Below are 72,089 nucleotides of genomic sequence, written 5' to 3' on the forward strand. Positions count from 1 at the left end.
CAGACGGAAATTCAGTTCTCAGTTGCTAAATCTGCTAATTTTGTGCATGTGCAAGCTGAAACCTCCGATTCATGTTTACGGTGTGACTTTTGTTCCTTTATTATTGCAAGGAAAGAACACATTTTGTAAATGGAAGAATGAAAATGCAATCCATAAAGGAAAATTTATTTAAAAAAAATGATCAGAAAAGGGTTTTGAAAGTAATTTAGCTGTTTTCTTAGATTTTTGTAAAACATTTTTGTTTTTCATATTTCATTTTTTCAAACTTTATTTAAAATTTTCTGTACTAGATTGTACATTTCAAGTTTTATGCTTTTTAAATTTTCTTTTTCAGATTTAGTGCTATGTATTGTATGTTTTTAATATTGCATTTTACAGATCACCTTCTATTTACTTCAAGCCAAACATTAAAAAGAAAAAAACAGGCTTTTGATGCGCACATTGACCAAATAAAATGTTCTCGCTAAAGCCCCTGTTGCACCTTGCTGAGTTAGCCAGTTCATGCCTGACATCCCAGAATCTCCTAAAATGCTGGCATACGCTGAAATTTCTATGTATTTTTTAAATTTTTTGGCATATACATAGCCTATTCATATAGAGTCCAGAACTTATGTCCAAGGACAGCCTAACTTATGCATAACACACGGCAAAGTAATACCCATGAAATGTCACCAGCCAGTGTCCTGGGTGGGGGGTAAAAAGCACAAAAAGATTCCAATAAAAGCCATTATATGGTAACTGTAATTTAGAAACATGTTCAGTGGTCGTCTGGAACACTTCACATACGTTGATATGCCTTGGAAATAAGTTCTTGATAAGTTACACATAAGTTATGCACACCTTTTTCATAGGCTTCGTATTTCAACGATTAAATAACTTACCTGTAACTTATGGTCCATGTATTAGCATATGCTGGCATGCGTCTCGACATCTTGGCATACTTGCCGTATGCCTAACCTGACTCCGCCAAATGGATTTGATCCGCATATCCATCTGGAAACCTTCGGTTGAAGTAATTTTGGGAAGGGGCGAAAATACTGGTGAGCTGATTGGCCTATATTGGTGATAGACGGGCCAAATAAACCAATCAGATTAACGAAGCATATGACGTACTAACAGCCAGGCTACTCTTGCCGAAACCAGTCGGGAGAAGAGCAAAAACATCTTTTCCTCTGAGAAAAGCCTCCAGAGCAGTGTTTTGCTCTTCTTTCAGTGAAGAAATACTCTGTAATTCCGATAAAACTTGCTCGATAGCCACGCTAACGCTAGTTTCATCGGCTGAAGCCGCCATGTTCTTTAGACTGAACTGTCGCGCTTCTTGTTGCGTCACACCTCAACCCGCCTCAAAGCCAACGCTGATTGGACGTTCGTTTGGTGAACGGCTCCAAATTTTCTTCAGCGGAGAGTCTCCAGACTGATTAGCGAGTGAAATCTTGAAAGCTCGCGAGATCAGGATGGTCTCACGAGGCTACCGTATGCCAGCGTTTTTGCCAGATTTTTCATGCGTCAGGCATACGCTGGTCTAAATCATCAAGGTGTGACAGGAGCTTAACATTCATGCAGAGCATTAGAAATGAGTCTTCGCGACTCACTCCAGAGGGCAGCCCATCTGCAGATGTGGAGTGGGTGCAATTTGAAAATACTGAAATTCATAAAACAGTCTGAGAAAGTGAAATTTGAAAAATAAGATTTAAATTTTTTTTAATAAAATTAGAAAAAATTATGTATGAAAAATGATTTTGAAAATGTAATTATTCAAAACAATAATTAGAATTATAATGAAAAAAAAAAAAAAAAACATCTGAAAAAACAAGGTTTTAATTTTGGGTTGCATTTCCAGTTGCATTTCTGTTTTAAATTTTACATCATTCCTACCTCTCTAAAGCCTGGACCATTAAATAATTTAAAGAAAATTCTAATTTCTTCAAATTAGAGTTGTCATTGAACTTTCTGACAAATGAAAAAAATAAATAAGATGTATTCACATCCTCTATGATAAATTAGGCATATCTGTATAATCTTCTATAGATTTCCGGTAGAAATATCAAACCAATGATGCAGAGGTCTCAATAACCCATGTATGAAAACATAATGCACTTGGTCTCAAAGGGATGCTTCATTAAATATTAAGAATAAAATATGACCATCTGAAAATGAAAAGAATATGACAAATCTACTAATATACCAAAACTCTCAACTTAAACTAAAAGGTCGGGCAGTAAGGGCACTAACCAGAGAATAAATCAGATGAGGAGCTACGGAGGAGCTGCGGAGGGAGGATTTAATCATGTGACATAATAGCCACCCACTAATCAAACCTAATCAGTGTCAAAAAGTGCTGAGAGAACCTCATTGTTGAAACAATGAAAATTGTTGAAAATGGTTTTGCAAACCATTTTCTAAAAAAAGAAAATTGTCACGGCATACTACCATAATTTGCTCTAAAAAAATGTTGAGTCTTGAGGTTTCCCTGATTCAACAACCACATTCAATGAGATGTTAGATAGCAGGTCTCCTTAAAACAGGTTGACATATTGGGAGGTAAATGAGCCATTTGAAACAGGTGTTGTTCAGCATAGATTTAAATTCTGCATGATATTGGTGAGTTTGTACTAAAGATGGACACCTTGGGTTAAGATCAAAGCATGTTTGTGTCATTAGAGCCATAAAACAAAGTAGACACTCTAAAAAAAAATAAGAAAAATGAGAAAATTCTGTGTATTTTAGTTCAAAGTATTTTCCTTCTACTTCCTAATTACATATGTTGTGGTGTTGTGGTCAATCACAAAGAATCCCACTGAAATATATTAAAGTCTGTGCAGAGCATTGGATGGGAACGGATATCCACAGATACTATCGTTTTATTATCAGCATCTAAATGGGACCTCTTCTTGTCGTCTTGTAGTGATTCTGCAACGGATGGTGTGGATACCAAGGAATTCTGGGTAAACATGCCAAACCTGATGAGCCATCTCAAGAAAGTGGCCGAACAGAAGCCCCAGGCAACATACTACAACGTGGACATGATCAAATATCAAGTATAGATTGCCTTTTAGTTGCCTAACGTTATTCCTTCCATGAAACATATCGGCTGCTTTATTCTGCTGTTTTTTGTTTGTATATTTATTTTTTTTCCTGTTAGGTGTCTGCAGAGGGGATTCAGTCCACTCCTCTGAACCTGGCTGTGAGTTGGCGAGGTGATTCCACCAACACCGACCTGCGAATAGATTACAAATACAATGCTGAGGCCATGGCTTCTCCGGTGCCGTTACACAACATCCACTTTGTGGTTCCTGTGGATGGGGGCATATCCAGGCTGCAGACCATGATCCCCCCCGCCACGTGGTAAAGATCCCTCACACCTACTCAGGGACAGCCTCACTAGGGGTTCTGATGTCTGATAAGATGCCCAAACATTTACTGAACCTATTATTATTGGGCCTGTTACCATTTTTCCCATTTGGTCAGTCGAGGTAGTGACTTTATTTTCAGTGCATGAAGAGGAAAATATAAAATAAATAAATATAAATACATTTTTATTTCTCCATTCAGGAATCCAGAGCAGCAAGCGATTCAGTGGAAAATCCAAAGCCTGTCTCAAAGATCTGAAAATGGAGGCAAGTGTTTTTTTTTTTCCTTCAAAATCATCAGACATGGGGGGGAAAAAAAACAACAAAAACCCAGTGGACACTCTTTCTGGTTCTATAGGATTTAAGTGAAAAATTCAAAATCATCCTAAAGGAAGGATTTTTCTGCAGAGTTGTGAATGTCTTATAACACAATGTCAGGGTGGAAATGAATCAGCGAAGGTCTTAAAGAAGCAGTTACTGCTGACCATAAGGTTATAAGGTTGTTATGTTAGACAGAATAAAATAAAAAAAGGACTTAATTCCAATAACAAAAGCCTTAAAAAAAACTTTAAAGACAGTTGGAGAAAGTCAGAGGAGCAGACTTATCCTAAAGTCACTCTGTGGAATTGGGAATTATCCAAAAGTGTTTTTGAATTAACAGTTCAGAGTTTAAATTTAGTAATTTGGGATTTCATTAGATAAAGACTGACGAATAGGATTTCATCTTTCCTATGAAAAGAAGATGTTAAGTTGCAAAATGTAATGTAAACTGAGAGACTTGCTGACCAATGTTCTCTGGGTGGGTCAGATAGTTAAAGATATTTGGCCATAATATGTTTTGCCAATAGACCCTTTTTCTAATCTATGTCACAGTTAGGTCAGAGTGTTAGCTGGAGGTAAAACTAACCGAAAACTAGATGTGGTGAAAACAAACCAGCACCAAACCAGGCTTTGCTAAACAAGGAGGTAATATTATAACGTGTTGGTTCCCAGAACCAACAGAGTACAGACAGTTTGAAGTTTTATCCCGCACCTGCTGTCACTGCCAGAAAAAAAAGCTACCAGCTGTGGTTCAAAGTGGTAAAATGAGGGGAGTAGACAGAAACAACCATCAAACATGCTCTTATATGCAGACCAGGCTTCTTACAAGATAAATGAAGGTGAATAAAATATATTCTTTTGTATGGATGGATTATGGTTTAAGTAGCATTACTCCCCCAGCTGTACAAATCCAGTTTGCCGTTAAGATTTTGTTTCTTCTGTTAACAATGAGCCAAGCCAGCTAGATGTTCGTGGTTTTGGTTCAGCTACTCTAGATAGAACGACGGATCTCCCTCTGTTTTTCAGTTAGCCAGGTGTAGATGTAACACTACTCTGCTAGAGGTAAACCTTTCGTATGGTCAATCTATTGAGTTGGTATGGCTGGGTCGGCCGATCTGGATCTACCCTTTCATAGTTAACTGGGAATATTTAAGATTTACTTTCTGAGGCCATTCAGAAACAGATTTTCTGCAACAGAATTAAAAAAACAAAAAAATAAAAAACTAGAAAAGCACCCGGAGAGCGTAGACCTCAACCAAGGAGCAAATTTCCCCCCCAAATTGTGACTTACATCTATGGTTAAAACTCGCACATGATCTGGACCATTTCCAAATTTTAATAAATTGTTCCTTGGCTTGAGGAGCAACTCTGGTAAAAAAAAAAAAAAAAAATTCCATAAAATCCATTCATAGGTTTTCAAGTGATCCTGCTAAAAACCAAAAACCTTCCCTTTTCTCCTGTTTTTTTTTTGTTGTTGCACCCAATGGCATTTTTTGGCCCCGATACCGATACCTGGCTGTGCAGGATGAGCAGATACTATCTGTTTAAAATTGATGTGTGTGTATATATGAAGAACTGCATACTACATGGTTGTCAAATAATTGCCATCATGGCTTTGTCAAGCTGCTGCCTACCTTTGAGAAGCAGGAACATGACAATAGTTGAATAAACTTTTGGCTCTCAAAATGGTATCGGTGCCCTATTTGTTGGCACTCGCCGATTCCCGATACCGCCACTTTAGTGCTGGATCGGGGCACCGCCCGATAATGATATCGGTATTGGTGCAACACTAGTTTTTATCTTCAGTAAAATACCTCTGGACTTTTTGAGTCGATGCTGAAGGCTGTCAATAGTCACTGCTGCCACCCTCTGGTTTAGAGGGGAACTGCTTGTTCTGCCAAATATCCCTATCTCACAATGTTGCGGAATATTTTAAAAACTTTTGTATTCAGATGAAGATCTGGATCATCACCTGGATCATCACCTTGGCATGTCAAATAGTTTCATTAAGATGCATGTATGACTTTTCAAGTTATCATGTTCACTTACAAACAGAGACAAAACCGCAGACTCTCCTATAAACATAACCTCCTTGGCAGAGCTAAAAACCTAACAAATCTTGTTAGATAACATGAAAGTTCAGGAATCTTTCTGCCTTCAGCTAAGAAATATGTCAAATTTACAATGACCAAACTCAGCATATCGTCACAAACCTCTTGTTTCCACTGCACTGTTAAAAAAGTAAATGGCAATTGTTGTTCTAACACACAATTGTATTGTAATCCGACTCAGAAATATAAATTTGACATCTAACAAATAAATACACGTTTGCCCAACTCAAATTCTCAGAAGTTGGTTTAACAAGGAGTTTTAAATCGCCTATACAAGATTTTTTGAGTTCCCTCAACTGTAAACTCATGGGCATGCGCACTGCTTATGTTCATGGACACGCCCACTACGGTACGGGGTTTCCTATCCCTTTCTTCAAGGGCACAGCCTTTTTCCCTCGTGTTTGAGAAGATTGGCGGACATTGTGATTTTATGCATCTGGAGAACCACGGAGGAACGACCCTGGGACCTTACCAGTTTTCCCGGTGAGTGCTGCAAAGTACAGACAGTTAGCGGTTAGCTCCGTGAGTTAGCATTCCCTTGTGGTGTATTGCCACCGAGTTGAAGCATGAGTTCACATGTTTTTCACGTTCTGGTGAAAGGAAAAGCAGCGCACGTGCGCGTTTATAATGCGCGTGTGCGCGTGCGTGTTTATGCCGCGCATGTGCGGGTGAGTGTTTATGCATAGAGAAAAGAGTGTGCCTGATATTTTCATTGTACAAATGAAAAGAGACATTAAGTTGAGTGTAATAACTTATTAAATTTCTAAATTGTTTTATGTAGTGCAGTGTTGTTGCACTCAGGCACAGAATATTACAAGACTACATTATTTTACTTTCTTAATCCGATGTGGGTATTTACTGTTATTTACATTATTTACATGTGGATTTTTTGCTTTCATGATTTTATTTGCTTTACAAGAAAAACAGTGACATAACCCTGTAATGCAGCAGTTAATTCGTAATGAGTTAGAAAAGTTACATTACACACTGAAATTTATCATACTTGGAGAGATATAAACTGTACAGTTAAGAACAAGAAGTGAATGGATTTAACTAAGCCCTGTTGTGCTATGCAGGCTGGGTTTTTTGGATACCCTGGATTCTGGATTCTCTCCTTAAATGGAGATGGCGAGCCAACCGTGTGAACATCTGGATTTGGACTGAAGAGAAGGATTTGGACTGAAGAGGACTTTCTTTTTTTGCATTCATCGTCCTGTCGGAGTGGTAGGACTAAAAAGAAAAACTCAGAGATAAAAAGGGAAAACCTTTTTCTTTTTCCGTTGGGAAACAAGACATTTTATTTCATTTTATTTTTTTTAAAAGGGTGCACCCAATTTAAAGAGACTACAATTGAAAAAAACAAACTGAAGGCCGTCCAAATTTGTAAAACTGTTATTTTTTCATATATGTTAATACACTTACTTCACAAAAAATTACCTGTGTGTTTTCCTCTTACTAAAATGGTGTCTTACTGTTTTTTCCCTCATCATCACTCTTACGAATCTAGAACATTCTGGTCCAGTGTCATGTTACTTTGATCTGTGCAGTTAAGATTATGTTGTTGAACATGGTTTTATACTGTATCTATTGATGCAATGTTTGGCTTGAAGCAATAAAAATGTTGTATTAACATAATTTTTTGTGTGTTGAATGATTGGTAGTGAAGACGATTGGTAGGACTAAAAAAACTGAGTTGATAGAACTCAACTTGCAGATAACACTACAAAATCTGAGTTTGTAGAACTCAAAATCTATATGTCAAACTCATAAAACAAAGTTGATAGAACTCAGAACTTAAAGGTGAAACTCAAAAACCTAAGTTGGTAGAACTCAAAATTTCTAAGTAACACTCCAAAAACCTAAGTTGGCAGAACTCAAAAATCTTTGTAAACTCAACCACAGTGAATTTAAGTAAAGAAAACTCAAAAAACCAAATGCATCACGTTGCCTAGAAAATGTAAGTTCTGTCAACCTCTATTTTTTTTTCAGTGTGGAGGGCTGGTACTTTAGGCCTTTTTTTCACAGGATACCACAGTATGCCATAGTCTAAAGTTTCATCATGAAAGGCTAAAGCTTTTTCCAACCCGAGTTATTAAAAGAACAACAAATCCAAACCACATTACATAGACAGCTGAGCTACTGTATGAAGGACCCCAAGGATACTACCAAGTAGCAATGAGTGTCCTTAATTGTGTCCCATTGCCTGCATTCTTCTATTATCTAAACATGTGTGTATTGTGTAGGAGTAGGGGCTCTACTGGGCCGGTTCCAGATGGAGGAAGGTCCCTGTAAACCCTCCAAGCCCCAGCTGGCGGTCCAGTTCACCAGTGAGGGAAGCACGCTGTCAGGCTGTGATATCCAGCTTGTTGGGACCGGCTACCGGCTCTCTCTGGTGAAGAAGAGATTTGCTGCAGGTCAATAACAATACATGATTTTTTAACACTTTTAGACGTCTAAGGCATTAAGCCTTCCTCCTTCTGACATGTTATTTTAATTATTTTTGTTTTTGCACAGGGAAATATTTAGCAGATAACTAGCAGGTTTGTTGATGAAGAGCACCAAGGAAATTCCTGGCTTTTGACTGTGAAGACTATGGATCCATCCCATGTTTAGTGGACATCTGAAGTTCTCTAGCAAACCATCAGAATGGTTGAGGTATGCTGGAAGAACAGAGTTTATGCAAGTAAATATGGATCCTTCTTTGTGCATCTTGAACTCGTGACCTGAAACGGGGTAAAAAGATAAGGAAGCTTGTTAACTGTAAAATAATTGTAATTCATACAGTGATCCAGCATTATTTATTTTATTTAATGTTTAACTGGTAAATACTGTAAATGCACAGTGGGAGATGATGTGAGTTGATTGTATGAAATCAAGAACAATCGTAAAGGTGGGAGTAATTGTTCGGGGAATGGGGGTTTACCTGTGAGATTTGATATACACTGCCTCTTCAGATTTGGTGGTAGCATCCTTATCATCATCTAAGAAGAACTTCTTCCTTTAGTTTAATAAGCTTTGAAAAAAAAGAAAAGCCAAAAGCCATCAGTTTGGCGATAAAGAAGCAGGTTTTGGTTTCTCTGACGTGGAACTGATCGCTGCTCTTCAGAACTTACAATCAGATTTGATGCTGAATCTAAAAATTTTTCCACCCTGTGGAACTGACAGCACCTCCCAAAAATGATCCCTGTTTTGGTCATTAAACCCAAACTTCAAAGCATTTTATTGGGACTTGATTTAACAGACCAACACAAAGTAGAGCATAAGTGTGAACTGGAAGTAAATGCATTAATTTTTTTTATTTTTTATTTCCAAGTAAATAGAAGGTAGAAAATGTGTGGTTGGTGTTTATATTCTGCCTCACAATGTCGATATTCTGTAAAGGGAAACATCTTGTTACAGCATCATGCTGCCAGTGCCATGCTTTACTGTGGGGACGGTGAGTTCAGCATGATGAGCCATTTAATCCTACTAATACTCAAGTATGATGTGCCTTGTGTTGATCTATCACATGAAATCCCAGTAAATTAAACAGAATTTTGTGGATTCAATGTGATAAAGTTAAAAAGGTGTATAAGTATATTTGCAAGAAACTCTATTTGTTAGAGAAAATAATAAATTGAAGACCAACTTAGTAAAAATACTTGTGTAAAATTAGAAATTTCATCCCCTGATGGCTTTAGTTGGGTTCTATTACAAGAGAATTTTTTTGTGCAAGAGAAATTGAAATTTTTGGGTGTTCAGGTTTGACACAGACATGTATTTCCAGCCACATATGTAGATTATCGATCTTTAGGAAGCTGCAAAGAAAGCCCCCAATAATGATCAATTATTGCAGCAGCATAATCTTCTATTGAATGCTTGAGAAAAATTCAACCTTTGTTTCAAAGGCATGTAAATCAGAAATAAATCCCATGTTAAGAAATGATAGTGGTGGGACTCTTGGTCCCTCTGATGGTATTTTGCTGATTTTCCTTACTTCAAACATTTCAGTTGTTGGAGGAAACACATGGAGAGAGGGAATCCTTTCACCTTTCCCTGCACAATCCCTCCGTCTTCAAGAATCCCGGTTCCTATCATTGACTCACTTCTGTTCAGCTCCAGGATTTCCTGGAACAAAATGCTGACACATTTTCCGATGCCCATAGTGCATTTTTATTTTAATTTTAAATGGCGTGGCACTTCAGACTGCTCTCAAAGCTCTTTAACAAAGATTCCTGTGGAATTTGAAGAACAGGCCCACAGCATCATACTGTAGATCCTAGTCCGTGCAAAACAGTGGGCAAGAGGGTATTTTTCACATATTTCATATTTGTTGAAAAAAGGCACGATAGAAGCGTAATTGTTTCCATGGAGATTCACAACTCCAAGGTGGCTCTTTTTTTTTTCTTGCAATGAGATTTGGCTTTTATGATACTTCTCACTAGTTGTACTTCCATAAACCACCTTACTGAATAAATTATGATCACAGAAAAACATTTGCAAAATGGAAATATTGCATTTTTTTAAAAAAATCCCACGATTTTTTTATAACTTTTTAACCCTTTGAGCTGAAAACTGCAATGGAAACACTTTTTTTTCACATCACACAAGTCATGTGATCTTCAACTGGGCCTTACTGTAAAAAGACAAAGAAGTTGGAGGATGATGGCGCCCACTAGAGGCGTGGCTGAAGTATGGATACATCCCATGTGTTTAAATCAGCAGCTGCCATGTTTTCAGAGTTATCCCATTAACAGACGCATTCACATGCAATTTTAAGTATTTATTTTTTTGGAAACACTGCCATTGCAAAAAATTGCATTTTCAAAATGAGCAGAATATCAACATAGTTTTGGACACATTTGTAATGGAGTTGGGCTACTTTTAGTGATGTGAATATCATTACTGGTCCTCTAACAACTGCGTGAACAGGTAGTGAAATAAAGGCTGGATTTTGCTGCTGCAATATAAATTACATTTATTTCCACTCCACTTTGCATTTTTTACAAAGGGCCCAAATAACTGTAGCCGGCACTGTAAATAAACAGGTGCTTTACTAAAACATGCAGCAGGAGGCAACGGTATCTGGTGTTTTTATGAGGGTTTTGTTCATTTGTCAAAGTTGCTGCTCTTTCTGGACCTGTCGGTGTAAACGACTCCCTACAGGCTCCACCGGCACGTTCAACATGTTGGCTCTTAGATACGTAGGAGTGCCATATGTGGATGAGAAGGACCTGAAAGTGGCTGAAGAAGTAAACGACTTTCTGGGTTGCTGATTGTAGGATTTGCCTTTAATGCTGCTTTAAAAAAAATAAAACTGGTCAATTTTTGTTGGCCAGGATCACGAGGTCTTGAAAAGTATTATTAGGGATGTTATCGTAGGAGAAGACTTAAACGGTCTTTCTAATGAAGAGAGCACTATTTAAGTCTCTGTTTTAATTTCTTCCTTTTTCATCGTCATAAATACACAATTTATCATTTTCTAATAGCAATATTTTAAAGCCTATATGTAAAAAGTGTACATATTTATATAGATATAAATCTAAAAGTTTGTTTCAGATAACGTGTCTGAACATACAGACTCATCTGTGGTTGTCCTTTAGTTCGTTGATGTCAGCACCCCGACTACATTTAGTTTTACCTAAGGAATCACAACGTGCATTTCTTTTCATCTGGTTTGTGTTCAGAAGTAATAATTAAGTAAAAAATCTACTTGTGGACGATGGTGCCACTTTAAAGGTGTTTTTGTACCTCACCGTTCCTGTCGAAGCAATACCAATTTGTGCATTTTCACCCTGGTCATGATGTGTGTCGATGTGTAGGTGTGGTCAATGCTTCGCTGTCCTCACACCTTCAAACACTCGCTGTCAATAAATCCGGCATGTTTTGATGAGGTGTTCATTGCAATGGTCTTGCTGTGTGTTCGATTTGCTCACAGATCCCAGTTTCACTGCATCTTATAGCTTCATCCTACATATAAACGGTTCATGTTTGCTTATCAGTTAAGAGAAATGAATTTGTTTACCAACAGTTGTTTATTTTTCTTTAGAGAAAAGAAGATATTCTTTTAGTTGAGGGAGAATTGGTTTTATTTTCCTCTTTAAGTTATTTTACAGTGCCTTGTAATAGTATTCACACCCTCATTTCCCTATTTAGTGGCGTCATAAACAAACCCCTGCAGAGGGGTGTAGTAACTACTTACATTTACTTGAGTAACATTAAGAAAATTAACTTTTAAGTGTAGTTGCCCTTAATGATGCTGTTCCCTTCATGAGTACTTTGAGATCAGATAAAAGCAGCAGATAATGCGATTTAGTTATTTTTTCCTTTCCCTTAATTTATGCATTACTTACTGTTTGAATTATGTTCTTATAGTTTATATTTAAAAATTTGGTTTTTAAAAGTGTTTCATCTCAACAAATTTCTTTTTTTAATTATGTAATTTAACCCTTTAAAGCCCAATCCAAGAATAAAACAAAACAGAAAATTACTTTTTTTTGTTTGAATTCCTTATTTGCCCTTTTAACAAAATATGTAAAAAGAAAAAAAACAGAAATACATTTTTGATATTAATAATTAATTACTGTGCGATAAGTCAAGATTATTTTTTGTGTAGTCTTCTACTGGCTGTTATCAGGTATATCTGATTGTGTACAATAGGATTTTGAGCAAAGTTTTTACCATTAAATTATGCAAAAGGTGTCAGACGCAAAACATTTCAGAAACCGTATGTATCAAATACGATACATTTGGCATTAAAGGGTTATAAGTATTTTATTTTATACTTCCAAATACCTGAATTCGTCTGATTACATAAGTTTAAACATTAAATCAGATAATATGAGCCAACAAATACTCAGTACTTAACCTGCCATTCTACCAGGTACTCTTGAGTAAATTATTGTATGACTACTTTCTACTTTTACTTGAGTGAACCAATATTAAAGTAGTAGTCTACCCAGCTCTGCCTCTATTTTTTATTTAGGAGACAAAAATGAAATGTAAAAATCTGAATTATAGAGAAAATTATGCAGATCTTTACATAGTTGATCGAATTTTTGGCATGAGTGGTGTGGATTTCGCTTTAGCTCCTCTGGGTTCATACTTTCTAGGTATGATTGTAGCAGGTCTTCTCGTTCTTGGTATCATAGTTTGAGCTAATTCAGATTGGATTAAACAGGAAACAGTTTTTCAGGCCTTACAAAATTTTACCAAACCTAATTTAAATCTGAGCTTTGACTAGGCCGTTCAGTATTATTGGATGTAAACCTTTGTCCTTTGTTTGTGTTTCTGTTAATTTTTTCTCATTGTCCTTCTGGAATATGAACCTCTGCCACTCTTTTAACTCTTTTCAAGTTTCTGACGCATCTTTCACCATGTCCCTGTTAAAGAAAACCACCTTTACATTATGAAGCCCTCACTGTTTAACCACCGTTATGGTATGTTTAGGTTGATGTTCAGTGTTGGTTTTACATTTCGGCTAAAAAGGTAATTTTCAGTCACATCTGCATCTTCTTTCACTTGTTTGCTCTTTTCCTCTAAACTAAATTGTTCAAACTTAAGACAGGATCATTCCATAATGGCCCTTGTTTTAGGATTTACAACATTCATCTATTTTGTGGATCTCTACAGCTCCTCCAGTCCCCATGGGCCTTGGCTTCTTCTCTGACTGTTTTCCCTTCTCCGTCATACTATTTTCTACCCTAACCCTAATTTAAACTTCCCAGCACTCTCTGACCCGTCTGCTGTGTGCCTTTCTGTTTTTCAAAGTAAAATCTCCTTCCTTTCCTCCAGAAGATGAATCTAAAGAGGAAATGCCTGCTTGCATTTTTTTAATATTTATTTCTTCCCTTATTAACCACACCCAACTTTTTACTGGTTTATCCGGTACAATCCCATTAAATTGCAAAGAAGTTTGAGGGTTAAAGTGACAAAAGGAGCTTAGAGGGTATGAATACTGTTACAATAAACTGAAAAAAAATAATTTTCGCCTTATTAATGAACAACAGTGGTTTAACTTCTGATGGTTTCCTTTATTTTTTCTTGCCTTTTGGCTTTAATGTTTTTCATGTCTTAGAGTCAGAATATGCAAACATCTCATGTCAATTTCCCACCCAAATCTTTTAAAGGTAAATATATAAAATGTCTATATAATGTAACATCTGTTCTACTTGGTAATAAAGAGAAAAAACATGAATGATGTCTTTGTGTTACTTTAAGAGTCTTAATGTATCATAATGAAAAACAACCTAATCTGTTGAAGAAACTGTTGGAGGATCCAGAATGTAAGATATATTAAAAGCTCTTTTATTGACCTTTTTGTCATGAATCAGACCAGAGGACCCAGTATTCAAGGTAAGAGAGACAGTGGGATAATTAAAAAATGTTTATGTAAAACATTGGATCTGCAGTTACAGCAGCCAGGGCATCTAAGGAGTGGAACACTGGTTGGTAACCACAATATTCTGACGGAGGATGATGATGAACGTGTGAGTCACTAACCTGATTTTATAGTTCAGTCGGTGAAAGAAAATAACTTTTTGAAAAGTAATTGACAGGTAATAAGGAAATTTAGAGAAGCCAATTAACCTTACAGTCATGTTTTTGGACTGAGGGAGGAAGCCGGAGTACCAGGAGAAGACCCACGCATGCACATAGAGAACATGCAAACTCCATGCAGAAAGACCCCGGGCCTGGAATCAAACCCAGAACCTTCTTGCTGTAAGGCAACAGTGCTACCCACTGCATCACCGTGCTAAAAGATTCAAATCTTCTGAATATAACAGTATGTAAAAAAAAAAAGATTAAAACTATCAAAAAACTAAACACTAACTGGATCTTTAACTGCAGATGTTTTGTTTCATTCATCTTATTTTGGCTGATATTGATCGAGTACTAATGTTGCTGTCAGGACTTATGTTACATATTCATATTATGAGTATATTTTTGCCCTTTTAACACAGAAAAGTACCAACCATTGCCTCCCTGTTGTTATAAGTAGACACTCCAGAGCTATAAGTAGATATCAGATTGATTTATGATTTTTTATTTGTTTTTTCACTGCAGTTTGGTGATTTGTTAATTTTCTCTTACATTATTATTATTATTTTTTTTCTTTTACATTTATTTTATTTTTTCAGGATTTTAGGGAGTTGTGGAATTTTTACTCCACATTTCATGCTGTCATACTGGCCTTAGCTTTATAAAGAGATTTGCTGAGAAATTATTTAAACTACAGTAGAAAAAAGTTTTTAAAAAACCACTGCTGTAATTCAACAAAAGAAGCCAATGAAGTTAAAGGTTGCTCCTTTGTTTCCTGTCTTTCTCTACTGGATGTTCTAATTAAAGCACATATACCTAACCATGAAAACAATGGCCAGACACATCTGGATTAATCAGTCCATCGAGCAATGAAATACAGGAAACAAAGGAGCTTCCTTAACTTCGGGAGGTAGTGAAGTTGTGCATAGAGCCCATTGTTATGGATTTAGGAGGGAATCAGCAGTTTATCTGTAGTTCTCTTTCTATCCACAAGGTGGAAGCATTGCTCCTCCTCAGCTACCTTAGAAAAAATCAAAAGATTTGAATTCACCTTTATTAATGTACCTCAAAATGTTATATTGTATTCAGTCTCCATTATTGAAATATGTGACTGCTAGGAAAATATCCTGTTCTTATAAAAAGAAAGAGAGAAAACCTTTAGACAAATTTCATTTCTTTACCCCAATTGATTTTATATATATATATATATATATATATATATATATATATATATAAAAATAAGAAAGCATAGCAGTTATGATCCCCTGAATTTTTTTTTTTTTTTCAGGCCCTGTAGCTTACCTGTCACACTGCATCCAACACAGCTATGGGCCCATATAGAGGGAGATTTATCTTATTACCTAATTTAAGCTAAGTTCTATTTTTTTCTGGCCTTTGAGGTCCTGTTAGTCTGAAATATCTACTGCATAAAGTTTGCAGTTTTACAGAAGTGATACAATCTGTCTGAAATCCTCCTCTGCATGCAGATTGGGCTGTTGTTTCAAGTTAAAAGCTGAGGTCTAGACATCTGATCAAGATCCCTCCTCTGTGCTTTTTTAGATGTTTTGTCTGAACGTCCCACCGACAAGAGACCCCATGGAGGAATTATTTTTGCCCCTTTAGGCATCCAAACACCTCAAGATCTCCCAAATGATCATGTCTCCCTCTTGCACCTCTTACCTCCGCAGCCTGACCTTACTGTAGATTAGAGGAAGAGCATTGAAGACCATAACAATGTTTATCTGATCAGAAGAAATAAATATTTCCTCTCTACTTTGTGTTTCGGTTTGTCGGTTCCCCTATTCTGCAGAGTTCTTTTTTTTTTTTTTTTTCCATTGACATTTTGACCCGGCATTAAGAGGGACCTGTCTGAGCCGGCGTAGCTCTTTTGACGTGTCTAAGTGATGCTTCACAGAGGAAATGGGGTCCAGATGGCCGACAGAATGCAGCCATACCCTCTGTCCTCTGCAAAGGCGAAGTGGGATATGACAGGCCAGGCCTCTAAGGTAATATGTCATTCCTCACAGGTATGTAAACAACCATCAGTGGTGCCATTTATTTTAAATACTAATGCATTGCCTATGACTCCAATCATTTAGGTTTTTATGAATACCAACCATCTATTTATCTTCTTGTATGTCTTTAAATGACAAAAATTTCACAGGAAAAAAAAGTAGACCTCACAGTGGTCCATACATTGAAGTGTGATCATTTATAAACATGAATATGGATGATGAGTTTATGCAATGAGAGGCAAACAAGGCTGCTGAAGCGAGCAGCGAGCAGAAACATCCAAATAATTGTTCTCACTCCCCTCCAAACTCTCCTTTCCTGCTGCCAGAGTGTGATTAAATCTTTTATAGATATATAAAAGAAGCTTAGGGTGTCATGGTTCAACTGGAGCTGAAAATCATCTGGATTTGCCTCTACCAGGTTATGGAAAAACAATTTAGCCTAATCTTCTTTTGTAAAAATAATAACATATATTACAATAATTACAACATACAATAAAGATTCTTTTTTTTTTTTTTACTCAAGATATTTTTTATTGAGTTTTACATAAACAAAAAACAAAGCACAGTTATAAGGTGTTGCAAGGTAGGCTTATAGAAGCCAGTTGAACAAGTTGCTCATACAAAAGTTTGTTAAAGTAAAAGAAATATGGACTTCACAAATAGAGAAAGTAGCATGACAACTACAATAAAACAAGTCAAGTAGTGAAGCACAAAGATATAATACGATAAAACAAACAAAAAAACCCCTTCCCCATCACCCAACCCGTCACTGCCAAAGCTATATCATCACTCCACAACATTCAGGGCCCGCCTAAGATGGAATCAGTGCAGTTTAGCTTGTCTGAGCAATTAAAGAGTTGGAAATGCTTTCAAGAAATGGCCTTACAAATTTTCAAATGTATCAAGAGACTGTTTAAGTGAGTACCTGATCTTTTCGAGTTTTAGACAAGACATATCTTGAAGCTTTTGTGAATGAGATGGTGGGGAGGCATCTTTCCATCTGAGTAAGATTGCACGGCGTGCCAAAAGTAAAGCAAAGGCTATAGAATATTTTCTAGTAGCACTTGAAACAGCTCCGCCCTCAAGGACCCAAAATAGGGCTGCAACTGGATTTGGTTCCAATTTGGTGTTAAATGTGCAAGATAATGTATTAAAGACTGCCTCAATAAAGATACTTAAAGATTCTCGGACCTGGACTTTGAATAGGCCATTACAATTAATTCCTTTTTTTTTCTTTTTTTTTTTTTTTCTGTTTGATGTGATATTTTTATTTTGTTTAATTCTGCACAAGAGGGCAGTGTAGTGCCAAAGGTGCCAGCAGTGGCTGTAGTTGCATTATTTTCAGGCAGGTTTAATTGTAGACAGTGAGACACCAGAGGCCTAAACCACAAAGCGGGATTATTGAGTTAGTGAGACGACTTAAGGTTTAACCCTGACTTCCCGGTACCATGAAGCTGAATTCATTCTAAGCGAAGCTACATTGAGCTCGCTTCATGGTACGGTGTTTGGTGATGCTTTGGTGAGTATGTTTTAGTCATATTTGTATTTTAGTTGGAGGAGTTAAATTCCTTTGATTTAGTATTCTTTATTCATAAGACATTTTGCTTAAGAAAGAATTTAACGATGCATGGTCATGTTTCTAAGTCAAAAGTTACGGTAAACATATATTTCTGCATTTAAACCTTATTGTCGAATGTGACAGATTAAAAATAATTTTTATAATAGTGTTTCCAAACTCCTTTGCAGCCTAAAATTATTGTTTTTTTTTTTCCATTTTATTTACCTGTAATTATTTCCACAATTATTTGCTTAAATGCATTTTCTCTGCATCATATTGATGTCACCTTTTGTTATGTAGCAGGGACGATTATTTCTCCTGCCACAGAAAATGATTTATGTATGAAACCTAAAAAGCTATGTTTTTGTTTTCTTACCAAACCACCTGCTTCAACACTTTTACAATAAAACTTCTTATGATTGTCTTTCAATAATAAAACATTATTAATTCTGGATTAGTGGACTTCCTGATCATTAGTTGTTCCATTGTTTCCAGCAGTTACATACTGTTACTTTACCAACAACAACAAAAAAATATTCACTTCCAACAGTTTTTTTTCCAACTTTTTTTTTTAGTAAGGACCAACATAAAATAACATATTTATATTTGTTCTTCGTGCATGTTTAATAATTTGATTATTCTTTCTTTGTTTTCTTTGTCTTTATGGCCAAACCTCATTTTTCAGAGGTTGTAAAACTTATTTATTTTTTATTTTTTTAAACAACAGCAAAACAGAGAGACTAAAACATCCAGAACGCAACATTTTGCTCCATCAGGATACATCCTCCATGTTATTTTCATGTGTTCAACACTAGATGTCCCCCTGAAGTCAGTGTAAACGCTTGAACAGCTGTGAGGGTTGGTTCAGTCCACATGGAGCTCAAGGATGGGGAATCTGACAGAGATGGTAAATAAAAGAATAGAAAAAGCTACCGACTTCATTTGGTGGATTTCTGTGAATTGGGGGGGTGCAATAAGTGTCGTCTTTGGGTAACTTTGTGGAAGTCGTCAGCAGCACATCTGTCCTCCTCCTTCTCCTGCTGAGTCTGATTCAGCACTTCAACACCTACACACAGAACCAAGAATAGACTCATGACTCCACACTGAGATCACAGTGAGTCAAAAAAAAAAAGAAAAGAAACCTGCCAGTGCCTGAGACCACCCTGTAGCTGACCCTTCTCCTGTCACCTGCTCCAGAGAAATCCTCTCTGCAAATGTTTGCTGAGTTCTACCGAGACTGGGATGTTGTGCAATATGATGAGCACGTTCATAGGAGGTATAGGTTGGATATACGATATGAAGAGGGAACAGCTTTGAGGAATAGAAAAAAAAAAAAAAAGATTTTAATAGAAAATGCAGCTCTGAAAGCTTTCTATTTCAGCTGCTGACCTAAAGGAGCAGTGTGCAGGTCAAACAGGTCTGCTTGGAAATCAGACACTAATGCTGCCTTCATTTCGTATCGTAATTATGTTAAATACCAAAAACCGACATGAAAATTGCACATGAACACATGAAGCACATGAAAGCTGCCAACATTCTATAATACCCGAGTTGCCGAGATGAGAAACTTTGACCTCTCATCTCTATGATGAAAAAATGCATTATTAAACATTCTCTCTTGTTGTGTTTGTAGCCTACACAACGTGACGTGCATTTCTTTTTACAAATATCACCATTTAAACTTGTGTTGGTTTTAATATAATCGTTGATGTTTGATTTTATCAGATGCTAGCAGTCCATCCATCAGGATAGACTGTACATCCCTGCATGTTACATTTTCATATATTCATGTGCATACCCAGTGTTGTGCATGAACGCGTGCAATGAATACATTCATATTTTTAGTGAACGATGAAATGAACGGATCAGTTTTGAACTAATGCACTTGAACGAGAGGGACGTTCACTCTGAGAATAATAACCGTTGATAATGACACTTTTCACTGAATAATGTCAGGTTTTATGGCAAACAGCATTTCAGACCAGCATGTCTACTGCTAGTACTAATCTGCAGGACTCAGACTCATCTTCTGGTATTTATGATACCAGTTTTGCAGAGAGCTTGGAAAACTCGGACAGAAAAACAAACAAACATGTCTTTGTGCCCATTGGGACTTGAAGGCATGGTGGGGGTGCATGCACGAGCCCATTTCTCCTTGTGCAAGCTGTTTAAAAGTTGCTGTTTGCATCGCTCATACAAGCTTACTTTCCCAAAGAACTGTTTTTTAATTTTTCCCCTACTTCAGACTCACCGCCGATAAGTGAAAATGGGGACAAGCATGAAAGTCTTGCGTAAACCACAATAACTTGCGTATAACCACAATAACTCCTGTAAAAACCACTGTGCGGCTATATTATAGTTTTATATCTATTGACTGTGCAATATTCTGTGCAATATACTGACTGTGCAATATATGTGAATATAATAGTCATACCACAACCTCACCGTTGCTCCTTACCTACTACACTTTAATGTAAAAGTCAATCCACCTGTATATAAGCCATCCGGATTGTACATATGACATCTCAAATCTCTGTGCTACTCCCTTTTTTTATTTCTTATTTTTATTTTGTTTTTCATTGTGTGTGATACATGCACACTTGCACGTTAATCCTTATTTATCTTGATATACTGTATATATAGTGTTTATTCTTAATGCATCTTTTTCCTCCTTGTTTGCACCTTAGTTATTTACTATGCCAATATGTGACCAGTGAATTTCTCCGCTGTGAGATCAATAAAGCTCATCAATCAATCAAACATATCACCAGAATGATTGACAATTTGCAGGACCACTTATTTTGATGATCCACCCGGAAAAAGAACACCCCCCACTATACATTTAGCAGACAAGTCCGTACGTCAGCTAAGTCCACTTCAAATTTAAACTAACATATTAAGGGAGTGTTGGCTTAGCGGTTAGAGCAGTGTGCTTGTGCTCTGAGAAGGTTGCAAGTTTGATCCCCACAGCCTCCACTATGGGTTCCACTGCTTCCACACAATGGCAGCCCACTGCTCCTCAAGAGGATGGTTAAATGCAGACAGTGAATTTCCCCATTGTGGGACAATAAAGGGATTTACATTACATTACATTTACAAGTGAAGAGATCAGTTCTGTCTTGAGAAATATCTGCTGCTGAAAGAGGAACATAAGAGATAATTTTTGATCCTTATCTCTTCAGCAGAACCTAAATGTATCTGAATGTTTCTAAAGTTCTGTGTAATTTGGCTAAATAAAGGCTTTACTGCACATCCACCATGACTGCATCGAGTATTTCTCATTAGGAATGAATCCAGGGCGCATTTCAAACAGGATTCCCCTCATTGCATGAGCGAGGTGCTTCATCATTGAGCACCAGTTATTGTTTCATGTTTTTTCTTATGGCTCCAATGCGCATGAATCAAACTAATGGTCATAAAACCAGCATTACTTAACCCGCGTGACTCATGCAGACCCTCAGCTGAAACATTCCAGGTGACCTTTGTCACTAAATGCCAAAAGTGCAAGGATTATCTTCCCACCCATGTGTGAGAGTGGTCTTGCATTCTCTCTGGTGCCCAAACCCCCTCTCACTCGCGCTCCAGCTCTTTCCAAAGCGTGAACCCCCCTCCCCTCCTCTCCAATACCCACCGCAGTTGGATTCAGTTACAGTCAGCGGCTGGATGGCGAAACATGTAGTGGAACAATTGAGCCGCGCATTATGAGAAGCAGCGGTAAGAATCCACGATGCGCGAACAGCTGGACAGATTAGTGAGATGCGAGACAGCAGGAAGGCATCTGGGGGTGAAAGTTGGTGGATGCGCGCTGGATCCCGGAGCGACAGGCAGGATGAAGTGAGGCTCTGCGCGCAGGAGGAGCGTGCCACGGACAGACATCTGGATCCGACCTCGGTGGGAATCGTTTCTGGAACAAACAACTCGGCTCCGGTACATCAATGAGGGATGTGACTGTGTGTGTCTCTGTCCAGACGGGGTTGATGAAGCCCTCTGCGGTGTCATGCTTCTTGCCCCGCAGCCAACAAGCGCGCACCCCTTGCGGCTCGTAGTGTGCTTCCTCCTCCTCTGTGGCGCCGGGGTCCTGGCATCCCCGATCATCACCGCCGGCTGCCCGGACAGGTGCGTCTGTGATGACCAGTTTGTGGTTCAGTGCGCCGGTCAGCACCTGACCACCTTCCCGGTCAACCTGCCGCTGGCGACGCGGCAGCTCATCATCTCCAACAACCGCATCTCGGAGCTGCCGCCTCTGGCGCTCAACTACCTCTCCGACCTGGTTTACCTGGACTGCAGCAACAACACGCTGACGGAGATATCGGAGTCCACCTTTGGGAACCTGCGCAAACTGGCCTACCTGGACCTCTCCTTCAACACCTTGCACCGGATTGAGGACAGGACGTTCGGCCCCTTGGCGAGCCTGGTGATGCTGAGGATGACGGACAACCCCGGGCTCTCCGACATCCATCCGGACGCCTTTCTGGAGAACGAGGCCCTGCAGGTGCTCGACGTGAGCCGAAACAACCTGACTGCGCTCAACATCACCTCTCTGATCGCGCTGCCCACTCTGCGCTCCGTGGGACTCAGCGGGAACCCGTGGAGCTGCCAGTGCGACAACGAGGACCTCTGCCTCTGGGTCCACCTGGAGACCTTCAAGTTCCAAGGTCCTGTCACTTTACTTTATCCTGGTGTCATGTATAGTAATGCAGTCATCAGTAAATACCAAGCTGAAGAGCTTCATTGCTCCAGTTACAGCTAATTTGGATGTCCAGTTACATAATGGACTGGTCTGAAGTCAAACCTATCACGATTTGGTTATGGTTAGTGGACCCAAATGCAGAGGCTGAGAGGCAGGGATTAGTTGCAACTTTTTAATGAATAAATACAGGTAACAGAGGCAGGAATCCAACAATCCAAATTAAAAAATGTAAACAAACCAGAACCATGGAGACATCAGGGGAAAACAATCACGAGGAGCCAGGGTAAGACGAGGTAAGGTGGAGTAAGACAAAGTTAGAGGAGGAACCAGCACCGAGGAACTGCACAAGGAGTGTATTTATGGGAGACTGAAAAAATACAGTACTAATGAGCAGATTGGGAGCAGGTGTGAACAGAGCAGACAGGGAAGTGTCAGGGTTTGGTTGTGGTATGGAGCACCCAAATGCAGAGACAGAGAGGCTGATGTGAATTCTTGTAGTTTTAATCAAAGGAAACAGTTTAACAAGAACAGGTATAAAAAAAAAAATAAATAAATAAAAAAAACAACTAATAATGTAAAACAAACAGTGGCGGCCGGCCCATAGGGGGCGCTGGGGCACCGCCCTCCCTGATAAGAAGAGAGAAACGTAAAATATATTTTTAGAAATTAACTCATAAATGTCAGTTTTACTCTCTAGACTGTGTACCTATAAGCAAAACAAATTATATAAACTACATTTCCCTATCTACTGTCATTAATTTGTGGATTTCCACAGACAGACTCCTACCGTCTCTGTTCTGGGGGCGCTGATCAGACTGACCCACATTTGCAGAGAATCTGTCAATCATGTACTATTGCTAGGTGAATTTAATGGCCAATCAGCGTCTCGGAACTTTATGGTATTGGGGCGCTGAAAATACTGCGCTTTAACAGGCTTCTGAACCCAAGCGCAGGTGCAGACAGTTAGAGGGAAGATGGCGAATGTAACGACCGAGATGCAGCTTCCACCAAATTCGGTGAGATCCTTATTTATCTACCCGTTTGCCAGAAGAATATCCCTGTTGTAGGATATGAACATTTCATGTCATGGTTATTGTGACTGTGACGAATCCACCTCGTCGCTTAAAACAACCTCTCTAACTTTGCGCGCCACACACACATTCCTGTTATACTGTGTTTGTGAGGACCAATACACTCGCGCTGAGCCCAGTAGCTCCATGAACTTAAAACACACAAGCTGTTCCTGGTTACCTGCTGGCATATTGAGGGTGCACACTTAATATTTCAGTGGGGTTAGCCGTGTGTGTGTGTGTGCGGGGGTGGGGGGTGGGGGGTGTACGTGTTTATGCTACGGGGACTTGTCATCTTCAGTCTGGCTGCGTCTTTGCTGGGTTCAAACCCAGTTTGGTGTAATTGAATAAGTCAATGAATCTGTGTAAAATAATTAAGTTGTAAAAATTATTTGTTTTTGTACATCAATTGTTTGTGGAGGTAATATATGGACAAAACTGATTAATCAGAAGAAATCAGAAATAGGAGAGCCTGATGTGAGGGGCTTAAACTATTTAATGAGGGCTGTGGGAAGAAAAGCGGCAATTTTTGTTTTCTGTTTCTTTGTTACATTGCTGGTAACTGGAGGGAGGCTGAGGCCCAGAGTATCTTGTATGTTTAGTTTCTTTTGCACCCTGTTTTGAGTTTTTGAGCTCAATAAATCACCAACACCGGTAACCCGACTGAGACTGGATTCTTGGAGGCCAAAGAACCCCGTCACAGTGACCCAAATCATCACTGTTACTGTTATTATATAGTAAATTAAATCATTACTGTTAAATTGTATGTATTGTCCAATTGTTTATTTGAATTCTTATTCCGGATTAGTTGGAGACATACACTAGGCTATATCAGCCCCACCAAAAATATTTTTCACCAGCCGCCACTGAAAACAAACCAGAACTATGGAGACATCTGGGGAAACCAAACACGAGGAGCGAGGGAGAGACGAGGTAGGCAGACAACAGCATGGGGGAACAGCAATGACAAGGAACCAACATGGGAACTAACAAAAATCTAAAAATTACAACAAAACTGGAATTAAACCAATTAAACTACAAAACAAGAAGCAAAGTAAAGAACAACAGAACCAAGACCATGACAGGAAGGAGCTAGGGAAAAGAAGACCAACACAAGAGGGCAACAAATAAAAACCTTAGAACTCAAATATATCCAGAAAATACAACAAAATAGGAATTAAACAAATAAAACTAGAAAACATGGAGCAAAGTAAAACCTAACAGAACCAATACCGTGACAAAACCAGTCTCCACTGGCTTTTTATTGGTCACACATACACTATGGAACACGGTAATGCTGGCTTGGACTTTAAGTTTAAGTTTCAGACGGTCATTGAAGCTCACCTTTCTCACAGTTGTTTTTTGAAAATGGAGAAAAAGTGTCCAAGAAGTGTATGAGAAGAAAAGAAAGGCCCAGATGAGATATATCCCAGAATGCTTTGCGCTTTCCTCGCAAAGCTTTATGAGATTTGCTGTCACAGCAGCCCGCTGTCGCCATAGGCTGTCGCTACCTGACAGCGGCGACTAATAACAAAGATGGCGCAGGCACGGCTTGGAGGAGTAGGAGGAGTCACGTGGCCGACAGGGGGGAGCAAAAATCTGTCCGAACGGTAAGTTAACTGAGTTCACTATAAAGTTCAGTATATAGCCCTCACTCTATATAGTAATTGAGGGATTTAGGGGTTATGGCAATGTTCACAGACAGTAAGCATGTATGAGCTATGAGAACAGCAACTTTTAAACAGAGCGTGCACGAGGAGAAATGGGCTTGTGCACGCTCATGCACACGTTTATTAGGCGTTCCCTCTTGGGAGCGGGTACAGGGTTGTACATGTGCATTTTTTTTTAAGTGGAGAGGGCGGGTCTCTTAAAAGGTTTGCCAAAATTCTTCACAATACCTTTAAATGAAACAAAACTAACAAGTTTATTTTTAAAATATAAGAAGTAGAAAGTAAAGATAATTGCTAAAAAAAATGTAAGGAAAAAAAAATTAAGATTTGTCTAAAAAACTATTACTCCTGTAAATTATAGATAGCCAAAATGTCTAAGGTAGGCAAGTATTATTTGGTTTCGTGACACCTCTGGCATATAATGATTTTAATGTTTTTTTATTTAGTTAGTGTTTTACATGCTTAATTATTTCAGAATGGCCATTTATTTTACCAAAGTTTCAATCGTTGTTGAATCCAAACTTTGTTTCCAGTTACTAGTTTCACTTCATAGTAAAAGTAGAGCACCCCTAGATGCATCTTACCAGAAGTCATCAAGTTCTGATGTAGAATTTCAAAATTAACTGTAAAACATCCAAATTTTACAGATTTTGGGAGGCTCTAAATTTGAGTTTTAATGCAACTGGTCAAGAATCAAATTAGCTTTAACAACTTTGGACAAAAAAATCAAGATATGTGAAAGTCTACTTTGATGAAAGCATTGATAAGACGTAAAGGACTACTAGAATTCCCATTAGTAATGAAAAAGGCCACAAAAAAACAAAAGAAAAAAATTTAATACCTGGGAAATAGTGATAAAACTATTTTTAAGCTCTTAGAAAAAGATTTCATCTTTATTTTTTTTTGTGTCTGAAAATATGAGGTTGATTAAAAAGCAGAAAATTAAATATGAAAACCAAAAGGAATCTAGTGATTTCTCCAGAATATGTATTCATAAAATATTTTTATAAATGAAGGTACAACCTAATGCCACTAAATTCTCTTTGCATCTTTCATTTTTTTTGACTGAAGATATGAAGTTGATTAAAAACACAAAATGAAATATGAAAACTGAAAGGATTCCAGTGATTTCTCTGGAATATGTATTAATACAATATTTTTTATAAATGAAGGTATTTGTAACCAAAAAGAGACAGAATATGCTGCTAGCCTACATTTTGGACAAAATAAACCCTTTAGGTCTGCTTTTATCAAATTTTTTCTAACTTTCCAATTAAAAATCTGGCTTCATTTGCAAATGTCAGCTTGAAGCGGATTTGGTGGGTAAAAATAGTAAATTCCACAGTTTTCTACAATTAAACCACCACAAATGGGCAATGTTTCTTTAAAAAGGACTGTGCTGTAACCTCACATGAAAATAACCACTCTTGTCATGCACATGCAGAAAGCACGTCGCAGAATTTCTTTCGCCTCACATCACCCAACAACATCTGCAACTCTACCGTCTCTAATGTTTCACACAAGTAAAGACGTGGACAAATAGCCTCCAGAGGGACTGCTGTTGTTTTCATAGTCGCAGCAAATTTCAAGTGCTCGTTATTTAGGTTTTGGTTTAGACATATGACAAAATAAAAATTATAAATCTAAAGAAGACCTGCTAGAAATGTGAGCCCAGATGTAGAATAGCTTTACTGCTAACTAATAGAAAACATCTAGTACACTCTTTCGTTTTTATAATCTGTACTTAATTAGGCATGTTTTATATTAGCAACCATAGAAGCCTGAAGGCTTAACAAGTATTGCATGTTAAGAAGTGCAGCTTCTTAACATGCAATACCTCCTCAAAACGTTTCAAGCCAGATTAGGGTTAAATATTGCACATAAACAACATTTCAAACTCCTGGAACAATGTCAACAGACTTGCAGCCACACCAGGATTATAATGATTACAATGAGTCCATTGGTTTTGTTTTGCAGTTATAGCATCACAAACCCCTCTCAGATTAGAAGTATGATGGTCCGGAAACTATCACAAGAATAAAAGTTTCTAGACCATGAGAGAGCTGTGCATATAATGATGCAAAAACAAGGACTCAAGGACTTTAAGAAAGTATTGTAATGCATATGTTTGCAATGAAGATCAATGGATGTGAATACTTTTGTGAGACACCAAAAACCTTAAAGGGACAGGGTGTAATATTTATTTCCGTCTAGTGGTGCATTAATGAATTACAAATGACAGACTGGCCCTTCGCTGTCAACAAACCTGCTACAGAAGCTGCTGAGGGACATCCTACTCTTTCTGAATAGAGCTCCACTTCTTCATAAATTTTCTCTACCTTGTAGAAGCTACGCCAAGATAGACTTCTGTTTTCTCCTGGGTTTTTAAATTCTTTTTAAATTTTTTTGTTTTGTTTCTCTTGCCTCTCAGTGGACTATGGATAGTCATCCATTGAAACACATCGTAGATGGTAGACTGATCTATGGATGGTTTTGCTTATTTTAAATTCCCTTCCCCATGACAACATGTTTTCAGATTTAGATAAAAGGCTGTCAGTGTGTCACCTTTCAGCTACTGATAAAAAATGTGGTAGTGGATGTAGCAGAAAAGGTGGTCTGGTCCAGACCACTGTTCCTTAGGGTGTAGTGAGTGGTCCTTCCCTCTAGAAGGCATCTGGCTTAGATCCAGACCAGACCACCATTTTCACTACAACCAGCTGCATTATGGCGTCTCCCATTGCTTGCACCGCCCCCTATTTATTTGTAAATTACTGTAAATTCTATGTGATCTACTTAAACTTTTGCAGACTGCGGCTGGGCGATTTACCCATAACTTACATCATAATGCATTTCTTAATTTCGTTTGATAAAATATTATTTTGACATCGACATAAAAGTCTGCCAACAAAGCCCATAACAGACGCTTTGACTTATGGCAGTTGTTTTTATTTTTATTTATAAAAAAAAAACAAAACCTCATAAGACTACATAAAACCCAGAATGTCAGTCAGTGACAAATGCTGTTATAATAGAGTGTAATGTATATAGAAATATATCTGAAATGTCTCTAGAAGTCAGCAATATTGAATGAAATTATATTGCGATATATACTAAGATATATTTTTCGGCTCTATGCAGATTAAAGCAATTCTTGATTTTTGTTAATAATACTAATCAAAAGCCAAATTACACTCTGCTTTTAAAGGTTTTGCGAATTTTGTAAAAGACCCGCCCTCTCCACTTTAAGAAAAAGGGAGATGGGAGAGCATGCCTGAGCCCATTTCTCCTTGTCCATGCTCTGTTTAAAAGTTGCTGTTCTCATAGCTCATAAAAGCTTACTGTGTCCAAACGTCCGCTCTAACCCCTAAATCCCTCAATTACTATATAGAGCGGGGACTATATACTAAACTTTATAGTGAACTCTGTTATCTTACCGTTCAGACAGATGATGACTGCTTTCTGCTCCCCGTTGGTCATATAACTCCTCCTTCACTTCGCGGTGCCTGTGCCATCTTTGTTATTAGTCGCTGCTCTCAGGTGGCGACAGCCTGTGGCGACATTTCCGAGGAGAGCTCTCTGTGCAAAGCATTTTATTATTATTAAAGTTTATTTGATAGGGACAGACACACATTTACATAGACAAACTGAATGAATCAGCAGTCCCATGTTTGTATCATGGTGCAATAGCAACAGCTAATTCGCAGCACTTGTCCCTAGATGGGCTTTTTAAAAAATAACTCTAAAAATTGAAGTGAAATCATTTGAAATAACACAACTTAATATATATACAAACAGAGAGGTGTAAAAAAATAAAATAAAAAATAATAAATAAATAAAAAATAAAAAATGAGTACAGGTCTGTTTTTGACATAACCAGAGTTTTGTTTGATTTTTGAACATACTAAAACTGGTTGCAGACTTTAAGTGAACAGGAAGTGAGTTCCAAGCTGCAGATCCTCTCACAGACAATCCACTTTGAGCAAAAGTGGTTCTTCGAAAGGGGACCTTACAATTTTCATCCAAAGCTGCTCTGGTAGATCTGCTATTGCCCTGCAGTCTCTGTATGCAATCGCTTAATGGTATTGGTGCTAGTCCATTTAAACACTTAAAAATCATTTTTAAAACGTTATAATTTAGGAAATTTGTAAAATCCAAAATGCCAAATTTAGCCAAAATGTGACAATGATGGAATCTAATTGGCTTTAAGGCCCGATTATAAAGACTTGCAATGCTGCAAGACTTGGGATATGTCTGCCTCTTCTGAGGCCTTACTTTTCTTCTCATACGTTCTTGGACACTTTTTCTCTTATGACCCTCGGCCATTTTCAAAGAACCGCTGTGAGAAAGGTGAGCTTCAATGACTGTCTGAAACCGTAGCTCACCACAGATATACGGCTGAAAGTGTGCATGCGCAGAAAAAGATAGCTAACTGGGGACGAGCATGTAGGACAGCCTTAAGTAAACATATCACCAGAATGATTGACAATCAGGAGGACCACTTATTTAGATGATCCACTCTGAAATAAAAAGCAAGAAAACAGGTGAGCCTTTGAAAAATTGGCCAGGATTGCTGGGTTTTAATTGAACCTTTAGACATACTTTGGTCAAACTGGGATTTAATGCATTTTAAATAAGTAATAAACAAGTGTAATAGTTTATTTGAACTTTTTACCATGACTTTGTGTCATCATAGTGTCTAAAAACATTGTATGTAGTAATGCAGATCCTTCTTTCAGACACAAGAGCTTTCCTATAAACAGTAAAATGGGAACCTTCCTTTTATCCTCTGATGACTCAAAGGTGCCAGAGCAGAGCACAGAGCCCAGGCCACTGAGAGATGTTCAAATCACAGAGGGCGAAAACAGATCATAGAAGGGATTCAAGTCACACATTTCTTTTTTGAAAACTCACAATTGTCCAACTTAGCCTGCAGCAGTTTGTTTCTAAAGAACACAAGATGGTAACTATCCAGAAATGACAAATCGATGCATATTTCATTCAGCTTTCGTGATGCAATGCTGCAGGTATGATTAATGAGTCATGAGCTCCCCATCAAATATTGATCCCCTTGTTATATGACTGCCAGCTTGAAAAATGTTTTAGATATTTTAACTTTCTTCCTTTGAGTTGTGAGGCTTTTGGTTTGGTGTGGATGCGCTACAATGTAAAAGGGCAGCTGCTATATTTAGTGGGTCTTAGTGAGCAGGGAGCCGGTCATAATTCTGTCACCATGGCTCTAATGTGATTGCCACGCTCGCTGAACGGCTTCCCCTTCTCTTCCTTCTTCATATAGTTCACCGCGGTTTTGACTTGGGCTTGAGATGTCCTATTTTTCCTGCTGCTCGTCACCCTTTTGTCTCGCCTAATTTGGTTTGTGGCCTCTTCCAGTGACAGCTGCCAGGGAAAGGAGAAGCCAGACATTCAGACATGCACATCCTTTGGCCCTGCATGCACAATCTGTCCATCTTTTTTTTAAGAAGAGAGAAACAGACACAAACTTCTAGCTGCCCTTAAACCACCACTCACACTGAGTTAGAAAGCCAGGCATGTGCTGAGTCTGATTTATGGATTCAGTTTGATGTTAAGATGACTTTCTCTGGTTGATTTTATGAGCTTCAAAGCATCTCAGAAGTCCTCTTATCTGGTGTTTCGATCTCACCTAGCTTAGAACGATGGTTTTCTTCTTATTGTAGGAAATCAGCAACAACAACCCAACAGGAAACAGAGGGAAAGAGAGAGAGAGAGAAAGAAAAAAAGCCTCAGGAAATGAACCAACAGATTCTCCTCTGTCTCGCCTTCCTGGCAACATTAGCACTCTGTCAGTTGTTATATAAGGACAGAGTCTGGAAATAGAGCAGAGTGTGAATAGGGAAGGAGAGAAGGAAAGCCCGCTACTTTGATACCAGTCCCCTTTGGGGGGTAAGGTGCTAAAGACCATAAGGGTTTCCGTCCTTTCAATGAGCCAGGTGTAGAGTTAATGTGGACACATTTGCCAAGTTTGTGAAGAAAGATGAAACTGTGTCGCTCACAGTGTACTACTGCATGTGTACATGATATGCAGAGAGCATAGGCATGTGCATCGGCATGGAAAAAGGCGGAACTCTTAACAGTATACAGTATGGATAGAGAGCAGCAGCTGCCTCGGAGAAGATCAGAGAATCCTTTGATTTTTTTTTAACATGAATCATACAGAAACTCCTCTGCAGATAACGACGGAGATTTAGACTATAAATTTGTTACATTTGAAAATATCTATTTTGAGGTTGAGCTTTCAGGTCATTTTGGTGAGGGTAAAGTGTATTCCAGAGCTTATTAGACTTGAGTCGGTTTAAACTCTTGTTTTAATTCAAAGTGCAAAAACAAATGTTTATTCAGCTACACCATTGCAGATATCTTTTATAGGTATATATATTTTTACTTTGGGTTCACTTGGAATTACGTTGAGGAACAACGTAATTCTTGCTGCTGCACCAGCAAGTGGGGATAATATTAACTATAATCACATCAAAATGAAAAGAAAATCATGAGAAAGACGCTGAATTTCATCTGCAAGTTTTTTTTTGCATACAAACTGTGCCATGTAGGACAGATTAAATGTTACCTAAATAGAGATAACCGTTTAAACCAAAGTATTAGTAAGTAGTTTTCCTTACTTACTGTTGATGCAAGTAGCGTCCATCTTGAATCCTGAATTTGCATTTGGTTCTCTTCACTTTTTCAACACTTATTTCTGATATGCAGGAGCCTTACAGTTAAAAATGTCCAACTCAGTGGTTGGATATTTACGGAAGCGTATTGCATTCACCAATGCAAAAAAAATATCAGACAGCTTATCTTATAATTAGGAGATCAATATCTAATTATGGTAAGATATTATTTCATACTTATGAGATCTTTTCTCATAATTTACGAGATAATATTTCATAATTATGAGATACTGATATCGTAATTATGAGATCTTATCTTGTAATTATGAAAAGATCTTATGATTATGAGATGCTGTCTTTAAATTTGGTTATGATTACTTGAGCCAGTAATAAAGCATCTCTCAGAAAATTGGTCTTCAAGATTAATTCATCAACAGCTCCATTAATACAGATTCCTTATGGTTTTAGTTTTTCATATGAATCGACATGCCTTATAAAGTTGTGACCTGGTTGTTTTAAACGATTCTGAAGCGTCAGCTGTACTCTTTGCGGATCTAGGATTTTGAGAAGGTACCGGTGGACAGTTCCTAGGGACACCTCCAAACCAGCTGGAATAGATTTCAGATGCATTCATTTATAACCATAAAAGCATCCTGTGCTGGTTTAAATGCTTCTGCAAGAACATTGTGATTTCCAGTAAGTCAGAGTGAGCTTTTTCGCCTAAACAGTTCTAAGGACTTACTGCACAATGCTGACATACTAAAACTTATTCCACCCACATTGAGGAAACTCTGTATTTCCCATTGTTGCATACCTAAAAGGAAATAAAAGCATTTTAAATCCGACAATCATGTTTCATGTTGCGTAGCTCAGCAATGACTGTCCGTCCTGATCTCCTAAATATGACATGTTATCTCATAATTATGACATCCTATCTTGTAATTATGAGACAAGATCTCATAATACTGAGATCAGGATCTCATAATTACAAGATTGGTATCTCGTAATTATGAGACAAGCTGTCAGATTTTTTTTCTTTGGTGAATGCAATACACTTTCGTAGATATTCTTACTTCTGAGTGAAACTGGAATGCAGCTTATCTAGATCTGTGCTATGCTAAATATTCATCTAGATCCTCTCTGATACTGTTTAGCATTTCCCGTCTATGTAATTAAGTTTTTCAAGTCTAACTTTAATTTTTTGTTGATGGTTTGGGTCATTATTCTGCTGCATATGGGTACACATAAGGATTGATCGGAGCCGTATTAATCTTCAACCGCTTGCTCTCACAGGACATGGAGGGGATGCTCCTCAGGTAGCAGAACTCCATAGGGTTACACAGAGATGCATGAATCTAGCAAAATACCAGTTTGTGTGCAAACTAATAGCATTATAACATAGTTAGGATTTTTTGACTAAAGGTAATGTACCAGTTTGGGAATAATGAAAGAAGCTTAATAACGGGTTGAAGCAAAGTATTCCTGTTTTACAAGCAGAAATAGAAAAAGGAAGTAAAATTAATAGTCTTTTAATTAAAGAATAGTAATAAGCTGCTTATGTAGGCTGCTTTGTACAAAATGCAAATAATTAGTTGCAGTCTGTTTTACATTATCCCGAAAGTTTTGGGGATTTTTTTTGCATCCAAAGGCTTAAAGCAGCAGATCTTCATTTAAGTCCCAAACATCTTCTTTTCCCCTACATGAAACTGTGTAACTTGAAGGTGTGGGTACAAAAATTAGGCTCTAGGAGACTGTTCCCGCTGTGGAGAATTTCATAGCTTTTGATCAATAACAACAAAAGCCTTGGAAATATAACAAAAAGCCAAATACCAGCAGTGGAAATAAGCAGCACTGAGTCATGTTTTGGTTTTTGATTCTTCTACAACAAAGTCATTAATAAACGGCTTTTCGATTAGCTGGTATAAACCATCATACAGTATCTATCATGATGTGTATTTCATTTGGTCTGAGACACCTTTGGATTTAATGTATTTTTATCCAGTTTACGTGAAAAAAGGAAAAAGTTAAGTTTAGTCCGGATTTATGAATTTCTCCGGGTCTTAGTTGGGGTCCAGCTAATACCTGGTGATGAGAAACATTGTTAACAGCGTTCTCAGGCAGACACAAAAACCCCAAGTCACTCTGTAATCCTGTGTGGGGAAAAGGAGTTTGCATAATTCATCTTTTTTTTTTTTTTGTGAGAATTTTGTGCCGCATTAACTTAAGACTGGAGAACACAGAAAGCCCCTAAAGCTCTGCTGTGTTCTGATAAAGAAAGCAGAATTTTAATGCTTGTGAAGATAACTGCACTTTTTTTGTGGATAATATGAACACAGTTTGCAGGTATTTTCTCACTCAAAGATTATTTTAGATTTATATGCTAATTAATCTTTGTTTTTCTGTGTCTAGAGCACAGAGTTGTTTTGATTGTTGTGATGATAAAACCATTGGCCACGCTAACAACAACATGACTTTTAAATGGAAATTTGCTCAAAGAACTAGTTTTATTCAATGTGGACAAATTCATTTATTCAGCATAACTGTTTCAGTATAAAATATCCTAGGCAACAAATTAAGAGCAGAACCAATTCAGCAAACTATGTGTACAGTGAAGCTCCTCATATATACACATATATGAGGAGAAGAAATTGTTTACTACTTGTTTTAAACAGAGTGGACCCCCTTTTTGCATGCTTTGCAATAGAAAATGGCATCGTATTGCATGATGCTGATAACAATTAAAATAGGTTGGGTCCTGGTTAGCTGCTTGTAACTCTGCAGAAATTTGAGGGGAATCGCATGAGTCTCTCAAACTTTGAGGAAAATACAAAAACAAGCCTCTGACTTATAGGGCATGTAAAGCAGGTAGACAGACTTAAAAAAAAACAGTGATCTTCTTTGAGCTTGTAAGAGCAGAAATAGCAGATTTTACATTTATTTTTTCATGCTTGGGAAATTTCCATTACATACTGTCCTGTGAATACTTGATCTCACCAGCCCATTGGTCCTTAAGGAACCCGCTACACAGCCCGTATGACAGAAACATTAAAGGATGTAAACGCTGTGTTTTGGCCTTTACCTGGTCGTGAATGACATTTATGAAATTTGTCTAACTGGTTTTGGACCCCCCGTTGCTACTTGAAATGAAGCGTATTGCAATCACCCAAAAACATAAAAAATCAGAAAGCTTATCTCATAATGACAAGATCAGTGTCAGTATATTTTCTCGTAATTATGAGATCTTTTCTCATAATTTACGATATAAGATCTTATAATTACGAGATCATATTACATAATTGACATGAAAAAAGCTTTTTAAAAATCTTCCTGCCAATAATCCTGGACCTTTTTTTCCTTCTTCTCCTGGTTCCTGGTGTCATCTTCAATGACAGATAAGCTGAACGTTCATCTGGACTGAATTATATTTTTCTCCTACCAGGTTGAGTCCTTTGTGGTCATATCTAATTTACCTCAGGTCTCCTGTTTTATGTTCACCCTCTCTTTAAAAGGTTAGTTTTCATGCAAATACAATGTTAATCAAGTATTATATTTTCTACCAACCCCAGCCTCTTCTTCTGACATCCCTTTAAAGGAAATGACATGCCCGGGCAGAATTATCTTCTTCTTCAGCACAGAGAAAACATTTATTAACATAAAAATATTTTTTTATGACCTGAGTGATGTGGGAGGTTGATACACTGACAACAAATCAGTTATGTGTTGAGGTGCTGATCCATTCCGTGACTTATAGACTAACAGAAGAATTAGTAAATGCAATTTTAGTAAATTAATACTTTTATTCTGCACCAGTCTTGATGTACTGTGGATGTGTTTTTTTTATTTATAAATTATAAACATTATCTACTGAAGGTTTGAGTGTATCAAAGCATTACCAGGCAAAAATATATCTGATCAGTGGCATTGTTGCAATTACAGAAAAGTGTATAAGTAGTCAAATAAAAAAAGGGACATATGCTATATTGAATAAAGCCAGATTTAATCTGCTGTATAAATTAATTACTGACTTGAAGTGAGTCACAAATAAAAACCCATGAAAAAACTCTTCGTTGATTTACCAAATAAATCAATGAAGCAAGACCAGATTTTCATAAAGGCTTCACTACTGAATCTACAAACATATTCATACATGTATGTTGTCTAAATTGGTTATGGTTCTGCATAATAGGTAGGGTGAATGGGTTGAGAAGTGTTTCTTATTCGCTAATTTTATAGAATACTATTTGCAATAACACTAAATTTTCTCCTTTTCCACATAAAGCATAAGAGCATAACAGCATGAATTTTTTTATGTTCTCTTTAATTTTTATTTTAGTATTTTGAATTATTACTGTAATTTTGTTGTCAGTTTAACGTTAATATAGTAACAACTGAAATATCATGGATCATATCACCAGATTGAGGTGGCCGTAGGAGGACACTGACGTGGCCACCCCTTTAGCACCCCTTTAGCACCGCCCCTGATTTTGAATCCACAATTACTCAACAATTACTCAGCCATTTGACCAAATATATTTTTAATCTTAATTTAGTATTTTCTTGGAGTGCTACTTTCTACTTTTACTCCAGTAAAATCTTTGAGTGCTCTACCCACAGAGTGTTATAAATGAATATCTGTTGCCTTCAAATGGTATAATTTCAGGGCAGATTACATGCTTTTGCGTGCCATTTGAAGGAGTGGACTGAAAAAAAAAAAAGTGTTGCCATGTTGTTGACTGTTTTCCAGGCTTTTTATCACCTGAGTTGGTTGGATTGCATTTTCCTAAGATTGATCATCATCACTCCTTTTCTGTTTGTGTCTCTGTTTGACAGATGAGGGCCAGACGGTATGTGGATCACCTGCTGACATGCAAGGTCGCCGTCTGAGTGAGGTGGGCATTCAGCTCCGGACGTTATGTCACCAGTCGCTGGACTCTTTGGACTACCTTTTTTTCGTCGTCATTGGCTTTGTGATCTTCGCCGCCGGGACTGTGTCGGCGTGGTTGATGGGTGTCGTCATGGTGCTTTACGAGCGTTACATCAAGAAAAAAGACGACCAGCTGGAACTGGAGAATGAGGAAGAAGGTATTGAGATGGATAATGCATCAAGAGGCAGAACAGACCGGGGAAACAGGAGTTTAAAAACTTCACATACTGTTTAAAAGAATTAATCCCATTTTGTCTGCCATGGATTCCTAGAGTGCCTCCTGTACACCTTAACTGCTGTCTGTTAAATGTAATCTAAATTCAATGTGAAGTCTTTTTAATAAGGTCTGCTCGCAAACAAAAACCAAACTTTACAGAAATATTAGGAATGTCTTTCTAATATTTTCTAGTTGGCTTTTAGGGGACGATATTGATTTTTATAAACTTTATGATTGCTGGGTGGATACATAAATCATATATGCAAACATTCAAATCTATTCTGTGTCTGAGTTGGACAGAAAAACTGTCTGCATTGGTAAAACTGCTATAAATTCTGTAAAGCTTTTCTTAAAGGCACCCACATTCATTTCATTTTACTATGCTTTATTTTCCTGCATATCGTGTTCTAAACTAGGTGGACATTGTTTTATACTGTTACATGTTTTAGCATCTCTAGTGAAAAACTATTTATTAAAAAACTAATAAATCTCCTACTTTTCAAAGGCTCTGCTTTGATTACACTGAATAGCAGCTGTTTAAAGGGATAGTTTAAGGTATGTGAAGCGAGATTGGGCTAAAGTATCAGCTGTAGATATGTTATCTGCTGTATATTACTCTCTTGCCAGCTTCTTTTAATTCAAATCCAGATCTTTTGGTCTTGGAGGCTAATCCTAACTAGTCAGAAAGAGCCCAAACCAGTGGTCTGCATCTTTTGGGTTCAAACTAACTCTTGAAAACTTTGACAATTAGTTCAAAATTTGCTAAAAGTTGTTTATTGCTAAGGATTTTCTTCAAAATTTACTAATAACAAATGCAGATAATTCAGTTTCCATTTTTTCTTCATGATATAACTAATTAAGAATTCCCAACAGAATGACCTAACAGTTAACTCCTTAATTTCCTGTAATATTGTTAATGTATTTTTGTAGTCATCACATTGTAAATGTTTTTTTTTTCTTTTCATTTTTTAATATATTAACAAACCATACAAGAAATTAATTTATTCAATTCCACCTAAGTTTAGTTTTTCTTGTAAAGGTAAATAGTCATGTTATATGCCTCTACCAAAAAGTAAAGATACTGAAAAAATACTATAAGCAGCAATCCGAATAATATTTTTATTGTCCTTTATTGAGCCTAAATAGCACCTCAGCACAGGGCTTGATGAGTGACATAAAAAGACGTGGCACCATCTACTGGCAGTACAGCAGAACTACATGAAAGCCAGATGGTGGTGATTGACAATACTGCTAAAAAAGTACTGACTGTGCTGTGACACCTTGTGGAAAAACAGCAGCCTGGAGGAACATACACAGAACGGGTATATCTACTAACAAAATGAGCAAAAACAATGCTTTAAAGACAAAAATGACAAATTCTACCAGAAGGACACCTTCATTTCACCAAAACACATTGTATGCAACCAGAATAAAGGGCAGCGTATACTCCCGCAGTGACCTCGTCACACGTATGACGCAAATATCTTTGATTTATACCTAATTTTGAAGTGTGGTCTGCGCTGTGTTATTCCACGCCCCAACACAAGAAGGGCAATCACAAACTAGCTGTGGGTCCAGATTCAGCCTAGGGAGGAGGAAGTGGCAAAACGCAAGGGGCAAGTTTGTGCGACAATGGAGGGACATGAGGGCGAAAAAGAGCGGGGATCAGGTGGGAAAAGGGTCCCAGCATTCTTGCGCACCTCGCTCTTCTAGCTGTTCCCTCAATGGTGGTCATACAAACAAAACACGCTGGTAATGTACCAAACAGGAAATACGCATAGTGTAGAGCCGATGTAGATTTGACCAATCAGCCACCACCTCCTTTCTCTCCTCCCTGCGATGCTATCTGTGGGACTGTCTGCGGTTAAATACAATTTGGGGGAGGGACACCAGAGGGTCTGGGGTTATATACTGGCAAATAAGTCTTACATATGATAAATAATATAACTATGTAGCTTTAAAACTATTCACCTTTCCGTCTGTCCATCCATCCAGCCATGAATACATACACCTGCACACACCTACGGATAATTTATAGAGACTAACCAATAATCATGTCAACATAAGAAATGTTGTTTGAATGCATTGCGCCTCCAAAGATCTTCCTGTGTGATACATGGACTCAGAATGGATGAAGGTGTTTCGGATTAACTGTTGGATAAGAAAATAATGCCAGGTAAAATATGATTCCATAGGATTAAGTAAAACGTCTGTGGTATGTTTGCAATTTGTTTATTTTTTCTTTTTATTGTTAGATTGTAATATATATGTTTTTGTGTTGTTTTAGACTGTAGAAATCCTTTTTGTTTTAGCCCCTTTTATGATTATTTACAAAGGAAATCATAGCAGTACCCCAACAATAGCCGTCCAACATGGAACAAGTTTCTCTGGTATTATATTATAGTATTGCACTGGAGATGATGTGTTCTTTAACCAGCCTTTCCCTTAACAAAGGATTTTGGTCAAGGGCCCAAGAAACCAAATTCAAGATATGCCCCCCAAAAACCCACATTTTTACTTACAGGTTCTGTTGGTCATCTTTCAGACAGTGGTTGGGGTGTCTACACGGATGGTTTAAGATTAAGGCTGTGGTTACTAACAATAACTAAGCAGTCAATCTCTAAATCATATAGAGCAATGGAGTTCAAAGATCCTTGTGTCTTGTTCATGAATAATGGTAGAAGAACTATTGATTGGACAGAGTTGAAGGTTAAGAAACACTCGGAGACAAGGCCCCTTTTGTAATAAAGAAAGAGTTAAGTTAGAAAGACTTTGTCTCCTATTTATCTTCTATTAATGGTCCAGCTCACACCGGTGTATGAGAAGGAGTCAGTTGAGGTGGTTCGAAAATCTGATCCAAATGTATTCTGGGTCCAGTACTTTGGAGGCTTTCCAAGCTGCCCCATCGGGAAGGGCTCACTGAGTAGGTCCGGAATTTCCTGGGTGATCACATTGGGACATCTTGGCCAGTTGCCATTTCACCGTCTATTGATTGTGAAAATGTCATCCTCCTCTGTGGAGTTCTTAGACATAAACACACATTGTTCTTTTAAACTATAGCCAAACGAGGAGTTATCAAATGAATGTGGGCACTATTGATGGATGATTCAGAAGCTGTTTGCTGGCTTAAAAAGAGAGTGGAATTCCAGAGGCACATACTATTGAGAGCTAAAGCAGCGCTGTTAAAAAAGAAAGCTGCTTTCAGAAATAAAAGGAAGTTATAACTATTTTATATTTTATTCCAAAAACAGCCTGTATCGGTCTGAAAATCAGTTTTTCTCTTTGTTTGTTCTTCCTTCTTATATAAAGGGGTGATCCTGACTCACCGTAGTTTGTATAACTAAGCATGCACCACTTTAGGCATAATACCATGGCATACGTAACAGCATGTCAAAATGTCAAACCAAGATTTGTATGTTGCCAAGATGACTGATGATTGGAGTTACTTGTGAAAAATGCAGTCCCTGACTTGATTGCTCTTAATGCTTCAGGCACTTTGGCTTCTTTATTAAAAATAAAAAATGAATAAATAAAACATCCATGTCTTAGCTTAACTACCAACTACATTTGATATTAAAATCTTACACACCCCTGTTAAAATGCTAGGATTTTGTGTTGAAAAAACATAAAATAACCTTTGCTGCTGTTAATGTGAGCTACATTCTCTACAGCTGCAGAAAAAAAAACAAAACAAACATCCTTTTGCAGGAAGGTATCATAATAGTTCATTTCAGCATGACACATTTTGATTTGACAATATTTGCACAATCATCTTTAAAAAATTGCCATAAGTTAGGGTTGCACAATATAAGGTAAATCAATAAGAGTGATATAATAACACATTGAAGACATTGATTCTGACACATTTCCTCTTTCTTTCCTAACAATTATACAACATCTTCCCCAATCCTGTGAGCTTTAGTACTGGATTGACTCTCAGCTGTGCATGTCAATCAGGACTTAGATTCACTTAGCCAATTATGAATATTCAATGCACAAATGTATTCAGCCTGGATTATAGCATCCAACCAAATATAGCCTCTTAGCACTTAGTATTTGCAATGGCAATAGAGCATAGCAGACCAGATTTGACCGGATATATTGTGCAACTGTTATTTAATTTCTAAAGGTTGAATTCTGGTTCCTTTTCATCTTTAGCTTTCTCACGGAAGCCTGAACATTTTCTAGAAACAGGGAACCAGTGGGGGCAGAGCCAGATCCCGAAACAGCCATCGGTTCGAATGCTCGGTGTGTTTCGACTATGTGCTGCACAAAATCCCGGAAGATTTTGAAATTCCCCCCGGACATTTTTTTAGGTATGAAAAGTAGGACATGTCCGGAAATAAGAGAACGTCTGGTCACCCTACCATATCAACAATTTAATGTTTCAGTGAGCGAGTTCTTGTTGCTATGATGAGACTTTGATCTGCAGCTTTGCTCGTTGTAAACCAACCAATCAGCGCACAGCTCATCTAAATATTCATGAGTATACCATAAAAGGGCTTATAACCAGGCTTGCATTAGGGCTCATAGAGCAGCAAATATGCCATTTTAGCCCAACCAATGTTACACACCCAATTCAGAGACCTTAAGGACCAGCACCAAATACCCTATATAATCATTCTATGACCCCTTTAATGCCTTTTGCACCATGTCTTTAAACTGGTTTTTGTTTTCTCCAGCACTGTTTACATGTTGATCACTTTATAAATTGTAATGTTCATTTCACTACTAAGTTGCATATTCAGGGAAGCTCCTCTGTTATTGATCATAAAACATGCAAAACACAACTGTTACATGCTATAATGGCTGACTAGAAATGATTGTCAGACTGCAGATTTGGTGCACCCTGTAGTGTGGTGCCTCATGTACCCTATATAGTGCATACCTACTTTTTGCACCAGGCTTGTGTCCTCTTGTTTTTTGTTTTTCACCACATGTGGTAAGGGAAAAAAAAGGGGAATTCTTTTACAGTCTGTCCAGCATTTAAATCTAATTATTTTACCTGTGTTATTACTTGCTCAGAGTATATTTCATGTTCTTTTCGTTCTCCCGCCCAGATGCAAATTGCATGATTCATACTAAACTAAAGAAACAATGCAATTGTGCAGTTCAGCCCAAGCCTTTTAATCAGTTTTTTTTAGTTATTGGTAATGTTACTATGCCTTCATAATTTTGCCAGTTCTCTGACATAGACAACATTTAACAGAACATATTGAAGCTTTTTATGGACCAGCTTTTGTTTTAAGATGCTACAATGATAAATGTCTGAAAACCCCCTACTTGACCAGCTGAACTTTACTCGAGGTTAGTCACAGGCACTTGAACTCACAGTATCTGTGCATTTTGCATTCCTATGTATAAGAGGATGTGAACATTTTTGCCTCTCTGTCATTTTTTGTTTCTGCTTTTACATTCTTCTGATTATTTGTTCGTTTTCTTTTAAAATATTACAAAATTTGTTCTTCTAACATTGCAGTCTAGGTCATGATATGTTGATTTTGTTTTTCCACACTTGCATTGGCTTCTTTGACAAAACCCATTGTATGAAATGCATGTATTTACTAAAGTCTCATATATCTGCGTAGATATAGCTACAACCTTCAGACATATTAGCAAGTGAGGGGGTGTACTATGGTCTGTATCAGAAAATGTGGTGCCAAAGGCAAGGGTGATAGCGCAGGCTGGAAAGAGAGTTGGCAGGTGGCCTAATTTATGTGAGCACAGTGAGATATGTGGATAGACAGGGAAAGCCCAAATCTATCCTCCACAATATCCTGTAAGGATTTCTGTAGTGTACAGTATGAAATTAATGCCCCAATATTGCATACCATACACTCAAAAACTCCTTATTTCAGTGAGAACTGTTTTAATAGTGACACTCTCGTTATAATGCAGGGTTTCAATAACAGTTATATTAAGTGGCTGAACAGAATTTCAGCACTAAGCACTTTTTACTCCCCCTCATTCACCCCATATTTAGGAACATGCATGAATGCGATTTAACACAGACTTAAAAGCATCAGTCCTGCCTCGAGTGTGAATCACCTCTGGATAGAACATTGTGTGAAAGCTTACAACCGTAACAGCCCACACGATAAACATCAAGCTGTAAAAAAAATTTAAGTAAATGTGATCATCTGCTGTCTTGCTGAACCTGGAAGGAACAACTTCCATTTTGTTCACGAGCTAGCAGCTGGTTAGCTAGCATGAAGATTCTAAAGAGCTAGCTTAGAAAAACAGATAATTAGCCACATTTCTTACATTAAACCAAGTGATATTGACTTATAAAGCTCACTTTTAAACAATATATCAGACAGTACTGTGAGTCCTAGTTTTGAGAAGAGATTAATAAGAAAATTAATTATCTTATTGTTCTTTCGAAGGTCTCTGTATTGTATTAAGACTTGGGCCGTTTCTCAATTCAAGAGAACGCGAGTACGGACTCACGTTCCCGTCAAGTTCTCTTGACAAGAACACTGCAAAGTCTGGACTTGGTGAGAACGCGAACACGCAGCATAGATATGGGTCAATTGGAACAAAAGCGTAGCCCTGACATCACCACACGCTCAGCTCATCTAGAGCTGCATTTCACCTCCTGTTATTAATAGTCTCGTTAGCTTTGGAGCTCCGCTGGTTGTCGCTGTCCTCTCAACTTCGGAAATCTTTTTTTAAATTACGCGTTAAATCTGTAAATGGACCAAATAGTGACGCTTTAAAGTATAATATTCTCGCCTCAAATGACCTTAAAACGTACTTTTATTGAACAACAACATCAGAAAAGAGAACTTTTCATTTTCAATGGAACACTACATTGAAAGCTGCTGCTGCCGCAGTGCATGCTGGGACAGCTTTCAATCTCAAGAATGGACAAGTCTGCTCTGATGCATTGATAAAGAGGGCGGGGTGAGAACAACATCCGGGGATTTGGTGCATTCTCAGTCCTGCGTTCTCGGTAATTGGAACAGTGCTCGGGCTGAGGCTGATGATGTATCACGAGTACATGAGCACACGAGAACGCACAGGAACGCATATTGGGAAACGGACTTGGTGTTTTGTTTTTTGTGGGGTTTTTTAAACCCACAGGTAAGGAGGTATGGGTAATTTAATGAAAGTCATGCAATCTCTAGTCATTTTACAGAGGCAATTTAATCAAATTGTGCCGACAGATTCAAGGTTATTGATAAAAGGTAAATCAGCTGATTGCTTCGAGTCTGTGACCGTTTCTCAATATGTGTACTTGTGCGTTCTCATGTACTCGTCTACTCGAAAAACATCATCAGCTTCAACCATAGTGCTGCGCCAATTCACAAGAACAAGAAGACAGAGAACAGACAAAGTCCCTGGATGTTGTGTCTCCCCTCCCTATTTACCGAGTATGCATCAGAGCAGACTCAAGATTCGTCAGTTCGTTCTCAAGATTGACAGCAGCTTCCAGGGGAGCGCTCACAGAACACCGTTGTTCTATAAAAATACATTTTAAAATCATTTAAGGCAAGAACATTATACTTTTAAACATCCCTATATTGCCCATTTACTCATTTAATGCATAATAAAAAAAAAAGCTCAGATGTTTAGAGGACCACTGCAACTAGCGGACCTCAAAGTCTAACCACAGCCAGGCCTAATTTTAACCCGTCTGCAGCAGCCCTCTCTCTGCATAGCTGTGTGTGAAGTACCGCTGGCTGGAAAGAAACAGTTAAGTCAATGAGCTCTGAGACAGATTTTATGTCAAAGAAGGAATAAAAAGAGCACACATTAATTTGGTCTAGCCTACAGTAATGTAGGTATTGCAGTGGTCTGTTACAAGTGTATGCTGGTTTGAGACAAGAGTAGAAATAGTGAGAAATTCCATTGTGTCGTATGAGCTTAAAGTAAAGCTAATGCTCTCCAGCCTGAAAATGACCCAGATAAAGCTGTTCTGGCATTTGATCAATGTTACCTCCATGGTGCCAACCCCTTGTATGGTTGTCTTGGTGCATTGGAATGCCAGTATACCCCAGGGCAAACACAGAACTTGCTGGACATACCTTTTGGCCTGAAAACACCTTGTAGGAGAAATAATTGAAATTCTTATGGGGTGGGTGGATGGGGTTCACTCCTTAAACTGTTATCTGAGATTAGCTGATAGACAGATGACAGGCGTAATGTTTTAAATTTAATTTGGTAGTCATGAAAACAGTTGATGGTTATGTACAGTAGAGTATTTGTTTTCTGTTATTTACAGATTCATGACGCAAACTATTGATTGAACATTTCGACACAATCAGTTAACCACAGATGTAAGAATATTACAAGCAGCATCAACAACTAAAGTACGAGCTTTTTATTCTTTAAGCACTTTAACAAAATTGTTTATTTTTTTAGGTTAATTTCTGTAACGATTCTTAAGACACATACTGGTTGATCAAGAGACACAAGTGGGGTCACTGGAAATCAGTGAGCAAGGCAAAAAAGGCAAAGACAAAATTTCCTCCCCCACACAAGGGATGGCAAAGCAAGTTTATTTATGTAGCACAATTCAGTACCAAGACAATTAAAAGTGCTTTATATGAATTAAACAATAAAATACAGGTAAAATAAGGATAGAAGCAGGTAGTAAAGCAAATAAACAGTTGGAGCACAAACTTAAAGTAATGATACCTCAGTTAACAGTTTAACAGTGAAAGGGAGTTCTAAACAAATGGGATTTCAACTTTGAGTTAAAACTCTGATTTTCAGCATGTTTTCAGTCTCTGCAGATAGACTGTTGATGAACAGATGGTCTGCAGGAGTCTGGGTTGTCTTATCATTCAATAGTTGTTTGAAGTCCAAATTAACCAACGGTGGAAAGAACCGTGTTCAAAGAGCCCATATGGTTTACCCGTGTGAAATTCCAATCATCGTCAAAGTGTTTTTTCAGTTATCTTACCATTTATGTCTTTTGGAGTTAATTCATTTGTTCCAGCTATTTGTAAACCATATAATTACCTTAAACATCGCTGGTTTCCATGTGTCTCTAATCACATTCAATTTGGACCATTGTGTATTTGTATGTACATAACCTCGTTTTAGTCCAGTGAGTACAATTAGTCATCTACATGGAATTGACAAAGATGTTTATTTCTGACATATAAAATTAGTAAGAACTGTGTTAGTCAGAGAGTAAAACAAGAAGAATGGTGTTTATATTTTCAGCTCTGGTCCTGGTTAGAATTTGCTTCAGGACTAAGATGCCTTCAACTGACAATCGTCCCTACAGCAAAAGCAACTCAGTCCTTTCAGCATACTGAACAAAAAAAAAAAAAGGCAAACGGCTAACAGTTATATCAGATCCAGAAGTTCGTGTTGGAGCTTTCTCTCCCTGCTGGAGTAAAAAACCCTGCAGTCGGAAATGTGACATCTAGTAAAAGTGGCTCTAATTGTCCATAAAAACCTTCTAACAAAGGTTCCGTGTGACATCTAGTAAAAGTGGCTCTAATTGTCCATAAAAACCTTCTAACAAAGGTTCCGTAAAAATTCAAAAAACCCTTCTAACAAAGGGTTAGTCAGATGCACACACCCCCACATTAAGTAGAAAAATATCCTATTGTGTCAGCAGCTGAGGGACATACGGTATGCCGAAGTTAGATTTTAGATACAGGTTGACCCCAAAATTGGACTAATCTGTTTCAGTTATTTCAGAAAGATTTCGTCACTGATATCTGCCACTTGTGAGTGATGACACAATAATGCTGTCAGCTGGGTCCAACCTGAGCAGACAGCTGCACTAAACCGAAGCACATCTTGATGCGGAACAAAAACACTAAAGAGCAGCTGCTGCTTAGACTGAATTTGGATAACCTTCTATGTGTGGAACTTATTTATAACCCTTTACCTTTTTCCTACAAGCTGTGATACTGCCTTTAGAGACTTCTATGACGTCTATGAATTTTTTTTAGGATTTTCTTTCATAGATAAGCACCAGGTAATTTTGAGTGAAAGGATGATACATAGTTACCTCCACCAAGGAGGATGTTTTTAGGAGGGTTTGTTTGTGTGTTTGTCTGCCAGTCTGTCTGTGTACAGGATAACTTGAAAAGTTATGAACAGATTTGTAATAACATTTTAAACAGAGGTGCGCCTCTAGATATCATGATTCTGCACTTTTTTGGTTATGTTTAAGTTTTATTTTTGAGCTTTCAGTTATACCTTGATTGGTTTCATTTCCCTTTTGTGTAATTCTAGTTGTTTTTGGTAATATTTTTTTAGCTCTATGTATTTCTTGTTTACCCTCTGTTGCCCTATTGTGTCAGTCTCCTTTTCCTGGCTCCCTTCTAGGTTCTTCTGTCCACACCTGCTCCCAATCTGCTGATTAGCCTGGTCTTTGTTCAGTCTTCCATTTATACACCTCCTTTTCAGTCACTTTAATGTGGTTCCTCGTCGTCTCCTGGCTCCTCTTTAGTGTTTTTCCCTCATGTCTCCAAAATTTTTGTTTTCTGTATTTGTTATTTTTGGATTTTTGCTTCAGTCGCCACTTTTTGATTTATCAAAACTGCACGATACCACTTCAGCTTCTGTCTTTGTATTTGGGTCCTCCAAAAACCTCCACCCTACCTGAGAGAAATACATAAGAACTCAAAAAATATAAGGAAACCTAAACAGAGCCAAAAAGTGCAGAACCATGACAATACATTTAGACATATTTTGAGCGATTGCAAGGCTTTTGCAACATCTAACAGGTTTTCCTCCAGGATCATCCTTTATTTACGTCCATCTACCTCCCCATCCACTTTGATCGTGTCCCCCGATCCTTAAAGAAAAACACCCCGACAGCATGATACTGATAACACTTTGGTTTGTGGCAACTTGGATTTTTATGGCTTTCTTGTTTGCTTCCATTAAGGCCAGACTGGTAAAAACCACCACTAATAGGTGTGTCCTGGTGGGAACCCAGGATTAAGTCTATAATGTATCAACCTTAAAGGTGCAAAGTCACTTTTCTATGTCTATTCAGAGAAGCACCAAAATTCATTTTCCATTTTATGATAAAATAAGGTCATAAACATATTACCTTGGTGTCTTGATAGTAATTTGTGAGCCTAAATAGAATTCCAACAGCGGGGGCGATGAACAGGCATAAACAGACATGTGGTACCATCTGCTCACAGTACAGAACTATCAGGAAGCCAGATTGCAACTGTTAAAAAGAAGCTGAATATTTCGCAATGCATCAAGGTAAACCGACATTAATCAACTAAACAGATCTACAGCAACTCTAAGTTGTAGTCCATCCCTACCAGAGCCCCTTATCAGAATTTCAAGGAAATAAAAGGGTTTCGTACCAAACACAAACTGGGACACAGCATCAAGGTAAGAATAATAATAATATTGTAGGTTCTCAGACTTTTTCTCACAATTCCAGTACCTTAGCAGCCACTTCTGAACTCTCTGCAGCTTTAGCTCCTGTTTAAGTGAACGACAGCATTCAGACTCTATTCCCAGTAGTGTTTGACTCTTATCTCTCTTGCAAGGAAATATTTTGTTGCATTTTTTCAATCGCAATCTTGGACATTTCTTAATTATTTCCACACCTCACTGGGAAATGCAAATGACTTAGCTGCGGTAGGGTAATTTGTTGTTTATCCCTACAGACATGCGCAGTATTGTATCTCTGTTGTTATTGTAAATGTATACAAAGGTCTTATTTACCAAGGAAAAAACAAAACTTAACAACTGCCAAATTGCAAATAATACACCAGCAAGAGGTGGTATTATTTCTAAAGTTGTATGTAAAACAAAAATTCAAAACAATGAAAAATAACATGACTATGCACCTTTAAGACAAGCAACAACTGAAATGTCGGCATGATTTGAAAGAATTTCTTAACAACAAATCATAGCATGGAGGGTTGGACAAGTGAATCGAGGGACCTGCCAAACGACTTTGTGACCACTGACTGCAATCTAAAAGCAAAAAACATGTTAGAACTGAAAGATTCTTTAGGATAAGAGAAAATTACAACATCTTTAATAACAACAAATAATTTCTATCCATTTAGATCATTTTAACAACTTCTTCCCTGATCTGTCTGCTGTATCTTGGTTTTTTTGATGGTGCTCTGTGTTATTAAATGTTTTTTAACAAACCTCTACGGCCTTCACAGAGCACCAGGATTAGTTTCCATCAGCATTTTTTTATACTGGTCTGAAAAAAAATCTCATCAAAGCCTCCTATATTACTGATTGGAAAGTGTCAGTATGTGAAAATACTCAAATACTTTGACATGTCACTATATACAGTCAGTGCCAAATGTTATTCCCTTTATTATCTTTGCTCTGATTTAGATGAAAGTGTATTCAGTGTTATTCTTTATGTATTCTTTATTCTTTTTCTTTTTTTAATAGGAGGAAGTTATTTTCCATTGTTACTTCTGTAAGTGTTGCATATTTTAATCAGACATTTCAGGATGTTATTTATCATAAATTATGGAATATCTGGGGCTTTTCCTGACAAACAATAAATGTTTTTGAAATAAACAGCAGATAAAGTGAATACAGATTGATTGTAAGGTGTAAAACCATGCTATTACTCAGCAGAAGGAAAGATGATGCTGCTGTATTAATACATCTGCATACAGGCTCAGAGGCCTGTCATTTTTGTATCCTTCCCCAACAATAAAAGGTCATTTCAGAGGAGATGCTGTGTCCCTCTAGTGCATGACAGAGCCTGGAGAAGTGTTAATGTCTCTTTTTTTCTTCTTGCCACTCAGTTTATCCTCCAATTTATCTGCCGTTTCCCTGCTTTTTCCCAATGTACAGGAGGTATGTTGGTGTATTATGGCCCTCCAGCTGAAAAACCCAGCACCACCAATACATGCTTGTATGCTGTCTGCATCATTTGTCCACTTTTGGAGCTTTATGTGCAGTTGTGTGGTCTGGGAGACCAGACCAGTTCATCGTGGTGTTAATCCCATAAAGATGGCTGCATGTGTGATTTAACAAGATGCTAACTCATGTTAAGCTCAGCCTTCAAAACAGCATGGTGATATTTTACAGCCTGAGAGAGGTCTGCAAAAATGTCGCTCTAACTGTTGTGCAATATGACAGAGGACTTTAAATTCCTTTGATTCAGTCTACGCCTCTTGTCTTGAATCTTCTTTTTTTCCTTGGCCTTTCTTTATTTATCTCATACCTTTCTATTTTTTTCCACTAGTCCTATTTTTGCACCTGCCATATTCCACAAGGCTTTATCTGTTCTATTGTCTGTCAGCATGAAAAAAATAGTTTGAGAAACAGGATTGTTTTTTTTTTCTAACCGTGACGAATGACTAAATCTGTACCATGCTGATATGCACCCCTGCGCAAACAGATTTCCATTAAATCTTAACAAATGCTGACCAAATGTGTTTTTTGTTGTAACAAAAGCATATACCAAAGAACTTTCTCATTTGACTATCATGATTCTAACACAGAAAGTGATTTCTAATGCCCCTCAGAAACACAAAATCATGGTTAGTTTGCTTTTACAGTTTTGTCGACTCCACACATAATCTGCTATTCCGTCCCCTCAAGAATCGTAGCCAATCTAAATCAGCGTTTCACAGCATTTTACTGATGACAATAGTTTCTGACAGCAAGACAATAAAAGTTATGATGCAATGAAAATCTACACTGCAGATTAAGAAACAAGCCTGATCCAAGAAGTACTGCTATTAACCTGAAGTCAGATCACAGAGGCTTCATTTGCATTCCTGAATTAATTTCAAGAGACTTAGATAAGGATCAGGGCTTGAGGAGAGAATTAAGTTATTACAATATCTGATATTTTGGTAGAAATTAAAGATTTATTTGGAGTCTGAAATTTTATTTATTATTTTAATTGAAAACCAACCAATCAGCCAATCAACTTTTTTTTCCTATTTTCTTCTGCCTTTGAGTGGAGGAAATTCTGACCCATTCCTAACATGAATATTAACAACACATAGACTCAGACACTGTAATGGAGTGTTATGTCGGATGAGAAGCAGTATAAGCCATTTAAAGGTAAATCATGCTTTTTTTTTTGTAATTTTTCTTTAGTTTGTTGAAGGAATTTCGACTACTTTACATAGACCTACTTCAAATTGGCACATATTCATAATTTTTACAGTGTCCTGTCTGGCAATGTGGCAATAAGAATAATTGTATTGATGCCAAAAAGAGCCCAACAGATTTTACTTTCACAAGTGTAGCAGTATGGCAATTGCCATATTGCTCCACTTGTTTCATGCATATAAATTGCTTTATTATAATTATGCAGGGAGTTTTACAGTTTATATGGACACTACAATGTAAATAGAGCAGAACGACAGAAGAAGAAAAAGGAAAAAAGAAATAAAATAGAGAAAAGTTGAAAGAAAGAAGAGATAGAAAGGAGACAATGACAAAACATTTTCAATCTGCTTCATCACCTGTAACGAGATGAAAAAAGAACAGCACAACCAAAAGACATGGTACGAGATATACAATAAAGCAACACCTTGAAACTATCGCTAAAGTAATACTATTAAGTCTGACATGTACTCTGTGTTACCTGAAGATATGAATGTGGGGTTTCTGTTTGGAAGTGAATCTCTGAGTACCTGGAGCCAAGCACCTGTAATTGTTTGTGAGGGTGCACATATTCATAAATAAAGTGCCTATGTTCTTTTACTAATTGTTGTTATCTAACAACAATGGCTTTTCAATGTGAAGATGATATTTTCATTAATCATTAATCATTTCATTAATTAGGCCAAAGCCTGACCTAACTACATTAGGTCAGGCTGTTGCTATGGGCTAATGTTTTGCAGATCACTCACAATCCACTGAATTCTGTAATACTGACAATATGTTGCCGTTTTCAGAACACACATTATTAGACAAAAAACAACACTAACATATTTGGTGGTATGAATGTCTACTGTTTTCTCCTAAACTTAAACACATTTACAAACATATACATGATCATTCCTTCTTCATAACTGCAAAAATATATTGTCAATAAAACCAAATTACACCATGTAGGAACATTGCTGAAAAACGGGCATATGCCACTTTTCAAATGGCACATTCTGCTTTTCAACCGCTTGACATACAATTTTTTAGAAGTGGCATGCCAAATATCACTTTTGGCTATTGCTGTCACTCTATCATTTCGTAAATTATGTGTCATTGATCATTTAAAAGAGATCCTTAGCACTCCAGTTTTCAAACTAGTTATGATAAAAATACAACATGAACAGGAAGTCGCCAATGAGCAAAACGAAAAGGCAAAGGCAGAGATTGTAAAGGTACATCAAAAGCAAATTATGTAAAAACATTAAAAGAGAACTAAATATAGCACAGTAGAAAGAATGACAAAAAAAAAACCAACTGGGTCAAATACAAAAATAAAGATGTGTTATTTCAAAGAGATTTAAATGCAGAAAGAGTCTCTGATGTTGGAAGTGAGTTTTTTTAGGCACAAGTTAAAAAGCCAGATTTCTAAACTTCAAAGTTTACTGTAGGACTACCAAAGACCAATTTCAGTTCCCTGGAGGTAAGTTGAGGAAGGTGGAAGGCAAGACAGTTGAGACAGCCTTGAGGAACTCCATATGTGTGTTAATTAAGCTGCCCTGGCATGCCAAAGCAGTTATGAACCAATCTATACCAATCAACACACATCCCAACAACTTTCCTGGTTCATTAACCGATATGTTATGATCAGCTTTGTGGAGCACAGGGTTGAGAATAAAATAAAACAGAGAAATGAGAGAAAGTTATGTTAAGAAGGATGTTTTTGTTTTTTAAACCTTGTCATCAAAACATTATATATATGTATAATTATAATATTCCAAAATTTGACTGGGGCTGAACCTAAGAAAAGATTATTTTGATATGCTTTTCTTTAACCTTAAATAAATAGTAATCACTATATGATTTTACGAATATGTGTGTTACAAAAAAGTAAGAACAGAGAAATTCGAATATATATATATAAGTCTATATGTATATATATATACACGTCTATATGTATGTACATAGTTCTAGTAGTAAGTAAATATATAAATCAAGCCATAAATAAATAATCAGCCACTATGCCTATCTGTTAAAAAATGGGAGTAGTATTGCTCTTAAAAAATCTTTTAATTTACTTTATTCTGCAAGTGCACTGCAAAAATTGAAACACTAGTAAGTCAGTTGTTGTTAAAATTGGTGTATTTACCCTTGATTTGAGCTGGTATGTAATAGAACTTCCCAATAGAATTACATGATTTATTTTCTAAATAAAAAACTCCATTATCTCATTTCAAGCACATCTAATCATCTTATTCCAGGGCAATAATACTCATTCCAAAGGCAGATCTTAATAGGAGAAAATGCCCCTTTTTTTAAAGGAATCCATATTTATTTTTAGATCATTTTTACAGTGTAGGTTCAATTTCAATAAAGGCATAGCCAGAAAGATTTTCTGTATATTTATTCAATAACTTCATAATTTGACCGGGGCTGCAAAAACATTTGAACCTCAAAAAAAGATAGTTTTGGTATGCTTTTCTTTAACCTTAAATAAATAGTCATCATTATTTGATTTATTTGATTTGAGAAAATCTTAAAGGAACTGATAGTTTTTTTTTCTTGTGCTGTTTTCCTTCTGACTAACTAAACATAAAAATAGATAAATGAATCAGTTAAAATGGCCCTATCTCTTAAAAAAGAACAATCAAAGCTCTCAATCAAAAAGATACCCCTGCAAAGCAAAGCTGTTTGTCATACTTCTTACAACTCGACTGTCTCATAGTACCCTTTTTCTAAGTTCTTTATTTAAATCTTGACCTTTAAAGCAAAAGGACTGCTACAGTTAGTCTCATGCTTAATAAATGAACCGCTGCTCCCTTTTTATAAGATCTTGCATCAATTGACAACCGTGGTGTAATTACAATGATGCAAAGCTGCAATCTCCTTTGATTTGAAACATAAAAGTTAAGGCCAGCAGTGAAACTCCAACATTTCCTTTCGGCTTGTTAATCTGCTTTTCAAAGGGAATTATAAATAGGCCAACTTATACCCAACACTGTAGAGCAGCTCCTTCTTCCAGCAGCATTACATAAAATATAATGAATTCAGCATCTAGCAGAGAGCCTGAGAGCATATGAGCAGATGGGGGGGAAGAAAGAGATGAGGGGTGCTTGTTTCCCAAGGTGCTGTGGCATAGATGCAAAAACCACCAGCTTCATGATGATTAGGGTGGCGTATCAATAGAAACACATGATTAAAATTTGAATCAATACATTTAACTGATTTATTTATTTTTTATTTTTACATAAGGATAATTTTAGGGCATAATAGGCTTCTGGACTGAAGAACAAAGCCGCCATCTAGTGGCAGGTTCTGATGTGGTTTGCTCATTAAAAGAGAAGTTGTGCCCATATTTTGATGCAGAGATTTCCTATCATAGCTTAGACTTCTACCAACCGTTCATTTATAGGTGCTCCTCTTTACCAAATCCCTTATCAGCTTGGATGGAGAAGATTTTTAAACATCAATTTTGAGATATGTCAACAGATTTGGGTTTAGAATGTAACCATTTTACAAACTAAATATGCTTTGATTTAAACACTCTTGCTCTAACACTAACTGAATGCTTGGTTTCCTGAACCTTAGCGTCATTTCTAAGATTTTCCCAGCCATATGCAGTTTTTTTTTTTTTGTCATGCATTATACTTTTTGTTAGCTCCATCAGTCAAACCAACCCAGCCTTCCTGTCCATGAAAAAGAAAAATAGTCCCCAGAGCATCGTCTTCCTCATGTTTCCTATCTAAACGTTACTACTTCTGTCATTCTTCCAATGCAGAGGTTTTTCTTCCCCCTGTTTAATAAAACCCTTCAAACAGTTCTATTTATATATTTAACCCTGTAATGCCAAATGTATCATATTTTTTACATACGGTTTCTGAAATGTTTTGCGTCTGACACCTTTTGCATAATTTAATGGTAAAAACTTTGCTCAAAATCCTATTGCACACAATCAGATATACCTGATAACAGAGGGCAGAAGACTACACAAAATATAATCTTGACTTATCGCACAGTAATAAATTATTAATATCAAAAATGTGTTTCTGTTTTTTTCTTTTTACATATTTTGTTAAAAGGCCAAATAAGGACTTCAAACCAAAAAAAAGTAATTTTCTGTTTTGTTTTATTCTTGGATCGGGCTTTAAAGGGTTAAAACAAAATCACACAGCTGGACACCACAGCTTTCAGATTTAAATGTTTAATCTTTGAATAACACGTACGATTTTACTCCTTTTATGTAATTATGTACAAATTAGCACTGATATCATATCAAAGCCATTTCAAATATGAGTCCAAAAGTCAAGACGACGTTTTCAAGACCCTCTTTCTAAAATATTACTCATTATCTGCCCACATTTTTCAGATCCACTGTATTGGATTAATTTTTTTAGCATCATGGATACCACTGATTAATTTTAATTAAAACTGCTTTTGTTCAGACTTTCCATCATCCGTCTGGCTGTTCATTAACTCTGAGTGAGTCTGATGTTCCTGTACCATGAGCATGATGCGCTGGGAAACTCTTTTGACATCACTATGCGTGTCGGGATGCGTGTCCAAGGCTTTCAGAAGGTCTGTCAGGCCCTCCTCCTCCAGCATACTGCTGTAATGTGAAGCTGGAGAATATATAAATGTATCAGAAAGAAAGAGAAGAATGAGGCCCAGATATCCAAATTAACCAGATTGATAGTATCCAAGGTTTAGCTGTCAAATAGACATAACATAAAACTTCCTTTAGGTGTCCAATGAAGTGTGTTTTATTCTGTTTTCTTACTGTTTTGACTGCAGACGAGATGTATGGCCCAAACTGCCCACAGCTGGACTCCTGAGGGCTGGCAAGGTTGAAGCAGAGGACAAAATGGATGGAAGGACCTGAAAACAATTTTAAAAAGCTTTAAAATGACACTTTCTTTTTTGTACCATTAAAATCCGTTTGCATGGACTCTATAATGTATTCAGTAATGCTTTATGGTGTTGATTTAATAGTCCTCGGCAGAAAAATCCCACATCACACATGCATTATTGTTTCAGGAGAGATTTGTGATTCGCAGCATTAAGTGAAAAATGTTTCATAAGAGCCTGTGGAGTCCGCAGGATGTGAAACCGATCTAAGAGCTTTCTATAAAGGAATATGCAGCATGGGGAGTGCTTTACAAAAGTATTAATAACCTCTGACCTCTTTCACATTTTGTCATATAACACCCACTATGTAAGTATTTTAATGGGGTTTTATGTAACAAAGAAAGAAAAGTAGCACCGAATGTTAACTGAACAGGAAATCATACATGGGTTTCACTATTTTACCAAAAAAAATGAATAAAAAACTTTCTGGCAAGAGCTTGTATCCATGCTCTTTAATTTTGATACCCCTAAATACAGCTGCACAGCTCAAACAGTATCATCTGTGGATTGCCTGATGACTACACTGCAAATTAATTGGTTCTTACAAGATTAAAAAAAAAAATTGAAATATTAGATAACTTATCTTATTTATAATTCTAAGTGTTCAAAATGCTTATTTCTAGATTTAAATTCCTTAAATTAAGAAAACCTGTTAATAATATGATCTAATTGCATGAGTGATAATTTGAGTAGCTTTTCTCTGGGATTTAGTTTTTCTTTTCCTGAATTTAGACGCTCCCCTTTTTGCAATGCAGACCATCATTCTAACATTGAGCTTCTGTGGAGTAGTGAAAAAAGGAAAGCAAGACTCAAGTTGAAAACAAAGTGTAAAACATTTAAAATGTAGGAAAATTACCCCTCACCCTGAAAACACAGGTGAAAACCAAAAACTTACGGATACATACAGAGCTGGGTAAAGATGGAAGAAACCTGCACTGCAAAAATGATCTAAAAATGAGTAAAAAAGTCTAAAAGTAAGCGTATTTACCCTTAATTTGAGTAGGTAAATAAGATGATTTGCCAATGGAATGAGTATTTTAACTCTTATAATGAGATAAATAGATATTATACACTTGAAATAAGACAAAGCAATAGGTTTTTTCTTATTTTAAATGTAAATTGTCTTGTTCCATTTGCAAAGTGTCTCACTTACCTCCTTAATTCAAGAAAAAATGCACTTAATTTAAGAAAAAATGACTTATTGAGATCTACATTTTTAGCAGTGTGTTAGAAGAATTTAGGCTGGGATGGAGATTCACCAACAATATTCCTGAACGTAAAACACTGAACCCATTAAAAAAAAAAAAAATGGAAACTGAAGCTCAAAGAAGCTTTTCATCCAATCAGACTGCATTTAAGCTATTATATGAAGAATGAAGAGCGAAACATATGTCTGTAGATGTTTAAGCAGAGGAGACGTACCACAAAGAACTTTGGTAACGATACAAAGTATGAACAATTGGAAAACATTTTTATTTCACGACTAATGCTTTTGCAAAGCAGTTGCATTTGTCACACAGAGGAGCATAAACCTCACCTGTAAGACACCATCTCCCGCTCCAGATGGGGCCATGTTATTATGGATTCATGCTGCAGAGGAAGAGGAAACACTGAAAGTAGCAGTCATAAAAAATAGACAGTCTTTTGTGTCTCAGAGCATCAATAACACACCAGCTCCTCCAATATGGCGCTACGGAGCTCATCATCCAGAGTCCAGGCTTCTGCCCTGGAGCCCAGCTGTGCCAGAATCCCCCCTGCAAAGTAACGCACTCCCACCTCCAACTGGGAGTCCTTCAGGAGACTGAGGATGTGCTCCAACAGGTCCTCATCCATCAGGTCAGACTGGAGCTCCTCCACCTCTGCTATATTGTTCTGAACAGAACCAAAGAAATGGATTCCTTACTTTTACAAAATCAACACAAAACTAATACAGAATAAACCAGGTATGAGATGCATAATTCACCATAGACATGTTATACAGTTCTCTTGCACTTAAAGCTGCGTCTACAAGCTGTCTGGTTACAACTGTTCATCAGCTGTTTATTAAACCAATCAGATTTTTTCCTCCAACTTATTTTTGCTTTTTTGCAGTTTCCACACCGCATAAATTCAAAGCTTCTGCAGTCATTTAAAAACACAACAGTCTTTATTGTTTATTTAAATAGCTTGTACAGCACACAAAACCACAACTGTGCAAAAGGTGTAAATATTGATTTAAAATCTTGCAAGCCAAAGTGAAAAGGTGGCCTTTAAAATGATTAGTTCATCTGAATCCATCAGTTTAAGAATTATATAGACTTGCCTCAAACTTACAAAATATATGTTTGTTTTTTTAAAGTCTGATTTTCATTTATGTACAGTTTTCTCGTAAGATTTAGAGATAATAACACAGAAGATGTTTTAATTTTGTTTTGTTTTTCATTTTAAATTAATGCAGTCTCTTTAAATTTGGGCTAATAAAGCAAGCTGATGACGCATTGATCCATATGTTGTTCTTCTTGTAGTTGATAATCCTCTAAAACAATTTCTAGCGCAAAATAAAATAAAAACAACCAACAAGTCAAAGTATGTTGCTTGCTTTTCTTTTTAATTAACCTTTTTTTTATCAGAATATTAAAAATAAACCTATTAGCATCTCTTCATGAGAAACACTAACAGGTTTCTCATAACAGTTTTATCCTTTCTAATATACATTCTTGTTGAATTTGAGTGCTTTAAACTTTGTACTCAGTGAGCTGAATAATTGGTTTTCCTGCAAACATTTTCTTTCATTCACACACATCCTCTTGCATTAAGCTTTGCTTCACCAGCAGTGACTCAGTTAAAGTTCAGTCATAAGACTGACAACTGATTTGTAAATGTTTGCTGATCTGTAGGAGTCTCTTCCGAACAGCTGAGTTGGTTGTTGAGAGTGAGATTTAGTGTTGAATTTGAATAACTTAATGCAAAACATTATTACATTTGAACAATGTTTTTCATCACCTCAGTCATACATTCTGTACCCACCAGCAGGCCAAGAACTTTCTGTTGGATAGAAGGTTCATTGTAGTAGGACTGTGATGCCAAAATAAAGAGAGATAGACACAAAGAGAAAAATATAAAATCAGTGTGTTTTTATATGCATGTGTCTATCTGTAAATTAACTTGTGCTCTCTGACCTCCAGAACCTCCTCATAGAGCTCCAAGCCCTGACACTCGATGAAGTTGCGTGCGGCCGTGGGCGTCTCATCGGTCAGGTTCCACAGAGCACTCAGGGCGAACTTCAAAGTGGAGTCTATGACTCCCAGCATGGCTTTCTGCTGCACGACAGCCAGTAGCTGCTGATGGAAGCAAACAACAGGGAGAAAGCATGAATCAGACTGAGGTTTTACTCAAGATCAGGTGAAACAAAAATAGAATAATTTTATCAAAAGCCATGGAATAAAAATGCATACTATTATAGGATAGAGTTATATCAGATTTTTCTTTTGTTATTAATGTGAAGGTGAAAAGAAAACCACATTGATAGTAAAATACCTTCATAAATGAGACATCCTTACTGAGCTGTGCAGTCTCCTCTGGGGAAAGCTGCATGTGAAAACAAAGGTAGAAATTATCATTTGTTTTAAGGCTTTTCACACAATTTCTAAATGTCCAACTAGATTAAAAAGACTCTTATTTGGTCGGAAAACTATGAACATTTGACCGAAGTAAACTGGAGCTCCAACAGCAGTTGGTTAAAATTGAAATGACCAGAGATTACATTAGGTCTCAACAGGCAGTATAACAATGCAAAATGAACTATAAGTAACTATCTTTTTCTTAAAATTTGTGTTTTTTTTTATTTTCATTTTATTAGAGCAGGTAGGTAATTCATTTTGCCAATGAAATAAGGTGATCTATATTTAAAATAAGAAAAAAAATAACTCTATTATCTTATTCCAAGTACATAATATCATGATTTATTATGATAAAATTCCATTGGCAGATCATCTTACTTATCTGTTCAAATTAAGTTCAGATACACTTATTTTAAGAAACGATTGCTTATTTTTAGATCAGCTTTTGCAGTTTTATAATACAAGTAATTTGATCTTGAAATAGCTGTATTTTCCCTTGATTTCAGCAGATAAGTAGAACAATTTGCCAATGCAATGAAATTATTTATGTTTAAAATAACCCTATAAGGCTTCTTGTTTCAAGTAAATAATATCTAATTATCTTATTCTAAGGGCAACATTACTCATTGCATTTGCAGACCATCTAATTTACCTGCTTAAATGAATGGGCAATAAACGTATTATAGTAAATGTTGAATTATTTTTAGACCAGTGTTTTTATCAGGTGCTACACTGTTCTTCTTTAGCAGGATAACAACCTTTCCCACCAGAATGGAGATGACGGCCACCGCCATCCTCTGCAGGGCCGGCTCCTCATGGTTGCTCAGCCACTTAATCATCAGCATGGAAGCTAAATACCTGCATCAGGATTTAAACACAAATGGGGGACTCAATACTTACAAAATGCAAAGAAGTTTCACAGACAGTGTGTTTCAGAAAACTAGAGTTTAGAGTTTAGTTTTAGATTCAACAGCACGTACGTTTTTGTTTTCTTTTTTACTTTTTGGTAAAAGTAAAGTAAAGTGTTGAGAAAACATCTTTATCCTGTTCATCTATTTTATCACCAAACCAATTTTTTTTAATAAAGAAACTGAATTGATACAAAAAGCAGTTCTCAAAATATGATTTCATTTATCATAGAAAGAAAATTTAACAAAACCAACTTGCCCCTGTGTCAAAAAGCAAAGTTTTGCAGTAACAAGGCAATTTGTTTTTACACTCCTGTGGCAAATTTCTGCCCATTTTTCAGTTACATGTCTTATGAACGATAAGCCACACCTCAGAATCACAGCTGAGTTTAAGTCTAACCTTTTTTTATGTCGGCGCTCAAAAGAACCTGCAGTGTTAACCTTTTATTATTAAATCATTCAGGACTGGACTTCCTTGTATGCTTTAGATTACATTCTCCATTGTCTCTGTAGACTTACATCATAAGCTGATGGTTGGACATTTTCTTGCAGAATTCATGGCTCTGTGAAATAAACTTGTCTGCATTCTAAAGCAGGATCAGGATCAGTTGATTCTAATATGGGTTGCTGTTCCAAAATATGTTAGCATTACAGTTGTAACAGGACCAGCAATTTCCAAAATGGTCACTTTTGTCTCTATATATTTTCTCCCATGTCTTTGGTACATTGTCAGACAGGTTCTATTTAAGATATTTCTAGATTCCACAGGGCAGACATTCATCAGGTCTGGCTTTTGGTAGTTTAATCAAAAAAAAAATAATAAACTGGTTCATCCTCTCATTTTACCCATAGCTCAACATGGAGGGCAAATATTTATATTTCCTTATAAAATGTCAGAATGCTTTGGAACGTTTTACTTTGCCATTGATAAATGATAATAGCTTTTTTTTTGTTCCGCTCAAATTATATTTGCCTGATTTCAACCCTTTAAAGCCATTTTTTGAGCCACCTGCATCATCAGTGACAGCATCTCCCTGACTTACACAATCAGACATCTGTGGCGAACAGAAAACGTATACATATGTATACATAAATATACATTATACAGAAAAGTATAATGTATCAAAATTGATGCAAATAAATTATTTAATTTAACTTATACACAATTAATTTTTTAAATATTTTATTTGTCAGAAAATTCAATGACAAAAACATTTGCCGTCTGTCAATTTTTCATGGTCAGGCTTTAAATGGTTAAAGGGAAAAAGCCTTTACTTTTGGTCTGTATTCAGTACCTGGTCTGGTTAGTCATACTACTATTAAGGAAACAAACTAACTTGTCGAATGGAAGATCCTGCAGGATGTATTCACTGCATAGCGCCATCAGACAGTTCTTCTGCACCTAAAACCCATGGGAGAATGAAATTAAACAATGAAAGAAAATTGAAAACTGGGTGATTAACCAATCAGATATGAGCAAACCACTGAGCTAAATTTGGAGATGATGCAGTCATTGTGTAACCATGATGCTGTGTTAAATCTAACAACAGCAGAGTGGGTGTTTCACCTCACCTGCTGCTGGTTGGGGAAGGTCTTCATGGCGTGGAGCAGCTGGGTGACCGTAGAGCTCATCAGGCGGACAGGCATGTCCTCTGCCATGTCCTGCTTAGTCAGGTTGAACACACACGCAGTGGCCACCAGGTGAACATGCAGTGACTCAGGGTGGCTCTGCATTGCCTCCAGCACTAACTGCAGGAAACCAGATGTCCAGGAACCCCTCAGTGTTCCAGTTTGATAGAATGGAAACTGTCAAGGACAGCTCAAAGCTATGAATTAGCATGTAACCTTCTTGATGCAAAAAGCTGCTCACCAAGCCAGCTGTGCAGCTGGACTGTACTACTTATCTCAGCACCTCCTCTCTGCAATCACTGCTAAGCACTGCAATTAGAACATCGGGTCCCTTGACACTAAACGAGCCTGTAGCAGATGTTCAGACTGAGAGGGTTTCCAGAACTTCAAATTCATCTGCTTTTCTTCTATAGGTTTAAACTTTTGCTTACTAAATATTGTGTTTTCCCACATAACTACTGTAAAAACATGTCTAAGGAGCTGCTTCTTCATTATAAATGAAAAGTTCAAATGTGGGCCGTTCTTGCATGAATGGTGCCTTGGATGGGTCCTTTATTTTACCGGCCCCAAATAATTCCAAATTAAGATAATCCTCTGAGATTCTGGCATACCATAAAATGCTGTGCAGTGTCCCACATTGCACAAAAAATTGTCTTTCTCATTTTTGATAACAAGCAGTGGGCTCTAACACCCCATTGTCTGCACATTAACCTTTTATCACGGCAGATGTCTTCGCATTTCAATTCATTTTTATATTTTTATATCTTGCTTTTGCGGTTATTTATTTATGGACGATATGGATTTTTCTTGTGTCTGCAATAAAGAATTGAATTTAATTACATCTTGTTACAGCAGATAAAATAAGTATTGAACACGCCACAATTTTTCTCAGTAAATATATTTCTAAAGGTGCCGTTGATATGAGATTTTCACCAGATGTCTAACAATCCACGCAATTCACACATACAAAAAAAATAAACCCATAGATGTCCAGAAATTAATTTATATGTAATATATGGAATGGCACAGGGAAAAAGTATTGAACATGTGAAGAAAGGGAGGTGCACTGCTGAAGAAAAAGCATGTTTAAAGTTTGCTGCACAATATTTAGACAAGCCTGTGAAATACTGGGAGAATATAGTATGGTCAGATGACAGAAAAGTTGAACTCTATGGATGCCATAATACACATCTTGTTTGGAGGTCAAATGGCATTGCAAATCACCCCAAAAACACTGTACCAACAATGGAGTTTGGAGATGGGAACATCATAGCATGGAGCTGTTTTTCAGCATATCATTCTGGCAAACTTCAAATAATTGAATGAAAGATGAATGGAAAAATTTACAGATATATAAATCTGCTGCTGATGATGATGAAGATAAAATGTGGGTGGACATTTCAGCAAGACAATGGTCCCTTAATACACATCCAAGAGAACTCTCAGTTGGTTTCAGAGAAATAAAATAAAGCTGCTAGAAATGCCCAGCCAATCACCTGAATCGATTCCAATAGAAAATCAAGAGAAGGAACTGAAGATCAGAGTTCATAGAAGAGACCCACGAAAACTTCAAGATTCTAAGCTTGTGTGTGTGGAATGGTCCAATATCGCCAGTCCATCGCAGGGCAACACAGAGACAAACAGGATAAACAACCATTCACGCACACTCACACCTAAGGAGAATTTACAGAAGCCAATTGTTAAATAAGGAAGTTATGTCCCCTAAAAAAAGCCGTTGCGCCCCAGGGGCTTCCTCACGGTTCTTTTCCTGGGAGCAAGTTATTCACTACTCTTAACTCCAACTAGGTAATAACATGTAAAAAGGACTATAAAACAGGAGTAAAAAAGTAACAGAGTTTATTCCAGATCAGGTCGTTACAGGACAGAAAAAAAAAAGGCCTGGAGCTTGCACTGCTGTGGGCTCAAAAATCACGTCCGCGAGCGTCCGGCAAAGATTGAGCCCCGAACAAGGTCACCTCCTGCTTCTTATAGCTCATGAGTCTATGTGTTGCATCATGTTGATGTTTAGCTGTCCGTATCAGAAACTGACACGCCATCCATGTCTTGAACTTCATGCAGCTTGCCTCTATGCCTCAGGGCTACAGATAGCTCTCCTCTATCAGACCGGCTCCAAGATGTGCCCATATCCTGTGTATTTTTAAAGACATGAAGGCTGTCCTGATTAGATGACTTCCGTACATACAGTGACATCCACAATGTGAATGAAGGCCATCTACTCTCTCTAATCTGGCTAACAAAGTAACAGTGCAAAGGATGTATAAAACATAAACCTAACTCAATTAACCTAACAGTCATGTTTTTAGACTGTGGGAGGAAGCCGGAGAACCCGTAGAGAACCCACGCATGCTCAGGGAGAACATGCAAACTCCATGCAGAAAGATCCCGAGCCGGGAATCGAACCCGCAACCTTCTTGCGCAGTGGCTAGCAGCAGTGATGACCCTGGCCACCCCTCCACGCCTCACTCAGAGTCAATCAGAAAACACCACCGATCACGGAACATCCTCCACACTCTGTGGCAATCATCATCAGGACGTTCAGAGAGGAGAACAGGTAATTCACACACTGAATACACTACTGTAGGTGTACCTGCAAGTTCATCACACTGCTATTTTTGCTGACCGTATATATTTGGAAGACAAATTCCCCCTATTGTAGAACTGTAACCTGTGGATTCTCCTACTGCATTCAAACTTTGGGCCACATAATGGAAAAAACATCTCCTGACCTTTCTGGGTGGTCTACAGGATGTTATGATTAGACGACGATCAGCAAGCAGTGCATCCAGTGTATGTCACAGTTTGGGACAATGTGAGTTTTCATCTCTCTACCCTAAAACACAAGTGGTTTACCAACAACCAGAGCTTCCTAAAGGTTTTCCTTCCACCCCGCAGCTCCTTCCTGAATTCAATAGAGGGTTTTTTCTCTGCATGATGGTTGGAAGGTCTATGACAGCCCTATACTAGGAAAAAAAATTCCCTGCATGCAATGGAACAGGCCTGTGATGATATAACTGTTAATTCTTGTCAAGGCTGCGTTCAGCACCCAGAGGGTTCTTTCCTTGTTGTTTGCCAAGGAAAAATATAGCCTGCGATGTGGATAAGTTCCTCCAGCCAGACCGCGCACAAAGAGAAAACGTTGGTGAAAGAATCTCAGTAAGCAAAGTGCTCTTCTGTCTCTCTTATTTTCTTCTTTTGTAAAAAATAAAAATAAAATGTATACTTAGTTTAAAAGGTATTTCATTTTAAATTTAACAATGAGCATTTTCTGTTAGTTCCATACTCCAGTTGCTCGGTCTTGAATTATTTTCTTTGGTGTCTAATAAATGTTCCGAGGTGGATGTGTTTTACTTGCTGTATGTAAAAACTGAACACATTGTTTGGTTTTGACCACATAAGAACTAGTTTTGAACTAAAATTCTGGTTTTTATGGAGAGTACTCTGGTTTTCTAAATTAAGCTTTTGCAAAAAAAGGTTTAGAAAAAGTGGGAGGAAGTTTCAAGAAATGTGTTTCAGCCATTGTGGAAAAACTGAAAGCTGAAAAAATAAAATGCTAGATTTAAGTAGCTGCGGAACTAAAAGACATTAAGCAGAGAAACGAGAGCCCCACACCTTCAGCGTGTCCGGCTGTGGCTTGTCAGTGTCAGTAGTTAGACTGTAGAGATGGACGAGGGCCTCCCGAATGAAACACTCCCTCTCTCTGTACCTTCTGAGAGCCTCCCAGAGCTGGTTCTCATTAGCTTCTCCGGTTACCTGAGCACACACAGCAGATCAGCAGAGAGACAGGAAGTACAATGCTCATATTCAGAGGGTATACAAACAGTGCCTCACGTCAAAAATAAACCAGACGTTTATACTTGGGTTAAATTTCTTCTAATGGGACTTTCTGATTTTTCTGATATTCCTCAAACCAAATGATTGATGCCAGAAATAGTTGCTTACTTTTAGGTTTTTCTGTGATGAAAGAACAGGACAGGAGCTGAGTCCAGTGGCAAGCAGGCCGAGAAAGATGAGCCCTTTTCTGGACTCTACAAAGGCTCTGAGTGCAGAGTCACTGATTGTCTTCCTCCCTGAAATGTCTAAGGAAACAAGAGAAGGCAGAACCTGAGGACTCCCGTCTAGAAGCTGCCTAACTGCCTCATCTCTGTCTCTTCTTTCACCATCATCACCGCTAAGGTGGTCATCTGAGAAGTCCAAATGTCGCAGAGCTTGAAGTTGCTCAAATATATAGAGCAGTCTGACAGGAGGCATGTTCAGCCGATGTAGCCTGTGGGCAACTAAGGACCTAATTGTGTTTTTGCTTTTAAGGAGTGCATCAAGTTTAGACACAGTGCTGCAGGAGATATCTAGGGATTCCAGCTGTGGGAGAGAACAGATATCCTCAAGATTGTCATCAGTCAGATCTGTGTTTACAAGTTGAATTGTCCTAAGGCCCTGCAGGGAGCTAAAGCCGACACACAGACTGCCACCTTCCTTCACAGAACCCCAATCCAGGCTCAGGCCATCAAGAGCCAACTTCTGCAGACTAGCCCTGCACTCTGGGTTAGAGGCCAGGCCTGAGATGACAGCAGCACCCGTTAGACCCCCTGAAACCCAGGAGGCGTCTAATTCCAGCAGCCGGTGAGAGCAGAAAGCCAGGCGGAAAGCATCAGCCGACACCTTACAGCATCGGATGGAGGCTCTACGCAGGCGGAGCGTCTTGCTGTTTCGGAAAATCCCAACAGTTGTGTCATTCAGCATACCTAGAGGAGAGGGGAGCACAGGGAGACATTGTAGAAAATAGAAGCCTCAGTTTTGCCTCTCTAACGTTTGTGGGATCAACATTTCCTAGAATTTCAGCCTGGAAATCTTTCACCTCCCAGTGTGCGGAAAAACGCCACAATCTTCTGATTATGACTTCAACAAATGAGTAATCCTGTTACATAAATTATATGGCTTTTCTTTGCAGTACAAAAGCACAATTAACCTCTATTAAATTCCTGAAAGCGTTTTTTCTTTAATATCTTAAAAAAAAAAAAAACTTCCCTCTCCTGGCAGCTGTTTTTCCCATTTCCTGAACTGAAGGGGTTAGATTGGGGGAGGGAGGTTTAAAGCCCTTCATACCTTTAGCTGCCATCTTTTGCAGCAGTTGGTCAGCCAGTTCCTGTGGGAACACTGGGGCCCAGATGAGGCTCATTGAACCGTCTGCTCGCTTCCTGCACAAAGCATCTAATCTATAGCACACCTGAGCCAAGCAGAGGTCACACAGCGTCTGGGGGCCCTCGGCATCCTGCAGCACACATCACAGACTAATCAGATAAGCTAGTCCTATGTTATAGATTTCCAAAAGGTAAAATAAGCTAAATAGGTGCTTCTGTCATTACAGTATATCTTTCTATAAATGTTGCTGTTGTGTGAAAGAAATTTTAAGTATTTGCCATTCTCCCAAAATATTTCTTGAAATATGTCTATTTGCCCATTTAAGGGTGTTAGTAAAATGTTCTGGAATGAGTATTTTGGCTCCTAAAATAGGATAATTAGATATAGTCCATTTGAAACAAGACATTAGAGATGTTATTTTTATTCTAAGTGAATAAAAATATTCCACTGGCTGTGCAAAAAGTGCAAAAAACACTTATAAAAACAGAAAAGACATACTTTTAGTTCAGTTTTTGCAGTGTTAAGAATAGAAATAGAATGAAGCACTCATGATCATTACATAACAACTATCTTGTATTATGCTCTTATATAATTATGTCCCACCTTCTTTCTCTTATTGTTGATTCATGCACACTGGACATAATTAGGGCAAGGGAGTCCTGTACACTGCAAAGCTGGTCTAAAAAATAATTTCACATTATAAATGTAAATGATTTTACTCCTTTGGTAATTTGTCTTATTTACCTACTTAAAAATAGGGAAAATAAACAAAAAAGAAAAAAGTAGTGCTTTAGATGTGTTTTTTCTTCTTTTTTTTACCTCCTAGATGAATCACAGATACCTCCTTGGAGGAAATATGGTAGGTCAGGAATGTTCATCACTGTCCCACCTTTTCTACATTTGCATATAATTCCCATCACAACTGTTCACTGGATTCCCAAAGCTTCAGACATTACTTGACAGAATAGTAGATCTAAGTGACTTCAGGGAGGTTGAGGGATTTCTTGATTCCAAATGCTTGCTGGTAAAGTTTGGCAAGTGAAATCAAATTTACACTAAATTAACATTTCTTTTTTTGAGACCCCCATATATTCTTAGTGTGATTTATTTTCTTGAAAAACCTGATACATGCAATCAGACACATATAATAAATGAACTAGATGTTCTATAACTGATACAAATGAAATGAATAAATCTAATTAAAACCCAGGGGAGGATTTACCATGAGGCAATACTAGGCAGTTGACTAGGGCCCCAAGTTCCTGGGGGCCCCATAAAACTCTGTTTACGTGTATGATGAATACAACAATTTCTTATTTGTGCACATTAATTATGTTTTTGATAAACATCCTTCTGCTAAAATGCCATCAGAAAGTTATAATATTGTGTCTCAGCTCCCCCCTTTCAGTGTCCACCATATTGGATCAGTCCATTTGCCGCACATGTTCAGAAAGTTCCAAACAGACAGCAGCAAACCATTTGAAAACAAACGATGTGAAGAGCAGTGTTGAGAAACTTAGTGCTTTTCTTGCTATATTCAGTGACTTTTCAGACCCCTCTAGAGTCTTTATTTTTATTCAGTCCAATTAAAACATTGCTAGCGCCAAATCTAGCAACTTTTTCCTGCTACTGGAGACTTTGGCGACAAGCAGCAAACTCTGCTCTCCAGAGCCAGTAGATTGGTAACCCCGCCTCCTGCTCTCCTCTATCTTGTCTGCTGTCATGATTCATGCAGCTATTATTTCATCCAAATGAAAAATGGAGAACAGAGAAGCAGATCATGGCTTGTCTACAGTGATAAGGACTCATATTGCCATTTCCTTTTTGGAAACAGGAAGGAGCAACCAGCTAAGTGTGCTTAGTGCTTGAGACAGCATGAAAAGTCAGCGAAGTACAAAACATAAAGAGGAAAACAACAAGAAGAGAGGGACAAAACGTAGAAAAAATAATGTATGTCTATTAAAATTCTTATATCTGTATAATGGTTTCTTTTATGTGTTGTCTTCCCAGTTCAGAGGGCCCCCTGCCATTCTTTGCCTAGGGCCCCAAATTTCCTAAATCCACCCCTGTTAAAACCGATAAGTGCAAATGTATATTTGTTTTAATTATTCACCTTAATGGAGACTCCTGTTTTAAAAAAAACTCAAAACAATGACATGGTTTAGGCTTTACAGGGTTAATTGAACTGACTTCATCATTATCTAGAGTTGGGCAGGGGTTCATATCTGTAATCCAAAACAAGTATAAAACAGCCTACTAACCAACCATGACAGTGTCCCTATCGGTGTCCTGCTTAGGGCTCAGTGACAGAGGATCTCTAACGCTGCAGGAGGCTAATTATATCCACAGCAGATGAGGCAAAGCCTGTCTGAACCAACTAATCTCTGTGGGGCAAAGTGGACCAAAGCAAATGGTTCTGCTTCACAATACATATCAGGAATGCTTGCTTCCCAAAGAACACACAAAAACCATCAGCAACATCTTCTAACAAACTAAGTCAGCAAACTCACCATTCTTGAAAAGTGGACAAATAAAGTTGACTGGACAACATTTACATACAAACAACTAACCCTTTTGAGAAAAACACATTATTGATTCACTAACTTGTTGGATCTAAGTCTGAAGTCTATATATAAATAAAAGTTAAATCCTCCCTCTGTTTTGTTTCGAGTCGCCGCTGCTGTTTACAGAGTGTCTGCTTTCACTTAATGCATCCCATTGGTCAACCTGATAAACGTCACCAGCTGCATGTTTGAAGACACCGCTTTATGACGAAGCCTTACCACAAGCCATAGTAGCCTGACCCCTTTTAAAGGCACAGATAGATGGATAGCCAGACAGACAGACTTTTTTTTCTAAATAAATGTTTTCAAATGTTCATTATCTTAAAATGTAACTATATGAATGTATATGATTAAATATTTGACCTACAGAGTATTCATTTGTCAGCTGTCTTCTGGTGTTATTCAATCCCCACCTAGAAGGAAGGCAGTATCAGACAACATAATTCACAAAGATTACTCAAACATTCACAAATCAAGCAAAATGGGCCATGATTTTGACGGAGGGGCATTATTACATCGTTAAAAGCTGAAGAAACTCAACAAAAGCCTTCTAATTATCCATACATTGTGCTCTAAACACATCTCAGTAAAATGGCCCTAATTCCAAGACGTTGTGAAACTAATTTATGTATTTATTATATTTATTTGAATTAGAACAGGGCTGCCCAGTGGATAGCACTGCTGTCTTGCAGCAAGAAAGTTCGATTTCCAGCCCGGGGTCTTTCTGCAGGAGTTAGCTTGTTCTCTGTGTGCATGTGTGGGTTTTCTCCGGGTACTCCTTCTTCCTCCCACAGTTGAAAAACATGCCTAATAGGTTATTTGTCCACACTAAATTCTCCTTAGGTGTGAGTGCGTGCGTGAATGGTTGTTTTTCCTGTTAGTCCCTGTGTTGCCCTGCGATAAACTGGCAACCTGTCTAGGCTGTGGCCTGCCCCTGACCAATTGACAGCTGGAGATAGGCACCAGCCTCACTTGCAACCCCAGAAGGGATAAGCATGATGGAAAAGGAATGGATGGATAGAAATTAGGACAATGCACATTTATTAACATGTCAGCTTAAAGCCTCAATGTAAATATGCCGGAATTAGCACAACAGCTAATTTGCTCCCACTGTTCTAAGGCCGGTAAGAACAGTGAATATTAAAATAGGACGCTACAGGAAAAAACAGGGTAGACACAAACACGTAAAACACCAAAAACATAAAATCACAATAAGATTAGGTGAACAGACCCATGAAAATGGATACATTTACTTGTGAACATGTGTGGTTATATTTCAACCGTTGTTTCAAGGAGGTTTTAAAACATAGGCTTCACAGCTCCGAACATCAGCTGGAATTTATTCCATAACTCTGTTCCTCTGATGGACGCAACCATTTGCCAAATATGGTCCTAATCTGCTCAACATTACAGTCTCCTCTGGTGCTTATGGGTGTGTATGTTTATAAGTTGAAGAAAGGCTTGAAAAAAATACTACATTTAAAAGAAGATTGGAGCTGTGAATAATCTTTTTTTTTTAGTTTATGTATTTTAGTTCTTAAATGAGAGACGATCCACACGCCTAATTCATCTAGACAGTGAAAAAACAACTCTGACAGTTCTTATTGATTCAGACCCGGTCTGGATTTATGTACAAAAAATATTGTTGGGCATAAGATAACAACCGACAGATGATTTTATTTAGTTTTCTTTTTTTTCCATGTGTTTGAAGACACCCCATGCATGCCACCCTGGTCCGAGAGCCATGTCACTCATTTCTAAAGACACATCTTCCTCTAACGGGCCATGGGATTTGTAATACTAAATGGCTGAAGGCAAGGCAAGGCAAGGCAAGGCAAGGCAAGGCAAGTTTATTTGTATAGCACATTTCATGTACAGAACAATTCAAAGTGCTTTACATAAAACATTATAAGCAAAAGGGAAAGAAAACAATTAAAAACAATTAAAAGCGTGATTCAAAATTAAAAACATTTAAAATTAAAAATAGAGAATACAGAGACGGGCGAATTTTAACTTTTGAATAAAATCTACGTAAATGCAGCTGAGAACAGGTGAGTCTTCAGCCTGGATTTAAATAAACTAAGTGTTTCAGCTGATCTGAGACTTTCTGGGAGTTTGTTCCAGACATGTGGAGCATAGAAGCTAAATGCAGCCTCTCCATGTCTGGTTCTGACTCTGTGAACTGATAAAAGGCCGG

General features: G+C 37.5%; 3 protein-coding genes and 1 long non-coding RNA gene across 6 annotated transcripts in view; 3 read left to right on the forward strand and 1 right to left on the reverse strand.

Annotated features, from left to right (window-relative positions):
• The window catches only part of LOC119772331 (SH3-containing GRB2-like protein 3-interacting protein 1), a gene marked incomplete at its 5' end in the record, with an annotated part of 25,332 nt that extends 15,442 nt beyond the window's left edge, over window positions 1–9,890 (forward strand). Inside the window, 5 exons of the mRNA XM_038268689.1 lie at window positions 2,906–3,038; window positions 3,143–3,345; window positions 3,553–3,617; window positions 8,026–8,196; window positions 8,297–9,890. Of these exons, the coding sequence (XP_038124617.1) occupies window positions 2,906–3,038; window positions 3,143–3,345; window positions 3,553–3,617; window positions 8,026–8,196; window positions 8,297–8,319 (595 nt within the window). The remainder of the gene's footprint in view (window positions 1–2,905; window positions 3,039–3,142; window positions 3,346–3,552; window positions 3,618–8,025; window positions 8,197–8,296) is intronic.
• An 11,547-nt stretch (window positions 9,891–21,437) lies between these two features.
• Window positions 21,438–38,036, forward strand: LOC119772324 (leucine-rich repeat-containing protein 52-like). The gene is made up of 2 exons (XM_038268682.1): window positions 21,438–22,530; window positions 36,783–38,036. The coding sequence occupies exons 1-2, from the start codon at window positions 21,873–21,875 to the stop codon at window positions 37,109–37,111; spliced, it is 987 nt and encodes a 328-aa protein (XP_038124610.1). The 5' UTR covers window positions 21,438–21,872; the 3' UTR covers window positions 37,112–38,036.
• A 7,779-nt stretch (window positions 38,037–45,815) lies between these two features.
• Window positions 45,816–50,451, forward strand: LOC119772330. The gene is made up of 2 exons (XR_005279246.1): window positions 45,816–46,520; window positions 46,615–50,451. It is a non-coding gene; the product is annotated as an uncharacterized LOC119772330 (long non-coding RNA).
• A 4,864-nt stretch (window positions 50,452–55,315) lies between these two features.
• LOC119772322 (protein zyg-11 homolog) lies at window positions 55,316–69,927 on the reverse strand. 3 transcript variants are annotated; one of them, XM_038268681.1, is made up of 14 exons: window positions 69,839–69,927; window positions 67,293–67,458; window positions 66,132–66,931; window positions 65,802–65,942; window positions 62,115–62,291; window positions 61,880–61,944; window positions 60,393–60,492; window positions 59,552–59,602; window positions 59,194–59,355; window positions 59,042–59,089; window positions 57,707–57,907; window positions 57,573–57,625; window positions 55,908–56,005; window positions 55,316–55,749 (listed from the first exon to the last, which is right to left on the reverse strand). In XM_038268681.1, exons 1-14 carry the CDS (start codon window positions 69,839–69,841, stop codon window positions 55,553–55,555), a joined length of 2,262 nt encoding a protein of 753 aa, XP_038124609.1. In that variant the 5' UTR covers window positions 69,842–69,927; the 3' UTR covers window positions 55,316–55,552. The 3 variants fall into 3 exon arrangements, with proteins under 3 accessions (XP_038124609.1, XP_038124608.1, XP_038124607.1); XM_038268680.1 differs by having other exon boundaries at window positions 60,402–60,492; window positions 62,115–62,348; XM_038268679.1 differs by having other exon boundaries at window positions 62,115–62,348.
• Window positions 69,928–72,089: the final 2,162 nt, after the last annotated feature.

This window comes from Cyprinodon tularosa, unplaced genomic scaffold (assembly GCF_016077235.1).
Source record: "Cyprinodon tularosa strain WSP-4 unplaced genomic scaffold, ASM1607723v1 ctg709, whole genome shotgun sequence".
In the NCBI taxonomy this organism is placed as follows: Eukaryota; Metazoa; Chordata; class Actinopteri; order Cyprinodontiformes; family Cyprinodontidae; genus Cyprinodon; species Cyprinodon tularosa.

Bases quoted from the DNA above. Each gene is read 5' to 3' on its own strand.
- LOC119772324 (XM_038268682.1), top strand. From the start codon at position 21,873: ATGCTTCTTGCCCCGCAGCCAACAAGCGCGCACCCCTTGCGGCTCGTA. The intron at 22,531-36,782 runs GTCCTGTCACTT...TCTGTTTGACAG, and splicing joins GGAGACCTTCAAGTTCCAAG to ATGAGGGCCAGACGGTATGT.
- LOC119772322 (XM_038268679.1), bottom strand. The intron at 65,943-66,131 runs GTAAGCAACTAT...GTGTGTGCTCAG, and splicing joins CATCACAGAAAAACCTAAAA to GTAACCGGAGAAGCTAATGA. The intron at 57,908-59,041 runs GTGGGTACAGAA...GGTTCTGTTCAG, and splicing joins AGAAAGTTCTTGGCCTGCTG to AACAATATAGCAGAGGTGGA.